The sequence below is a fragment of the Larimichthys crocea genome, chromosome XIII (assembly GCF_000972845.2).
Source record: "Larimichthys crocea isolate SSNF chromosome XIII, L_crocea_2.0, whole genome shotgun sequence".
Taxonomy (NCBI): Eukaryota; Metazoa; Chordata; class Actinopteri; family Sciaenidae; genus Larimichthys; species Larimichthys crocea.
Window position 1 is genome coordinate 32,306,669 of NC_040023.1, and position 72,089 is coordinate 32,378,757.

The 72,089-nt window shown below is 42.4% G+C and overlaps 2 protein-coding genes and 1 long non-coding RNA gene across 5 annotated transcripts in view; 2 read left to right on the forward strand and 1 right to left on the reverse strand.

Annotated features, from left to right (window-relative positions):
- Positions 1 to 13,893: 13,893 nt before the first annotated feature.
- On the reverse strand, positions 13,894 to 21,997 carry LOC113747263 (uncharacterized). Its single transcript, XR_003463508.1, has 4 exons — positions 21,934 to 21,997; positions 21,146 to 21,230; positions 14,646 to 14,819; positions 13,894 to 14,072 (listed from the first exon to the last, which is right to left on the reverse strand). It is a non-coding gene; the product is annotated as an uncharacterized LOC113747263 (long non-coding RNA).
- Positions 21,323 to 46,453, forward strand: slc9a1a (solute carrier family 9 member A1a). 2 transcript variants are annotated; one of them, XM_010738154.3, is made up of 13 exons: positions 21,323 to 22,434; positions 31,346 to 31,818; positions 33,042 to 33,292; positions 34,443 to 34,660; positions 35,687 to 35,889; positions 37,910 to 37,999; positions 40,452 to 40,522; positions 40,880 to 41,056; positions 42,117 to 42,243; positions 42,640 to 42,741; positions 44,026 to 44,107; positions 44,372 to 44,428; positions 44,845 to 46,453. In XM_010738154.3, the coding sequence occupies exons 1-13, from the start codon at positions 22,164 to 22,166 to the stop codon at positions 45,120 to 45,122; spliced, it is 2,400 nt and encodes a 799-aa protein (XP_010736456.1). In that variant the 5' UTR covers positions 21,323 to 22,163; the 3' UTR covers positions 45,123 to 46,453. The 2 variants fall into 2 exon arrangements, with proteins under 2 accessions (XP_010736456.1, XP_010736458.1); XM_010738156.3 differs by lacking the exon at positions 44,372 to 44,428 and having other exon boundaries at positions 21,324 to 22,434.
- A 12,851-nt stretch (positions 46,454 to 59,304) lies between these two features.
- The window catches only part of LOC104924713 (mannosyl-oligosaccharide 1,2-alpha-mannosidase IA), a 187,542-nt gene continuing 174,757 nt past the window's right edge, over positions 59,305 to 72,089 (forward strand). The window contains exon 1 of one of the 2 annotated variants that reach the window (XM_027287354.1): positions 59,305 to 61,032. In XM_027287354.1, the coding sequence (XP_027143155.1) occupies positions 60,460 to 61,032 (573 nt within the window). In that variant the 5' untranslated portion in view covers positions 59,305 to 60,459. The remainder of the gene's footprint in view (positions 61,033 to 72,089) is intronic. The other variant, XM_027287355.1, reaches the window with a different exon arrangement.

The following is a 72,089-nucleotide window of genomic DNA, read 5'->3' on the forward strand; positions in this document are numbered from 1 at the left end:
TGAGCTACAGGGCGCCCCTTGGTTAGATATTAAAGTCAGCTGGTGCTGTCTTATGCTTCAAGTCAGCGTTGACCTTTATAAATATTTAATCAAGATCTTTCCCAGACTTTCTCCAACCTTAATCAAGTGCTTTGAGTTTCCTAAACTAATCATTTATCATGTTTTGGCTGTCAGGAGCAGATCATGATCAGAAGTCATGTCATCACGTCGTGGATCCAGAAGCTTTTATCGACTACAAGATTTCACACGGTGGTTGTTTTCTCTCCTCTTCTTCTCATCTCTCTTCTCAGGCCTGGTGGCTGACCTAAACATACTCACACCAGTGTGTCCTCCTCTGTTTATTTTACCCCTTGTGCTGACCTTTACCCCTCTCCCCACCACCTCACCCAGACCAGTTACGACGCCTTTTGTTTGGAGTCTACATCTGGTGGAGGGATACCATGCCCCTACATTGTTTTGTTTTAGCGCTCACAGTCCTGCTCCGAGACGAAGAAAGGAAAGAGAAACAAGAAAAGAGGGGAGGAAGATGTTCCACAGTTGTTTGGACGTACATGAAGCATTGTTTTGTTTGAGCTCCAACATGACACAGCTCTGATTGATGCCCCAGTTGTAGCCGAATCCCAGAAAAGGTGCAAAGTGCTGCGTTGGGGATCGGAGCCATCTGCCGACAGCTCACGGCTGTTATTGTTTGCTGGAGAAGACAGTAATAATATGATGGGATTCCACAGTGTACGACGAGAATGGCAGGAATGCAGTGTGTAATATTTTCTAATATTAAAGATCAATATTTACAGAGCACAGAGAAAAGCGGCTCATCTCGCACATAGGGAGGCATTCTCTGGGTATTTCAGCTTGGCTCAGGGATTCATAGCCTTTGGCAGAACATCTTTCCTGTGGTGAAACAATACCAGACGTTGAAGGGCCTCGCCAGAGAAGGAACTGGCATTATGAAAAGCACGCTGCAGACAGACTTAGAGGTCAGTGAGGCAATAGGTCTCCACATAAACAACCCAAACCAACACATTCAGCGTTTCTCTGAAAACAAACACTGGAAAGTGGGGGATTAGTTTTTGTATGTGGGTCAGTGTTAGTCAGCTGGGTGGCTGGAAAGGTTGTCATGTCTAGGTGGCAGCTCTGCCATCTGCAATAATATTGAACACTGTAAAAGTTGAGGATGATGTTGTCTTATTAAAGTCCCAATTCTCCACCCAAAATCAAACATTAGGCTTGAATGGTGGTTGTAAAAGTTTTGTAAAAGTTTGAGGCAACAGCAGTTGTGGTCAACTTTGAACTTTATTGTCCTTTTATTGGGACATTTGGCCTTTTGACTTGAACATAAAACATAATAAATACACAAAACATAATTCTGTAATTAATGAAATGTGAATTAGGAAGATGCTTATTTGTACTGTTTAGATATTTTTCTCTTTTTTCATGCTATGAACATTTGTCAAAGGCTGAATTTAAAGCAACATTGTGTAACTTTTCAATCATTAAAAAACTCTAATCATTTTGATGCTGCACTGAATTGTAATCAGGTGAATGGAACCTCATGTCCTTTCTACTCTGCATCTCATATGCCTGTTCTCACACTAGGTGTATGTGGTCTCCGTCTCTCCAGCAAAAAAAGAAGTGTATACACCACCATGTTCATATTTTATAGAGGAAATGTTTTCTGTTTTTCTCTCCAGTGTCCTCAACTATGTGATTTACAGACTTTCCTGATGGACAGTAAAGCAAACTGTTCCAAACTATAGCTGCTGTTAGCTCTTGTTTGTACACAATTACAGGTGTTTTGGCACACCGGGAAGAGGAAGCTTTCGGGCCCACGGGTGTAGACGAAGAGCGAACGCTGAAATGGGTGCCAGAACCGGAGACGGACAAGTGGTCAACGTAATTAGGCTCAGCAGAGGCAAAACACGAAAGCCAAGAGTAAATCTTGGACTAACTTTTAGTTGTTGGCAAGAGCTTCGTGAAATGGGCTTCTCGTTGTTGGTCTTGTGTTGTTTCACTTTTTTGATATTTAGTTGTGTTAGCAAAGTTGTGGACTTAAATACTTAAAACCAACTGTAAACTAGTACCTAAATTGTCATGCCATATTTTCTCATCTTACAATCTCACTGAGAAGCACATTTTCCTACTGTTTCCTACTCATGTGAGTGTTTTATTGTACTACTATTTCCATTAAAATACTACTGATAGCCTGTAATGGTGGATGAATCTGGACAGTCTGCACTAACTGGAAGCCAGGCAGACTTCAAAGGTCTTTGTCACAGAAGGAGAGCCTTGCCATGCATTCCACACAAAACAATATGTCAAATAGCTGGCACGAAACAGATGTGGATCTCCGTCCAAGCTAATCGCCTCAGTCTGTGGAACATACAACCTTCCTCTCCCTGTGCCCATTCTACATCTATACCACCAATTAGCATCATTATGGAGAGCTCCACATACTAAACAGGCCACTACCGCCTCAACTGTACCCCTACAGCAGAGGTACCAGGTGAAATCAAAATGGTTTCCATATGTATTCTAGTTTATTGGTGATGTATGGCTCCTGTATGTTGGGCTAATGAGCTACACCAAGCATTAGGGCCATCTAGGAGAGATGGTTTGCAGATTGAGCCTAAATCCCACAAGTTAGTTAGTGGATAAGCTAAACAAAGCCTCATCTGAGGAGAGTCATGCTCCAGCAGCTTTTCCTGTTGTAGTTCACCCTTGGATGAAGTCAACTCAAAGAGGATGTTGTCCATCTCTCTGTGGTCCGATAGCTCTCTCTGATTTATCGTCGTCCCCTGCAGGAAGATAGAAGTCTCATCACCTGTCCTGTGGCGTAGGTGTTGAGCAGGGTAAGTGGCTCTGTGACAGGCCTTATTGTCCCCTCAGGGATGGAAGTACAGCCTCCCTTTGTGCTTGTCCCTCAACAGGAGACACAGACCTTTTACCATGTAGAGGTCCAAGCTTGTGGGGACATGCTTAAGTTCACATTTACCTGTTGTAGCAGCTTTCTGAACAGCCGGGTGGTCGGATGTGAATGAACTCATGCTTGTTAACGCCTATCTTGTCCCCAAAACACAAGACTAAGTGGACATGTCTTGTAGGGACGAGATGTGGTGTTGACGTGGCGTAGCCTCTTGTTTTTTTCTGATTAGGCTCACACAAGTGTATCTCTCTTGCACTTGATTTAAACTTTAACAGATAATTTAGAGCAGAACTCTGCACACTCATACTAAAAATGGTTTTGATATCAAAGTTACTAAGCCAGCATTATGATATAATGTGAAACGTGTGGTATAGTTAAACACGTTTCGGTTTTTAATTAATGGGGGCTGCAACTGTTTGGATCGGCCATGTGTTCACCAAACTGTGCTCCAGTTAATGAGGGTAGCAGCCTGTTGCCAGGCCAAAGGCTTCACACCCAGTTGCCAAATGCTTGCTGCCTTTTTGACGAGGACGGTAACAAGCAACTAGCATCTGTGGCATGATGTGAGTTGTAATTCAACCAGCGTCCAAATGACCATGAAACCACAAGTCATGGATCAAAGCCAAGGGCACGGATATGAAGGTCTTTAATGTCCTGCTCTTTTATTCGGTGAGGCTTGATTTGAAATGACAGCTATTTATCAAACACACCATCTGAATTTACAACGTTTTATGATGTTAATTCTATTTAGAGAATGTCTGTTTGTCTCTAATGAGTTGGTGGCCCCAGGGGAAATACATTTTCAGTCGCTTGAAAAATGCGCCCCCACCCAAACAAATGTTTCACGTTAACTTGTTCAGCTCAAACTTTAGAGTACAGAGAGACAAGCTTTTCATAATGTGTCCCAGTGGGGCATTTGCGAGTGCTCTGTGCAACCTCGCAAGAGCTCACCGCGCTTGAAGATCTTTGATTCTGCTCTTTGGCAAATGTCGCCTTGATGCTGGCAGCCTATGAGCTCCCATGTTTCATGGCTGTCAGTCACAGAGGTGGTCTTAGCTTTCAACCCTGTGGCGTTTCAAAGAGAATGGATTTTCCCAGTGCCATCAGCCCTAATCAAAATCACATTGTCTACAGCTATTGACCCATGGTTAAAATTTGGAGGCTTATCCTGAATTTAACTTTGATTAGCCTGGGTGCTTGGATTCAGTTGCCCACCGTCCTCGGCTCTTTGATCTGCTAGAGCTCTTGCAGGAAGCTTTAGTACCCCCTAATCAGCAGTGTGGACCAGTCCAAGCTTCCCTGAGGGGTGCATGGAGAAGACTGACCCACAGTGTGAGCATTAAGGGGTGAGACAGGACCAGATTGGCAGACGCACAGTCTGGCTCCAGCTATGGATAACCTCAGGGTACTCCCATGCCTAATGTCACATGCTCATTAAATCAAGGAGCCTCCATTAAATTGGACACAACTGCTTTTGACACCAGGGTCTGACATACTGACACCCTTTATGTGACCATTACAGGGATCATTGGCCAGAGCAGAGTTGTTGACATTAAGTGGAAGTTTGACCAAGCTTGAGGGCAGTGGTAAATCTACAAAACACTTAGCTTGACCAGCGGCTTAAATGTGCAACGTATTGTGTAGAGTGCTGAATACCGGTTAGGAATCTTCTTTGACGGTTGCCGGGGAGTACGAGGAAACATTTGAAAGTTTCTCAGCCAAAAAAGAAACTGTGTTTACATCATATCTATACACAGTATATACAGTACCCATACCAGTCTTCCCTGCAAAGGTACATCAAGTCATTTTTTGTGTATTTTGGGAGAAGTGTAACTTGAGCCTCAGTGGTAACATCTGAACACCATGTGCTATGATTGAGAGTGTGTGAGTGAGTGAGCGAGCAGAGAAGTCAAAATGCATAGCTAAAGGTAATGGATAAACATGAAACATACAGCTTCTGCCACTCCAAGTGGTCGTTGTACAAAGGCAAACTTGACCTGACCCTCTGAATAAAAGAGACAAATCCTAACCGGCTGCAATTCTTGAAACACTATGATTCATATTTTTGCAACATTATATAATTTCATATCATTACTAGTGGTAAATAATCCAATTCCAAAAGTCCTTTCAAAATAACATATTTAAAAGCTCTGTGGTAGTACATGGTCTGGTGTTTCCAGGAGTCCTGTTTTGCTCATTGAGTTGTACTCTAAGACTTTGATTCCCACTTAGACTTGTGCATTAAAATTCATGCATTCTTAAGATTGTGAGGTTCTAAATCCAAAATATATTCACCTTTCTGCAGACACACATCTATATAACATCCATCAGAGGTTCTCGGTTGCCAGACAAGTTGGGTTAGACTGTGGTTGGAGACCTGAGACCTTTATGCTCTCAAAACAATGTCAAATGGAGCTTGACCTGCATCTCTGACTTTTGCCTCAGACCTCCCACTCACAGGTTGTTTTTAAAGGTCACATGTCTGTTTTGGTCAGTATCTCCTGTCATTTCGTGTAGGAGCTTTGCCCTAATTGATCCTTGTGGGTCACAGAGGATCCTCTCTTCCCTATCTTTACAAGTATCTGTTCCTGCTGAAACTGTCATACACAGTTGTGGAAGTGAATGTGTGTTTCCTTTTGCAAAACTTCACAAACAACAAGTTACAGGCTTTGTTTGACGTCATATTTCACTGGTTTTCTGTTGCACCTCATCCCATCAATCTTTAATCGATTTGTTGCGCTGTAAGATGAAAAGAAAGACGTGTCAATCACACACACCGACAGACTGTCAAAGTGTCTAGTAGGCAAGTAGCTCCATGTTTACAGATAGTGCTACAAGATAACTGTTCTGATATCACTAATAAGAGATTAGCCACCATCGTAACTTCAAATCTGTTCGTCCTCTTGTTATTCTTAACCCTTATGCTGCTTCTTTTATCAGCTGGAGGCTTCTGTGTTGTCTCCAGGGACAAAGCATTAACTGCGAAGATGCTATAAACAGGAAACAGGAGGCCCTCTCTGGTTTCGTCCTATTGCTCCCAGGAAGAGACAGCCCTATTTCAGTGAGAGACGCAAACCAGAACACACACACACACACACACACACACACAGAGTCCTAGACATCTATCAGGTATCAGGCTTTATTTACCTACTTGACACCTTAATCCTCCCACTTGTCAACGCAGTGAGTGGAAAGTTACCGAAAGTTACGTTTTTGACTGCGCCGAGAACTTTGAAACAACCTGAAAAAGTCCATAAATTCATGACATGGATATGAGAAAACACTTACTGTAAACTCCGTGTCTTCTTGCAGTGAAAACAATTCGGAGAAGACGTGAAAGAGAGGAATTTCTAGCGGGAATCAGGTGATTCATGCATGTGGAAAGTAACACAGTTCTATTATTACTTGACTTCCTTGTTAACTTTAGTTTGTTTTCTTTTCTTTTCTACAGGTCTGATATGCTGGCGGAAGGACAACAACCTGAGTCTGAACAATACCTATGATTCAGTGGGAATCATTGTCCTGATTTATAAGGTCTACAAAGTTATTTGAACTCTATAATATTGGGAAGCCCCATGGAAATTCGCTTAACAGATGCCGACACGTCATGAGAATTGTCTACTTTGTACGTAAACTTTTCTATTGAATGATAGGGAACGACAGATTGAATGCCTTTCGCTATCGAGAGGAATCCGTCTCTCCTGCGAACCTCTTCAGCTTCTATCACTTGGACAAACACATGCAGATGAGGAACCTGACTTGCAGCTGTGTCAGCAAGAGTTGGAAAAATCAGAGCGGAGAGGAGTAAAAGGAGATAAGAGGAGGAGTGGAAAGGAAATGCAAGTGTTTATGTTGGCCCGCCTCTTCCTTCAGTCCCTGGAGTTTCATTGACATATGTGTAAATATCAGTTTTGCTTGTCATGTGTATGTTTTTATGTGATTTAGTCAGTGCGCACCCTCCACTATGTAACCACACCTTGTTCTTGAGTAAGTGAGTCAGTGTTTGCTAATGGGAGTGATAATGTTATATGATAAAGTGCTTCTAACTGACATAACCCTGTGGGCTGATGGGAGTAGGACTGTCAGGCATCAGTAAACTGTGGAATGATGACGCACAACTCTTCTGACTATGTGAAGAGAGAAAGTCTCTGTGTTGCTTTCTCATTTTTCTACATTTTTATGGAGAACTAGGCCAACATAAATGACATGGTACTCTGTTGTTTTAGATGGATTCCAGGGATACTCAAGCCACATTTTTCTTTTTTTGCCTTCAACTCATCGTGGTTTCTAAAGAGGTTGATGCAATCGTGGTTGTCTGATCACATTTGCAGTTTGCTGCCCTCTAAAGATTTGAGATGTCTCTAAAGCTGGAGCACAAACTCGGTAAAAACTCGATTTTTTGCCACAATATGTAAAATATTAATGTTAAAACAATCTCAGTACAGTTTAGAAACGTTTTCTTTGCAGCAGCAGCCATGTATGAAATCAAATCATGCTCTTCAAACTGCAGGACAGCTGACCGAATATCTTTGATCATTCAGGCAATTAATCAGACATCCTGATGCCCCTGAAACTCACACAGACATCAGATCATTCTATCTGATTCTGAAACAGCTCGAGAGCATCAAAAACACTTTCCAAACACAGAAGTGCCAAAAACTGCAGTTCCTCGAACAGCCACTTGAAGCTGGCTACAAAACAAGTCAATCTCCATAAGTCCCCATGTTAAAATGTTCAACTTCACAGCAGAAATAAACATGTTTACAGCCTGGTACAAAAAGCTGTTTTGGTCTCTATAGCTAATTTCCCCGTTCATGACAACTGTACTGAGGGTGAATTTCTATTTAACTCACCTGGTCAAATATTAAGGCTTAAAATATGCATAATTAAGAGGCTTTGATTGATTCACTTTGATTGACAAGGCTTCATTCACCCTGCCTCAGCTCCACTCACACCATCATCATCATTTAGTCCACTATAACTCCATAAAAAAAAAGAGTTTAAACAAGTGTGAACATGTCTCTTGTTGGTCTTGTTGACCCAATAATAGAACACAAAATAACAATAATAATTTGACTGCTCACTGTGGTGCACTTCAGGTTAATACACAACTGAAACTGAAAAACTGCTCCTGCACAGACTCAGCTATTTTCAGAGCAGAGACGTTGCTCATCAATAATTTTGCATCTGATGTTGACTGTGAGAGACTGAGACTCTTATTACATACACAGACAGACAGAGTTACATATGCAGTGACCCGACGGCTGTCCTCGAATAAACTCTGGAAGGCTCAGTGGAAAACTTGGTTATCACAGAATGCAGTAGGTCAAAATTAACATTTTCAGAGCGCGTGCACAGAAGCTGGAGCCTAAAGCAGGTTAACTGAATTATATGGAGAACTTTGCTCCATGCTGAAGATTTTTTTCAGGTTTTACTCACATAACCCTGTAGCCTGCTTTTTGTACCAGGCCACATGTCTGATATAAAAAGTTTCTCCCACAGGGCTGCGTATGTAATATTTAAGAACTTTACATAGCATGTTTAGTAAATGTGCATGCATGTGTAATGCTCTGCTATGTATGGGCTTGATCCTAAATTAGCCTCTATGAATAAATAATAGTGTAGAGAGCTTCGGCCTTAGCTATAACGCAGCAAAAGCGTGCTATATACAGCATGCAGTGATGTCAAAGTGGAGCCTTTGCGTCATAGTAGCATGATATGAGACACGTGCATACCTTTCTGTCTTTATTACGTAATGAAAACAGACCCATTAAAAATGTATAATTGCTGGGGGTTTTTTTGTAGCTTGCATCATATTTATGTGTAAAGGCGTGCAGACACATGAAGCTGAAGTTAACGCATACGTCCCCACCGCACCCTCCCGAGAACACACACATGCACCCACCACATCACACAGTCCCCTCGCTCGCTTCAATATCAGGGACTGTGATTCAAGTTTTTAACCCAAAACGAGCGCCGTGACATGTTTCTTTGTTCCTCTGCTCCCCCCTTTCCTTATGATCGCTGACGTGGAGAAACTCAACAATCGCTCACTTTTTTCTCCTCTTCCAAAAACAGCACAATTGTTGTTTGTTTCTGTCGTCTTCCTTTCTTCTTGTTGTTGCTGCTGCGGACCTCAGGCTTCAAGACAATGGCTCATTCAGAACCGGTCTTGTGAGTGTATCTTCTTGTACGAGACATAGATGATGTGGTCAAGGCAAAATAATGGTTCCTGTGTTTCTGCTGCGGGGATTGGACACATCTGGATGTTCATCTTTTCCTCATTCGAAGGCTTTATTCTTAACTACAACTAACTGGTTTTTAGTCTCTTTTTTTTAGAGCACATTTCCTCTCTGAAACAACTTTCACACACATTCTGGGGATTAAAGTCGCACAAAAGCGCCATAACAGATTGTTAATCATCTACTTTTCCTGGCCAGATTGAGTCAGCTGCAGTTCTCAAGTCATAAGCCTCCTAACATTTTTAGATTTTGCACAAGTTCCTGTCGACATTATTGTTTTCCTCACAGACTTGTGTAGTAGATGACATCTTCATTTGGAATCCATCGGTGGGCAGGGCTGATTACAGAGCTGTGTTTGTCTATTGTATTGTTTCCCCTGGTTGCCAACACGTCGGGCTTTCCAGTGGGCATTGTTAGAGCCTGTGACTCAAATGAACACTCAACACAATGTTGTTTTAAAAAGCTTCACAGTGTGTGAGCGTTGCACTTTACAATGCCTGTTGTGGTTAATGGTTAAATCTACTGTAGTTTGGGCTTTGTACTCGTGTTTTGTGGCTTTTTTTTTGTCTCGTTGGATCATGTTGAGCTGAGCTGCCAGATGTGGTTTCAGCATCTCTCCTTTACTCTTTCAGAGATGGTGAACTCTTGCCCTTTTGTGAGAAATATTAGGTAGCCCTACAGAATGTTCCCTTTTTATGAGCTAGCTTTGAATCTTTATTCTCTCCACATTCACTTTTTTCTTGCTCTGAATATTATGTGCTGATGTTTCCCCCCTCAGGAATTCTTAACATCTTCCTGATTTTGATATGCAGATCCTTATCCCGACTCTGCAGCCCTGCAGACTTCAGCCCAGCCCTTGCCTGTATCCTCCCACCCTCCTTCCTCTACACACCCTGGGCTTTGTGGTTTTTGGGTTTGGTCCAGAATGCAGCCCTGTGGTCAGCCACCACTTAGACCGGCTGAACGAAACAGGAGCTCAGTTTCCCTCAACTCACAGTAGCACCTACCTAATATGTCATCACATTTACACAGACAGACAGACACACGTCAGCAAACGTGTGTTGCTCACACTCCAAAACTCACACTGACGGAAAAAAAAGTCTGGTCTGACTCCACCGGCTCCAGAGTTATCAGGTCAACTGAGGCTGAGGCTCTGTGTGCGCTTTTCCCCCAGAATGAGGGGAGAGCCTCAGGGGTATGAGGAGACGGCACGAGTGCTCTAATGCAATATTCAAATCCGGCCTGTGTCTGATTCTGCAGCGAGCCCTGCTGCTGTAAAGCTGTCCTGTCTCATCACTGTCCACGCCGAGTCACGCTCCCCACGCCCCCGCTGCTGCCTCCACAGCCTCTTGACATTTTCTGTACCGCTTGAAGCCCGTGGGGGGTGAACACACACACACACACACACACACGCAGGAACATGGACAAACACACACACAGGCATACATATGCATACATGACAAATATAAGTAGGCAAGCATACACTTTATAGACGGAAACAAATGCACACACACACACACACACGCACATATCAAGCTGAGCACTGTAATTATCACAACCTGAACAGTGCATCTAGACACAGATTCATCAAAATTGTATGACCTGAATATAAAACATCTCCATGAAGACTATTCTTGGTCTTGGTGGAAAGTAACTAAGCATATTTACTCAAGTACTTCACTTAAGTTCAATTTGACTGTACTACTTTTCAATTTTATTTGACTATTCTGAGAGAAATATTGTACTTTTTACAGTCTAACATCTATTTGACAGCTCCCTATAGTGAGTTTAGGTAAAAATGAATTGGAGCAGTTCAGATCAGCTCCGCCTCGACCAGTAAAGTATTAGGATTAGAGCTATATATACCTATGCATATACACATACACATATATTGCAGATAGAGATGTAATATTGATGTACAATGAGCTTAATAACAAGAAATGTCAATATAGATATCCTGTGAGGGAAAATAAATGCATGTATAAGCATTGATGTATTGTTTATTCCCATTTTCCCATTCATGTCTCACAGATTTCTTCTGTCTATGTTGATATATATGTGTCTTGTGTTCTGCTCCCCATTGTCAGACAGTCTGAACACTACTATGATCCTCTTGGAGGATTGTTCTGCCTCTGCCGCCTAGTTAGAGGTGTTTTTTGCCCCAACATTTCCCACAAGAGGTGTGTATGAGGTCATTTAGAAAGAAAGTGTCACCATTACAAAATGTGTCCACCGCAGGGCACTGGTGAGGTATTTTTCTGTAACTGTAAAATGTTTTTTTTTATATCCTGGTCACATTTCTTTCAGTAGTAAGGCAGCTTTTCAGAGCTCTCCTCCTTGCAACCATCTCATTTGAAATGAGTGCACAGTATGCATTAATGCTCTGTGGCTACTCCCACAGAATTACTACTCAGGAAGCATAATTCAGATGTACAGTATGGTGGACAGAGATACAGTGAAAGCCAGGAAGGATGTGGCCTCTCCTCTCCTGTCCTGTCCTGTGCTGTGCTGGTTCGCTCTTCCTGCCTCTGTCCATGTATTATATAGTGTATGTTCATAGGCAGGGTTCACATTTTCTCTCACCCGTAAAACAAGTCATCACACTGTAGCAGTGAGTCTATAAACCAGTTTTAGGATGCCCCAAAAGGTCCCATAGCTCCCGTTGGTACAAATGTGCTGTAGCCCAGAAATAGTGCCCTGCATATTTTATGAGGACCTGTATTTTTGTCGTTCCTGTGCTGAAAATGGGGTGAAGACGGAGTTTTGTGGTTCTTTCCGCAACGGGCTGCTCCTTTTATAGACTCAATGGTCCCTGTGTTTCTCTCATGTGGTTTCACTATGAGGCACAGTGGCACTCAGCTCTGGAATTGACTCGTCACCCTGAGCTGACACAGTGGCAGCGGTTATGTGATTAAAAGTGAGAACTGCTGGACTGATTAAAGAGGGTGACAGAGCATGTTGACATATTTAGCAAAACAGAAGTGACAGAGTTTACTTAAGAGGAATGGAGTCTAGAAAAAGAACTGTATGGTATTTTGACACAATGGCCTAAGACAGATTTGTGTATGGGAAAGACTCACATTCAGTAAGAAAAATTCTCATCACTATGGAAATTATAGCTTCCCTGCCCAAACAGAGGGCATCTCGTGTTTGGCAGGATAAAAATGAAACGCAACTGGGACCAGACTGAAGCCAAAGCATAGCAATCCTATTTAACGTTCTCATGTGCCTAACCTAACTATAACTTGTCCATAGACACACAGGCCTGGTGGTATAAGAAACTGCTCTGATAGGAGCATAACAAAAAATCTGTTCAAATATAATTAACTCTGGGATGATTCATATTTAAATGTTTATATAATAATAACCAGTATCCATTTAAAACCCAGTACACTTCATAAGCCGATGTTCCATTAAGTGCCAATGTTATTCCTTAACTGTTGCTGTGCTTTCTATTGTTTACAGGAGATAGGAATCTATTAAATAGTAAATATATCTCTAGTATAGTATATATAATATTTATTATATATATATATATATATATATATAATATACACACCACATATATATACACACACACACACATATATATATATATATATTATTTTATATTATATATATATTATATTATATATATATTATATATATATATATATATATATTCTGAATATAAAAGTAGTTAGCTGCACTGATCAATATTTTTGTATAAACAATGATAGAAATTACTGTGTTTGTTACCCGCAGTGATCCAGTTGACAATTAATACAGGACTTGGCAGTTCTCCTCAGCAATACAGAACATTTTAGCATCTTTCAGCTCATTGTTTTGGTTTTCTAGCTCACCACTTAACTGTTTTGACTGCTGTTTTCAAAGAATGAAAGTCTCTGATAAAAACCACTGTACGCTACCTGATCAGTACCACACAACAGGCAGACAAAGTTAGAAACTAGTTAGTGAGTAGAGTGGAGTATTTAGACCACTAAAGACCTCAGGACATTTCCCTCAGGAGTTGGTGGAGACCAAAAGAGAGCTAGAATGAGAGTAAATCATTTTGTAAAATTTAACTTCAGCTTTAGCTTTAAGAAATGTATGTTATTGTCAGATCAGAAGCATTCTAGATCATTGTTATCTTTCTGTTATCTCCGCTGACCTTCCAGCATCCAGGCAGGTTTACTGGGAGGTTTAGATAGATTTAAACTCACTCACTTTTATTTGCCTGTTTTATTGCTGCTGCATCCATCCATCCATTTTCTGTAAGGTCTTATCCTTATCAGAGTGGCGGGGGGGCTGGAGCCGATCCCAGCTTGCTTTGGGTGACTGGACAAGTCGCCGGTTCAACACAGGGCTACTGCTGTCCCATCATTTCATATCAACGGGGACTAAATGATGTTAATGAAGTTTAAGAAACTGCTTTTATTTACAAAAACAACCAAAAAGACCAGCCTATGATAGAGGTTACCAGACTTCAGGGACCTCAGTGGTAGCTAAAGCAGTGCTAATGTGCTAATCATTTTGTACCCATTCATTGTTTTTACTGTAAACTGTCAGATTTTTATGATATAATATCCCTAATAGTGTAACATACTGTAATAAAAATAAAAATGCAGACATGTAACCTAATAGCATGCACTCTATTGTGTTTCAGTACTGAGACCTCCTACATTATAACATCTGGCTATTAGTGCCTTTATTCAGATTCACTATTCACAAACAGTCAGCGCTGTGTGGACGTAATTGCACAGTGAAAACTGTGCCTGAGCCCAAATGACGGGTTATTCCGTTTAATAATACATGAAAGAGGAATTTCTTGCGGTGGTAAATTATACATGAAAACTGTGGTGGTGAATTACAGAGCCGCTATGTCAAGGTACATGCTGGAACATCTCCTCCTGGCTGGCTGCACCTAGCTGAGAGGATGATTTGTGTTCGCACTCATGGAGAGCAAAGGTTGAGTCAGAACAGCGTTAAACTCACCGACAACTTTGTGAGCTGTGTCGTGTGTTTGCGGGTGGAGTGTGGTTACGTGAAGCATGAAGAGAGCAGCAGATAACGTGTGCATGCATTCGGATAAGAGAGCAAGAGGATTGATGCTCTCTGAATTTTGTCTTTTTCAGCCTGTAGAGGTACTGATATATAACTCATATCACAACTGGCCTTGGCTGGTGCAGCCTGAGGTAAGGCATTTTGTCTCTGTCTCATCCTCGGCCTTGAGATGAAGTCATAACTCTAACAGATGTTCACAAGCAAACATCACTTTGGAATTGATAGGGCCCTCTACAGGTCAAGTATAAAACTCAGTCTGACAAATTGTGACTTAAAAAAAAACTTGCTGCTTAGAATAATCCATGTCCACAGTGAGCGTTCTGGTATGCTCTAAATTTTGCACTTAAGATATTCATAGATGGCGACATGTGCCTTACATCTAAAGTGCTCGATCTATGCCGAATACAGTGTCGTATAGTGTGTATACAGTGGAATACCTCCAAGCAAACTTTTACCGCCTGCTTTGAAGTTCAAAGTGGACTGCCTTCTCCCCCTCTCTTCATCTATTCTGGGTGGTGCCAGATGTGACCTGGGCAAAATCGCTGAGCGAGCGCACCTTTCATGGTAATGAGGTAAGAGTTATGGTTCGCCCCGGAGCCAAAAAGGTCTGCCTGGAACACAAAGAGAAGAACACCTTGGAAACCTCGAGCTGACAGCACAGAGCATAAGTCTGGCTCTGGGTGCAGTCAAAGACTTTTATTAAAACAGTGTGTGTATGTGTGTGTGTGTGTGTGAGAGGAAAACAACATGTGATGTTTCATTTTGAGCAAGGCCACACGGCTCCCATCTGAATTTGATTTACACCAACTCAGATATCATCAAGTGTATCTTTGCTCTGGGATTCAAGTCTGTCCTCACTCAAAGAGCTGAAATTATTATTTTATTCCATCTAAATAGAGAGTGAAAGCTGTTTAAGTGTGTGTTTTCCTTCTGTCCCTGCCATAGACAGTCTGTGGACCTGTTTACGGACATAGAAGTGAGTTAAAACTCGTTTTGGCAACATGATCTTGCTGAAACATTCCCTGATGATAATCCATTCTAATATACTAAATGGTTGTTGTCAGTTTTTTTTTTTTTTTTTTTTTACCTCATTGTCATGTATTCTTGTTGGATAAGTGGACAAAGTCCTTTTATATTTCTAGAGTGATGGCGCCACCTTCAGGCGGAGATGTATATGTGCACATTCTCACAATGGCAATGACATCTGGCTGACTTTGGGAGGTGGTGCTGCATCACCAGAAGACAGTTTAAATGAGTCAGGGTTTTTTTTTAAAGATAAGAATGTCTGGTGAAATATATATTCTACAGTTGGGTAGAAAAGCATGAATCAGACCTCTGTATGAGACAAAAAAAAGGAAGGGTGAGAGAGAAACAGAAAAGAAGAAGGAAAAGGGAGTAGGGAGGGAACCTTATTATCTAATTCATGAATCTCATGCTGCAGTGGAGAGGCGGTGGGTGTAAACCCATAACAAATTAAGCCCAGAAACCAGCAACGTCCTCATTTGTTAGCTAAATGTCCTTGTTTCTCATCAGTTGTTTTCCTAATCTGGCAATTTCACAATGCATTTCTTCATCTTTGAGGAAGGTCTTGCAGTCTGAGCCAAGAACACAATGAAACATTGGAAAGAGAAGAATGAGAGCAAGACAACAGAACCCATATTTTAAAGCGATCAAAAGAGTACTCCACTTATTTAGCTTCGTACTCCCATAACATTTGGGTTGAGCATTCTTCTTCTTCCTTGTCAAAACCTGGCGCCAAATTACCAACAGTGCAACTCTGTCAATGACAGTTTGGTCAGAAATTGCTATGCTAGAAGCAGATAATGAGCCACTTCCCTCCAGCAAAAATGATGAGAGGTCTGAAGGCACGAGGCCAGATTTTATAGAATTTTATTCACACATAAGACTCTCCAAGACCAGTAAACACACTTTGGTGTGGTAAAATCAGTAGGGTCTTCCCTTAAAGACTTTAATTTTTACTGTTACACTTGCAGAGATAGTGGCGATAGTTACTCTGCACACACATTTCAAGCAACCAAAAGACCTCCTGCTGTATGTGGCTTTTCTCCATGCTCTTCATTATGATAATTCTTGGTCTTGGTTTAACAATGACTGGCTACAGCGTGCTGTCAGCTGCTGAAAATATTTACGTCACACTGGTCATGTCGATTCTCAGCAGCCACCAAATTACATCAGGGGCATTATGCGGATCACTGTCTGACCTTCAGTGTGCCATGACCACATGGCCATAATTATGAAAATATGCGTTTGCCTTAATCTAAGATGATGGAAATGATACCCCAAGGACAGCAGTGGTCTGCAGGAGATAGTGGATACTTATTAAGCATGATGTGATGTGGCATTACTTAGAGAAGTGATATTTGCAATGGCTTAGCGGAAATGGGGATGAAGAGTTGTGCAGCAATGGACCCTAAAGAGAGAGAGAGAGAGAGAGATGGACATTATCCAGATGCTCGTCAGAAGTGAATGTTTGCCCAGCAAATCCTCAAATAACCACCTCTTCCCGAGAGCGTGCGATTAAAACCATCAAAATATTTTGCCTCTTATCCGTGCTGACAGACATGCTGTCAGAGCGCGTCATCATTTACAGAGCTGACCAGGCGGCGTCATGTCACCATTTGTTTTTAAATGTCTCATCCCAAATTCCTGCTGGCTCCTTGTCACAAATCCAGGAGATGACTGCGTTGGATCCTGTGGCTAGCCTTTAATGAAACGCCATGCTGATACAGTATACAGCCGGGAAGACATCGGTGGTGCTGACATTTTCTGAGCAGGGGACTAAAAAAAAGCTGCTTGCATTTTGGTGTATGATTTATTCATTTAATCTAGTAACCAGCATGTGTGTGTGTAAAGCCGGATTTAAGGTTGGGTTTAGCCTAATGAATCTGAAGAAATGTGCCAATATTAGAGTCACTTTTTCCAAATGAAACAAATGTAAGGACAAACAAACAAGTAAAACGGTTGTAAACCTCAAAACTTGTGAATTGCCTTGTTTTTAAATCCAGTGGAAGTCGTAAAAATTACAGCCAGCTTTTGTTTTTTTTCTTCTGTTTCCTCCTGTAGATTCAAACCCTGCCTGGCAATAATTGACTTGTTTTGCTCCACATTGCGTGGTTTGTGGGAGAAGACGCAGTGACTAACTCCATGCAGATAAACACAAAAAATAGAAACTTCAAAGTGGACATATAAACCGTTGGGGTCAGGGTGAGGTGGTAGGGTTTTATGATCTGCCATTGTATAATTGCACAGTTCAGAGAGGAGAAAATGGACTTCTATCACTGAGACTGTACTTTCTTTAGCTCCAAGAATATGAAAGAAAGCCTCCCCGAAGCAAGAGCAAACAAGCTTTTGGACTGCAGGCTCGGTCACTAGGGTTCAATAAAATTGTTTTTGCCCGATCTTGGATCAAGCTATCGGCATGTAACTCCTTTTACTTTAGGCTGGGGATTTATTTTAGTAGAGTACAATTTATGTTTGATCAAATCTGAATTTCTGGCTCCAGCTGCAGGGTACAGAGCAGCCGAAACTACAGCAAGTGAACCCATACGGCTTCTGGCTCATGTGGCCTCCAGGGACATATTGCTATAAGTAGTCTTAGGATGAAAACGATAGGTCAGGCATGTGTTTAACTCAGTCCTCCTGAGTAATTTCCCTCATATCCGCTAACCACATGACAACATGCCTGCTATTATTTTCTCCAAGGGTTTGATGAAGTTTGGAGTCGTGTTGTAGAAATCTAAGTCCGTGCTGCAAAGCTCTTGGCATCACAGCTTTACCACAGCAGAGCCGTGGAGGCGGGTATAGGTTATTCATTTTTATGTTCCAGCACAGACTTTTACTAAGGTTGCCACTTGCTTTGTATGAAGTTTAGTTTACGAACTAGTGTGGAAAGTCTTGCCTGATATGGTATACATGTTCTGTAGCACAGTCTCTGCGCTATAGTGATAAGTAGAGCCATAACTCACTCTATAAATAGACTGAAAATTGTTGTTGTTCCAGTTGTTCTGCATCCAAATTGCAGAGAGAAAAAGAGACTTTTGACATTCATTAATTATTGAAGCATTATCTTAAGAGTAATAAACACCTGCGCAAGAGACACGCATGCCAAAACATACACAATAACATGATGCTGATAAGATAAAAGCGGTAATATCAGTTGTATCATTGGAATAACTAACAGCATCCCCCATATAAATGACAGCCCAGCTCTCAAGCACTATAAACTGCTGCTGATCCTGCAGACACAAAGCCATTCACAATACATTTTGGATATGAGCACATGTGAATCCTGAGGCACGCTGCAACTCTTACCATGAATACAGCCACCACATTAACAGGCCAAGCTCTCTTCCAATCAAAATGGCTAACCAGAGCTAATCTAAACAGAAAATGTTATAGTGTAGCAATTTCCATTTGCATTGAGTACATAGGAACAAGAACACAAGTGCAAAGACACTTTAACTTCGACCAAGCCTCTTTAACAAAGTAGCCTGTCAGCATGAATACTAAACACCCTTGAAATTGTTATGTTGAGGAAGTGGATGTCGTACTCACAGCAGGATAAAAATGGAACATTTTCACAGTATAGCATAGTGGGAAAGTGTTTATAATAACATTAAACATTGCTCACCAGGAAGCCAGCAAGCCATGACAGTGACAGTGACCCAGACAAGGAAGCGGCTATATTGAATTCAGCCACCATTCGTTTTATTATTTACACCTGTGCTTCCCCTACTATGGCTGTGACAGAAAGTCTTCCATGAAAAGAAATCATATTAAAATAAAGCATAAACTGTGGTGAGGCGGCACCGAAAAAGACCTCATAAAATCAGTTATGAGTGTTAAATCATTAGAGAGCTTTGCTTTCTCTTTGTGAGTCTCAGTTTGACTGCTAATTTCTGTTATAATACAAAGCAATAAAGTATGATCATTTCTTCCATAAAGATGGTGCAGTAGTTAGTGCTGTTGCCTCACAGCCAGGCAGTTTATGGTTTTCTGTGTGGCCTAAATTGCCCGTAGGTGTGAATGTGAGTGTGAATGGTTGTTTGTCTCTAAGTATCAGCCCTGCGATGAACCGGTGACCTGTCCAGGGTGTACTACACCTCTCGCCCAATGCCAACTGGGTTAGGCTCCAGCCCCACATGATCCTGACAAGTATAAGTGGCTACAGGATATAGATGCATGGATGTATTTCTGTATGTATATGTACTGTATAGTGTTAATATGTATTAATTAAATCAGGACTTGTCTATCAGGGGATTCACCCACAATACCAGGGTATTGGGTGTTATCTTTATGCTTTATTTACCTGTCCTTATGACATTACAGTACCTGAATGTGGCGGAAACTACAGTGATAGGCCGTAAAACATATAAGTCATAAATAGTGATATAGACAGGGAGAGAGACAGAAATGACTAACGGCATAGACACTTTGTCTCCTGAACTCCTGACTGTAATGGTGTTTAAGTGTGTGTGTTGTGCAGCACACTGTTATCACCATTGACCATACCTAATTAATGCTGCACCTCGGATCATTCTGACAGACTAGACGTTATCTAATCCATTTTGGTTTAACGTTCTCAGAACAATTAATGTATTTAGTCTTCCGTGCTCTGCCCAGTCTATTGTTTAAGGTCCAGAAAGCAGCTATTTGAGCTCAAAACTATAATCAACCCATGTCTGTTTTCATTTCTGGTCTTACTGGTCTAATTGTCGGGGACTCTAGGCAGTTTAGACTACGTAGGTGGAAGCACTTCTCAACAGTTATTACTGTAACTTCATGTTACATCACAGTAGACACAAATTGAGCACCCATGGGTTGTTTGGATTCTTAGAAATCAGCTTTACTTTGTTCTGCTTTTTACCAAAAACGTTACTGCCCAACAAGCCCGTAATGTCAGCCTCCCTTCAGGTCAATGCTTTTGTTATTAGGGAAATCATACGTTACTAAATCTAGAATGTGCGTTTGGAAATTTACAACTACACTGAGTCATAATTTTAAACTTGCAATGCGAGTAGGTTGCAATGCCACTCCTACGGCCACACACAAGGAACAGTAGACAGTACACTGATAAGTATGAGTATCTATGAACGTATGCTTGCATCTTGGATCAATATAGCAGGCATGTGCTTCACTTAAGTGTTCTTGCGTAATAAATTGTGCCCCTACCCTGACAGCTAACCTCTGACCTCTTAGACAAACATGATGTCCTTTACAGCCAGTTTTCCATTAGAGATTCAGTTTCTGCAAATGTATGCACCCCCGCTTCTCAGTCAGACATTGTGAAGATAGAGATGAGATAAAGGCAAATCTGCTGACAACATCTCACACTGGTCACAAGTTGACTTATTGTAACTTGCTGATGACACTCTAATCTCAGTGGCAACTTCCCTTTGAGTGAACAGCATGATGAAGAGGATTGTTTAAATACAAGAAAACCAGAAGACTTAGTGGTCAACTCATGGATCAGTCACTTATGATTGATTGATTGACCTTGTTATAAGTACTGACACACTGAACAGTTGGACATTTTAGGTTCAGCCGAATATCCCTTACCTTTTGAAAAGCAATGTATTTAAAGTGTAACACATCAGGACCCAGACATGGGGACTTGAGACTTAGTGACTTGGACTCGAGTCGACTGGAGTCACCGTTTTTATGACTTGTGACTTGACTTGACCGAAAAATTAAATACTTGACTCGGACTTGGAAGTTTAAGACTCGGGACTTGACTTGACTTAGGACTTGATGACTTGAATGACTTGAGTGTTACTCGCATCATGTTTTCAGTGTGAATATGAAATGTGAATATAAAATGAATTTATTCTGCAGCTAAAATTACAACAATACACCAAAGGTGACTTGACTTGGACTTGACTTGACTTGCCCAAGAAAAAAAATACTTGTGACTTACTTGTGACTTCAAGGTTAAGACTTGAGACTTACACATGTGTGACTTGGTCCCATGTCTGTCAGGACCACATGTATACATGAGGAATCTGTTTCAGAGAAGGGAGATGCTGTTAGTTTTTAAACCTAGAACCTCCATTCCTGTAGGTGTCACTATAGTCGGCCGTCCCCCACCCCCTTCCACTGTACTCCTCCTCCTCCCATCCACCAAACCTCCTCGAAAGGGTGTGCGTCTTGAAGGTTGTATGAAGCTAAACACCACCACAGGGAACAGCAGTCGCCACTCGGCTCCACAACCCGGGACAAGCCAGAGGCGGCGCGGCGCACACATCCCAAGTCTTCCCCCCCCTTTCCCTTCCTCATCCTCCCTCTGAAGCTGAGCCCCCATCGACCAAGGTCTTGTCCTCTTTTGGGGGTTAGAACTCGGGTGGAAATACCGCACACACGGACAGTAATGTGTATATATATAAGAAAAGTTGAAATACATAGGGCAACACAGCAAAATGCAATGTGGCAGCAGTAGTGTGGCTTCTCTTCAAGGTCAGTATCCGAGCACCATCGACGCCGCCTCACGGACGAGTTTCTCGGGCAGACGGAGAGGAGAAGAGACGTGGAGGGAGATGCCGCTTTCTTCAGCATCAACAATGACATCTTTCACCGACGAGGACATTGATAGTCACTGACACAGAAACGGACAAACTTGTTGTGAAACAACCCCAAAACTGGATAGGTGTGCTTTTTTGTTTTGTTTTGTCTGGGCTTGTTGTTGTTGTTTTTTAAAGCAACTCTTACCAGCATCTTGACATTTCCTGCTTGTGTTGTTTTGTACGACCGGTTCACCTGTGCTGCTCCGAGCCGTTGAAGTCTGGTTAACGTCGAATTCGAATTCGGTTTAAACTGGCCGTAACCGTTGGAGTCAGTTAGAATGTTCGACGGTTGAAGAGTCGGTTTGAAGTTTTATCCAACTTCAGTGAACTTGTTTGGACTTTTTACTACTCTGTTTTATTTTTAAATCAACAAACATGCCTTCCAGGGCAGGTTTTCACAACCCGGCTAAGAGTTTACCGGAGCGGGGACTTCTCCTGCTGATGGTTCTGCTGTTTCTGGAGGTTTCCGTGCGACCTCTCGGAGTTGCCTGCTCTCAGGATACGAACCACCACCACCAGGACCAACACTCGGGCAACGCCACATTCGTGAAAAAGGCTTTCCCCGTGCTCTCCCTCGACTACAATCACATAAAGGCTCCATTTGAAGTGTCATTATGGGTGCTGCTCGCCTCTTTAATGAAATTAGGTGAGTATTACGTTGATGTCACGTATTGTGTGTTCATGTCACTACTTCCTACAAAGCCTCCTGTAGCGTTTGAATTCAGCCTTTTCAGGAAATACTGTTTGAGGGATGGGTCAGGTGTAGTCACTGCAGGTAAGGGGGTTATTCAAATGCACCTACATATTGTAATGATAATAATAATACATTTTATTTCATAGGTGCCTTTCTGTCACCCAAGGACACCCTACAATAAATAAGCAAATAACAGAAACAAACAAAAAGAACCATAAAAGTATATCAAATTACAAGAATACAACATTATCAAACAGGTTAAAATAGGACAATGCAATTGAATCAGATGGAAAAGGCGATTTTTAAACAGGTCATAATTACATGTCGAAAAGAACACTGGGGCAAACTGCAGTATGTCCATAGACCCAAGCAGACATTTACTTTAGATAAACCATCTGAAGCTTGCAGATAAATGTTATATCTGATAATGATAACGATTGATCAGACCCATGACTTCAGAGTTACAGGGTGATCTCTGACCTGGGTGATCTCTATCTGAGATACCTCTGACATGCTGACCTTTTACAAGTTTGATCAGAGTAGCTCAGTTCATTTGGTGACTCAGAGGGTAAATCTATAATGCCGGTCTGATTGCTCATCGGATCTGTCAGTCGTCATGTCGAGAGGGTCTCTCTTTTTCTTTTTTTTCCCCCAGTGCTGTACTTACTCCTTGCTACAGTGATGACTAAGCAGCTTGATGCAGCAGTCTGGATGTTGGACAGCAACTGTATGGCAAGTTTTCAAAACAAGGGGGGGGGACCTTCTGTCACGTCATTGTGAGCCAAAAGCTTTGCAACAACGTCACGAAGGTTTGCTCAAATTTGAGTCAAAAACACTTGACTTGATCCTCGAGTCTCTTTTCTTTCTATACACTGTCCTGTCATCATCAGTCCCTCCTCATGTTGTGCTCTCCACAGAAACACTGCATTGTCCCCGTGCTATCTTTTTTCCGAGTGCCAGCAGCTCGTCAGTTGCCCGTGACATCAGGGGCCTGACTGAGCACCAGCCTGGAAAGCCAGGGGAGGATACTGCCCTCACTGTCTGGGCGAGAAGCCCAGTGTCTCTGGTGAGAGGACAGGCAGGAAAAAGGGGGACCACCTGGCTCCGGTGGCTCTCTGTTGGGAAGCAGCTCAAGGGCATGGCGTGAATATGAGAGATGAGGATAAGGAGAGAGAGAGAGATGGTTTAAATAATGATGAAAGCAGAAGGGAGACAGCAAGGAAATGAGGCAGGATCGGCGTGTGGGCTGACAGCAGCAGCAGCAGCAGCAGCAGCAGAAAGTAGTGACCTTACGCCTCTGATTATCCCAGGACGGCTGAGAATGGGCTATGGGTAATTCATTGTGGCTGCTACACCACTCAGCCTTGGTCCAGCGTCGTGATTCATGTTGATAGACCTAATATCTTACAAGCCTAAAGCACATCCTCTGTCCATTTATCTCTTAAGCAGCCCTGCCTGAATGCATGGTGCCTTTCTGTCCATATTCTTCACATGAGTACTTTTCTTGAATTGATTACACCCAGTGGAAAATATTTTCATATCATTTCTTACTGAGATTACACCCTAACAGTGTTAAAGTCCTTATATTTATGAGACATCCTGTAATTAGGGTGCAGACCTGTATTACAAAGAAAGAACTATTTTTAATCAACCTACGTCAGATGCTATAATTAGCACAGGAAGCCTGCTATATAGTCAACATAAAGTAGATTTCTTTCCCTCTGTCTTCAAAGGAAAAGATCTGGGTAGTTATTATCAGGAAGAGTTACTGCTTAACAAGCTTTTATCTAAATGACACTGTTCCACATTCATTTGACAGTGCATAATAATATGTAAAGAGACTCATAAACAAGGCTTGACCTGCACTTACACACAATAAGTACACTGTAGTAAAGTGCTTATAATAGTTTACAGCCTTATCAAACATCAACCCTGCATCGACTTTCAGGTTGACCCTTCGGTAAGGTTAGAGCTGATAATATCCACAATAGGAGTGAGTAATTACCTTCAGTCACTGTGAAGCCATTTGATTTCAGTGTTTCCCTCCTTCTAGACTCTAGACTTCTCTAGAGGCTCCTTGTAACGTGTCTAACAAGTCCAGTTAGTCTCACCTTCTATTCATTATTCACACACACACACACACACACACACACACACACACACACATATATCTATTTTACTTTGTTAGTTAGTTGATGATAATCTGTTCAAAAAGGAATCCAAAGTATGGAAACACTTCTAATTGCCAGTACCTTACTTTATGAAGAGGAAGCCAGACATTGCTATGCCTGCAGTGAGTTAACAAGTAGAGTCATGACTATATTGTCAGCAACGCTGCAGCCTCTGTTACTTCAGTTGTTGAGTTTTTGCAGTGCAAAGTAATGTATTTAACTGGTTGCTATCAACACCACCTTGTTCATTCTTAATGGACAGACTTGTAGTATTTGTAATTACGGGTGAATCTCCGCATGACAGTTATGCTATGCTCACAGTTAATAATTCTCGGTAAGACAGCCTGGCTGCATGCAGATCCAAAAGTTCAAGTGTGAACCACTCCACTATGAGTGGCCATGTAAAAGCAGATTTTGAAAAGTGAAGCACATATTCCATGGCAACCCAGAATTGTAACCTCAGCAGTGGTGGCATTGCTGAAATCTGGTTTTTATGTAAACAGTGGAAACCCTTGTTTTAAGAGTTGTTTCCCATTCTATAGTTTCTTTCAGATTCTCAAACCTCAGGTACAAACTGCAAAGCCTTAGGCCATCTTTTGTAATTATAATTTTCTAAGATCCATTATGTCTTTTATTAAGACTATTTCAGGAATGCTGCGATTGTTTAGCTGGTTTCTTTGCAGAGTAAATGGTTCCCCTCAAGAGTCCTGCCCATTCCTTTTAAGGATTTCTTTATCTATCGTAAACAATCAGTGTTAACTCAGGTTGGAGACATTATCAGTGTCACTGGGTTCACCCATAATCCACCTGAGGGACACACACTGAGCTACAGTTACCTCCTGCTACATTTACTATGATTTCAAAAATGTTCTCAATGAAATTGCTATTTTAAGCAGTGCAGCACAATCACTTTGCAGTGTAAGTCTGGCCACACTTAACTGTCTAAGTAAGTTTACATTTGTTGTATTGAAGTCAAATGTTCAGCAAACCCAATCAGAAATATTGGCCTTAATGTTGTCTTTATTTGTTTGCGGGAAAGATTCCAGCTTTTTCATGCGAGGCCACACCTTTGGCAACGCTTAAGTCAGTGTTTCCTAAGCTGTGCAGCTCTTATCTTAATGTGTTACACACAACTGAGCACACACATTTTTCAAGTTTTCTCAAAGAAAAGAAATTCACATGTCCTCTCTTAATCTTAAGAAGAAGTATTAGTAGATGTCTTTGACTCACATTTAATAAGATTACTCCGTATAGTCAATAACTGAGGCCTTCAAGTAAATAGCCTTTAAAGTAATAATCAATATTATACATAATATGACCGGTTGGATGGGTCTTCATTCTGTGCATGCGTCACAGAGTTGCAAGCCTTTATCGTTTTAGCTGTCTTAGGCTAAGGAGTTTTCAGTGATTAGTGGTTACAAATGATGCAGTTTTCTGTTTAGATTTTTTTTTTTTTAGACTCAGACTCTTATCTAAAATACTGTTATCATCTCAATAAAAGAGCACTATCTCGTCAGCTACAAGACAACCTCAAAGGTTGATCCCCTGGTGGTATCTACAGTGTTCGTACTGATGTTGTTTTATCCTTTTGATTCGTTTCCAAAGCCAGATCTTTCTCTTTGTTTGCTTTCTTACCATTTCAAACATCAGACACTCTGATCATAAGACACTCTGATCATATCTACAGCATTGCTTGTAACAGACACTTGATACTGTCCCTGAATTGTACTCCATTCAGTAGTTCTAGTAGAAGATGTGCTTGTGAATTGTAGTAAGGATCACACAGAGGTTTTATGGTGTTAATGTGTGAGCCAGTGGTATTGTTGTGCAAATATGGCTTCAGGGAGCATATTGAAATATACCAGCAGTAGCAGCATGCCATGATTAATAATTTAAACCAACATTGGACAGGCACGGGCAACATGAGGAGCACAATGATCTGCATCATACAATCAAACAATGACTCACAAATGCTTGTCTTTTTAGGCAGCAGTGTAGTCAGGAAGACGGCTTGCATCACTCTGAAACACGCTGTTCTTGACCTTCCAGTGAACATCAATATTTTAGACTGGCCATCCGGTTTAGCGTCTTATTTTCTAGGGAAAGAAGCAAGTTAATCACCTTCGCGAACAAAGCCACTGTTCAAATGTTTTCTTTCTTTTGTGCTCCCCACATCCAGCAGATGCGTTTGCCAGCAGTGTACAATTAGTCACTTGGCAACAGGATACAGTTTGCGGCTTTTGAAATGATCATGTGTAGCAGGTACCAGGCCGTGCTGACACTAGGTACACATACAGAAGTGAAAGAGCTGTTACCCTTTGCTAGTTTTCAATAACCTTGCGGCAGAAAGGCTCCCAGTAGAGAGTGAGACAAAGACACTGTTGACAAGCACTCAGAAAGGACTGCCTGATCTTAGAGTTCAAGACAAGAAGGAAGGAAAGGACTGTACTGTCTTTCTCATATATTGAGTACACTTAACCCTTATCTCCTTCATACATATGTCTTGGCAGCCCTGCATTTGTGTGCCATGAGTTACTCTTTGAAGTACGCTCCCCTCCTTTCGCTATCTTATCTCCTTGAAGAGCACTGAAGGCCATAATTGAAGTCATGCAGGACAGATTTAAGAGTGTGCTGCTGTCACCACGTAGCCAAGCTTGAATGTTTCAGGCTTCCCGCCAGTGACCTTCTTGTCTAAAGGTCCTGGGCACACTGAGAGTTTTTACATTTCGAAGGGTCTGTATTGATGTTGAAATGGCTTTTTGTCTCATTTGCTTCAGGGTTGTCCAACATGCACAGTCTTCACTTGTCCCTCTCGGTCACCCATGAATGATAATGGGTCATTCAGAGTGTCACTGTTGGATCCACTGTTGAGCGTGACACTGCTCGAGGCTCCAGCAGTAATACGTTTAGTCCATCCAATCACAAGCTGTTTGCCCTTTCCTCAAGGACCACACTGCCCATCTTTATGGTGAGGGATATGTGTGAAGGTAGAATCATTGCAGAGCTTGGTCAATCGAGCACTTTAGGCATTTTCTTTCTCTCTGAGAACAGATAAAAACATTCCTGCGACCTGCTGTGTATTATTCCACAGCTTCTGCTGGGCTGAGCAGGATGAACACATACCGGTACGTCATGGTGTTCACAGCAGTATTCAGAATGACATGATGAAAATTAAGTTCCTATAACCATTGACTCATGGTTATAAGCTAATGTTTCACTAGATTATAATACCGTGTTTTCTCCATCAAGAATGTATGAATGAAAGACTTCATGCTAAGATTCAGCTTATCTAATATTTTTAAATATTTGTGAATGAGGCATTGCTATGAAATGGAAAGATGATAAGTGGTAGGTGACGTATTGATACTCAGGTGATAGATACTTTACATTTTTTAGTTCATGGTATTGAAGAATAATGTTATAGGGAGTTATAACTGTGGGCCACAGTCCCCTTGCTAAGGTTGATTACTTAATGTTACTCTGAGGATCACTCATCGCAAAAGGTCATGGGAATCCTTGTCTTATAATAACCTTACTTGGTTTCAGTTATACATGTTTGTTTTTCCATTGAGTCTCTGGGGTATCGGGTAGTTCTTTCATGAGGTTTAAAGAACTGCATGTAACCAGGAAGTCCAACAAACTAAGGTGACATATAACTTGAGCTGCTAAGTGACTAACAGCAGGGGAAGTTTGTAAAACTGGGCCACTCCCAGGTGTAAGTGTTTTGGTGTATGAATTCATGACACCCAATCTTCCACTGCGAGTATTCCCTGGGGACATTGCTGAGAATAAGCATGTGTCTCTAGTCAAATTACTTATTTAAATTAAGTTTAAAGAGCTTTCCAATGTCTTGTGCGTTTCTATGTCGACATGAGGCTGCCAGCTCTTAATATAATATTGGCTATAAGTTGCTGTCAGTTTTTCGCAGCCTGATGCAGTTTGTTTGTTTAGAAATGTAGAGCGTCCTCGTGGCCTGACCGGTAGAAGTAAATGCGCTTTGTTTGCAGACCTTGTTTTTTCCCCGTAACACCTTGTATGCACTGCCATCTGCTCGCTGTCAAGAAACCGAACATGCTTGTGTTTCATTAAAGATATTGCTAGATACTGGAACCAGTTAGCTTTCTGGAGGTGTGCAGGCCGTCTCGTGCTGAACAGAGATCTCTGTAGTGTTGACGTCTCAGACACTTCTTAATTATGTAACAGTATCTATAGGGGGTTTGTGGTGTTATGAACATTAATGAGCTAATTAACTTTTATAGCCTTGAGTAGACCAAGGGTCTGATGCTTTCTTCTGAAGGAGACACTGTGCTTCAGATAATCTCAGAACTAGCTGTGGAATTTACATCCTGCTCGCTACAAAAACCCTCGGGGGGAATCACATACATACATACATCACGGTTTCTTTTTACTGTGTTGGGTAGTGCCTGTTTTCTGATAAAAATCCACTGAGAAGAGAAAAGCGCTGTGCCTCCGGATGTGTCGCTCAGGGGAAATTGGGTCTCCTCAGACCATTTAAGATAAAGGCTTCCTCACTGTCTTTCCTCGGAGATCTAGAGCTACAGCTGGATGCAGCTGTATAATCCACAGACATGCACCTGTTGAGCCTCTGTGCTTAAACACACCTCCCTCTATGTCTCAGATGTTCATGGAGAATTTCTGATGCTAAACTTTCACCGCTAAGACATTGAAATGATCAATTAAAGGTTCAATATAATTCCAGCTTGCATGTTTCTATTATGATTTATCTCTTCACCTTAAGTGGTAACTCTTGTTTACAGCATGCGCGCAATGCCTGGGCCTTACATAACGAGCTGTGCTAATGAGTTATTATTAATTAGCTGCTCCATGTTCCTCGTTGTGCAAATGTAAGCAAACTAGAGCAGGCCAGAGCTGTTCACCTGCCTGCCCCTCCTCTCTTTGCTCAGGAGGGAACACACCCTGTGGTTACTGTGCCAGATGGTCCGCACCATCCACCCACGTCCCGAAGAGCTTGAACTTTGTAGCTGTGGTGCTTATTGATAGTTTATCAAGTGCTGCTTTGGGTGTTTTTATCTGACCTTATATGACCTGACTGTCTTATTGTGTTATTCACAAAGGGCAGTGAGTTTTTTTGGAGGGCAAACGGGTAGTATTTCTAACACGTGAGCTCCTGCCATCAGTGACTGAGTGTCAGAATTATTATTAGGCGTGCTGCCAGGTGATGTTCCGCCGTGTTAATAAAATTCATGCTTTCTATTATTAGTCACATTTTTCACCCCTATGAAGCAGTTTAAAATAAGGATGTAGCTTTTTATCTGGTTCGTATTTCTCTGTGTTTGTTGTCAAGTTCATACACCGTGACACCATCCCTCTGCTGCTGTAGTGTACAGTAAATATAGCAGGGTGAAAGCTATGGGACACACGCAGTTGTTCTGTCACCTCACTGGATATACATGCAGGATCCGTGTGAAGCTTCACAGCAGCAGTGGGTTGACAATATATGTGCCTGTTGGGCCTTTCACAGGCAAAACGCTTTTGTCATGTGTCAGGCCATACTGCTCGTAAAGGCAGTCCCTGGAGACTCCCCTGCAGTGCTGCTTGTGTCGTGACATGTGAGCCACGCAGCCAACAACAACAACAAATGAATGCAAAAGGTTATTTCAATTATCTGAAACTGGATTAGTACCTAAACAAGAAGACAGAGTTAAAAATCTTCTATTTTCATTTCACTAGCAGCACTTCTTTATTGTTCTCATTTATAGTGTAATCTCCTTTCCTGAATTTGGGCTTATGGTAAATGTATTTATTTATGTTTATATTGTTTTTACATTTGCCTTGACCGGCTGACCTGTGCGATCTGCGTATGATAAATGTTTTGCATACTATTTCCATTTTGTCCTTCAAGAATTCACAAGGCCGTGGTGTTCGCTACGTGACACACGAGTTACTACAAATAATACAGTACACTCATGTTCTTCCTCAAACTGTAAATCAAGAGATTGCACTTCATTCACAATATGACAGTATCAGGTCACACATCTGTGTCACAGGCAGATAGTAGTTGAAATAAACAAATGAGGACAGGTGAGCTCTGACATGTCTGCACAACTGATACAAATATCAGATGTGTTTCTCTGCGTTTCCTTAACTGTGCAGAAGACATTTTCTTACCTGAGAGAGCTCTGCACCATCAAGCTGGTGGCTAAAACCTAAAACGCGAGTGGGAATTTGTTATCTGGGTCACGCTTGTACTCACAGAGGAGTGTGGTATGTCACAGCTGATTGCTCTTGTAGTGTTGTGTTAGTGCATGTTCGGTTTGCTTTTGCTCTGTGTCTCAATACAAATGGCAACAATTCCAGTTTTTAGATATTTTGTTTGGCCTTTTTGAGCTTTATTTTGATAGTGACAGGAATGTGGGGAGAGAGAGATGGGGAATGACATGCAGGAAAGAGCCACAGGTCGGATTTGAACCATGAGCCGCCGAGGCAAGGACTGAGCCTTTGTACATGGGGCGGATGCTCTACCAACTGAACTAAACGACACCCCAGTTCTGGTTTGTTTTTATCACTCAGGCAGATACAAACACACACAGCGTCACAGATACTGTTATGGCTGAAACTTGCAGCGAATTTCCAGATAAGTCACACCCTCATTCTTGCTCTTTGTCGTCCTTCGTGCCAAGCTTATTTTTTTTTTCCATCCATTTACACAGGGTTCCACCTGGTGCCTCGGCTGTCGGGCATCGTTCCAGAGAGCTGCCTGTTGATCACGGTGGGCCTGTTAGTTGGGGGTCTCATCAAACTAGCTGGAGAAGAAGTCCCCCCGGTGCTGGACTCCAGATTGTTCTTCCTCTGTCTCCTGCCACCCATCATCCTAGATGCTGGCTACTTCCTGCCCATCCGTCCCTTCATGGAGAACCTGGGCACCATCCTGATGTTCGCTGTCGTGGGGACTTTGTGGAACGCCTTCTTCATCGGGGGCCTGCTGTACGCTGTGTGTCAGATCCAGCCAGCCAATCCATCCATCCTCCACCAGCTCGAGCTCCTACCTTGCCTGCTGTTCGGCTCCATCGTCTCAGCTGTGGATCCCGTAGCAGTGCTAGCTGTGTTCGAGGAGATCCACATCAATGAACTGCTGCACATCCTGGTTTTTGGCGAATCACTACTCAACGATGCTGTCACTGTGGTGAGTGACAGAAAACAGGGCAGAGCGGCTGCCCTGTGAATGCATCTTTTCTTTCATAAGGTATATTATATAGGTATAATAGACTAGTAGATTAGAGGCAGGTCTCTCATCAAGAATACATATGATACGCTGAGCCCTCAGGAGCTCATGTATCATCATTACAGCCATAAGTGGGTGGCAGTTCAGCTGCTGTTCAGAGGAACAATAACATTGTCTCTCGATATACAGCATTTTGGCACAAATAAAGACTTTGACGTTTAGCTTTGGGGCTCAGAAGCAGCTGGAAACTCTGTCACTGCGTCAAGTTGTGTATTAGACTGAATAAAACATGTGAATTCAGTTCTTTTAATATTTTAATTAGGCTGAAGCTGTCATCACACAGCTAGTGATCCCCTCACTAGCCTGTCACCACACAATAATCCTCCGCTCACAGCACACCAGCTGTTAGCTGGCCTGTTCCCAAACAGCACCATCTACAGTATAAAGTTACCGTTAATGTTAATGCATCATAGCGATCCAAAGCGCCAAATGAAGTCCTAACAGCCAGTGTTTTTGATATGAATACTGCGCTAAATATTTCCATAAATCTTTAACAGCATTTTCCTCAATTACTCTGCATGTTCATGCACCGAGGACCAAGTCATATGTTCAGCCGCAAGTCTGGCTTCAGTGCACACTTAAACAAGCTGGACGGCACTGTGCCATCATTGATAAAAGGCTCTGCTGAGAGCCAGAGCACAGCTCATCAGCCTACGGCTCCTTGGCACTCAGATCTGTATGATTAGCCTGCCTGGCATTGCAGGAGTGAGATATTTAGTAAATGCTTGGTACAGAACTTAAATTTTATCCATGTGGCTCAAGCAAAAAGCAGTTGTCCTTACACTTGCCCAATTAAAGGATGTTCTCAGCCTTGACATATTCAAAAAGGGTTAATGGAAGGCAAATAAAATCTTTTAATATTTAACCTGCTCTTAAGAACGATGTTCCGGTAATGGAACAATACAGAATAAAGACTACATTTCACTTCATCATGATGTGACGTACTTTGGGACCTTTGGTTGTGGTTTGTTATCTACTGTGACATTTACCCTGCTTTTTATGCAATTATTTTTTTTTACGCAATATTTAACTTTGATTATGACATCTTTATTCTGTGTTCCTCTTTTGAACATTAAACATCCTCATCCCCAGCTCTTTTCCTCTCCCTCTTCTCCCTCTCCTAGGTGTTATACCACCTGTTTGAGGAGTATTCAGGTGTCGGCACGGTGACTGTGATGGACGGCTTCCTGGGAATCATCTCCTTCCTGGTGGTTGCGTGTGGTGGCGTACTAGTCGGAGCCCTGTACGGGATACTGGCAGCCTTCACCTCGCGCTTCACCTCGCACACCCGTGTCATCGAGCCCCTTTTCGTCTTTGTGTACAGCTACATGGCCTACCTGTCAGCTGAGATGTTCCACCTCTCTGGAATCATGGCGTAAGTTCGGGGGAGGGGTTGGTGGTTATAGATTGACTTATGGCCAAACTTGCGCCGTGTTCCGTGTGCACGGCCGCTCGCATCCCAGTAGCGTCTCTCCGCTCAGCTACGCCAAGAATACATGGCTGTTCTATTTTTGACAGACGCTGCTCGCAGCCCACATCAGTCTGCACAGAGCAGCTCAAACATGTAGCGGCCCTGATGTGACAGAGATGAGGTTTTGCCTTTAGGGAGAGATCAACATAAAAATACACTTTAGATCTGTCAACTGCCTTAACAGCTGATGTATGAATAGAAATTGTGTACATGCATGGTCCCCAGAGGATACATCAGGGGGATTCCCTGACTGTACAGATGATCTCTTCACTCAGTGGTTAGATCTCATGTTCTTTATCCAGCCTTGCCACCGCAGGAAAAAATAATCTCTCATGTCATTCCCCTACGACAGTAACTCACACTGCACATCTCCGTATAACCAGTGGAATAATGAATTGAACTGATCTAACAGCACCTAAACTAAGCCTGAATTTATTGGCATCTCAACATTCTCCACGGTGTCGTTTCTCACCAGCTCCCCAAGTACGCAAATCCATTTTCTGTTTGAGGTGCTAGGAGTTATTGATGTTTCAGACAGCTGGTGATGATATACTGACATGCCCCCTCTGAGTCAGGGCCGAAGGATGTATAGCTTCAAGGACAATCTCTTCTAAAGCCCGTGGCTGTCTTCTTGCACCTCACATCAAAAACAGGATTTGTTGGTGTGTTTTTTTTTTATCTTATCTGTTTATAAAGAAGAAATGAAACAGCTTATAGGTGTACATTCCTTTAAACGTTTCCCTAAAGACAAACCAATAGTTATGTAGAGGAGGAGTGGGGGTTGAATGTTGAGCAGCTGCTGCAGCTTATGGGACATGAATAGGATTATTTTCTGGCCTCCACATTTTCGACATAGAAACATTGCATGACACCAGAATGGAATAGAGAAGTGGTCACCAGACAGGCCAGGATTGCATTTCCATAATAAGCGTGGAACTCGAGCTGGGTAACAAGCAGAAAACTGGTATTTGTTATGGTACCTGGAATCTATGAAAATACTTTTTCCTCTGCACACGCTCATTTTACTATAAGTCAACTGCCCTTGTCCTTGCAGGTTAATAGCATGTGGAGCGGTGATGCGACCGTACGTGGAAGCCAACATATCTCACAAGTCCCACACCACCATCAAGTACTTCCTGAAAATGTGGAGCAGCGTCAGCGAGACCCTGATCTTCATCTTTTTGGGCGTGGCGACGGTGGACGGAAAACACGCCTGGAACTGGACCTTCGTCACTGTCACCGTCGTGCTGTGTCTGGTGGCACGGGTCATGGGTCAGCTCAACTGCAGTTTTTTCTCACTTCTTCTTCTTCTTCTTCTTCAAAAAAAGAACCCAGCTGTGCTGTATAGCAGTACTGTAGAAAGGGGAAACAACTGTGCAAGAGAGAATGAGTTGGTAATTTGTTATATTGTCGCTTCATGTGGCCATTGGCGGGAGATCGCTTGTGGTTCGCTTTTATCGTTACAGCTTTACATCAGGCTGTCGCTTCAGATCTCCTCTTAAAGTGGTTTTGAACAGATTTCCAAAAGTGCAAAAGCTAAGTTGCTTAGCATTTATTTTCAAAGAAGATAAATGTAATATGGTACACTTTGAAGTGAAGTGACATTTGTAAGGGAAAAAAAAGGATTTCCGTACGTGTATAACAACCTTGTCCTGAAAAAGGGAACTGGAAACGCTGACAGGAGTAGATGTCATCATGTTTCATCACACAGCTGTGGGCATGTGAGAGGTAGCACCACCAAGGATTTCCATGTTGACCTCAGGCCTTCACAAGGCCTTGTGCTGATGATTGATCAGTCTAGAGTTATTGGTGTTGGAAAGAGTCTTTATTTTACACTCTGATATACTGTGAATTCTTGCGATCGATAATCATGCTCATTGCATCACAAGATGCAAGATCTTGTGATGAAGTCGTGTTCTGTAGTTAAAGGGTAGTTCAGAGGGTCAATGTTTCTGTAGCTTTGAGGTCATTGACTCGAATGACATATTTTTCCAAATGCATACTTTAGTGTTTATTGTTTTTATCTTTCAGGCAGTAGCTGGTTTCCACTCATTTCAATGTGATATTGAATTCAAATAGTAGACTTTGCACGTAGTCCATTAAAACCGTCATTGATTTTTAAAGGCTGTAATGCATTACCATGATGGACTAGCTATATTGAGCAAGTATCAAGTGTTTGTAAGCTGGTGTTCATAGCTGTGTGGAAAAACCCAAACATAATGTAACAAAGTATTATTATTTCGACTTTCTCTCTCAGCTTGACACACAAAATCACAATCATCACTCTGTCCTTCTCAGGTGTGGTTGGTCTGACCTTCGTGATCAACAAGTTCCGTATCGTCAAACTGACCACCAAGGACCAGTTCATTGTGGCATACGGTGGCCTGCGAGGTGCTATCGCCTTCTCCCTTGGCTTCCTGTTGGACGAGAGGCATTTCCCCATGAGAGGGATGTTCCTTACCGCTATCATCACTGTTATCTTCTTCACCGTCTTTGTTCAGGTACCCAGTTTATCTTGTTTTGGTCCAAAACACACTTAAACTCAACCTTAAGTGGTCAGATTTTCTTTTTCATTACAGCGCTCTGTCTGGTTTTGGGAAATGTAATTTTAGTTTCAACTTTGAGGTACACAGAGAGGCAGGTAAACCAATCTGTTCATCAAATGTGAAACACGTGCAGAAGGAATACAAAAAATATGATTTATGTAGAGACACATTTCTACTCAGTGGACCTCAGGATAACATACAAAAACAGTACACTGCATCAGCCCTGTGCTGTTAGATAAACCAGCCTGTTGTGAAACTGTAGGAAGATTCTTGGATGTGAATTGAACCCAGAATGGAAGCAGCTAAAATAAAACCCAGAAGACACGTTCTCTCCTGCTCAGAGGCTAGATTAGAAACATGTTTTATTCATGTTGTTGGATTTAGCTCCGGTAGTCTGATGCTGAGATGGATGCAGACCAGGAGGGAGAGGGCAAAGGTCCCTTTCACCTGCAGTGTGGAGTTAAAAGTATGATTGTGTAAACGAGTGAGATTGTGCGAGTGTGTGTTTTAATTCTGATACGATTGACTGATTAATTACAGTGTGACCAGTTAAGATTTAAACTATTGTTAGTATATCGAATGTAGGTGATTCATTTATTAAAAAATGAGTAGATCATTTATTATCCAACCCTAGTTTTATGTTTTTGTATTTACGAGGCCCAACCATCATTAAAAAAAATGAGGATTCATCATTCATCCAACAGATCACAGGTCTCTGGGTTCTTTGATTGGCCTGAAGTGGGACTCGAACATTCTGGATGACCATCGAATATTAACATTTCTCTTTGTTTAGGGTAAAAGAATAAATGTAGTCCTTGAATATCCTTGTTTAATGTTTTTGTGAGCTTGAAATAAGGTGAACTGAAATGAGGTATGATTAAAGAGCAGGAATCTGCCATCATCCACTTTAGGCCATTACGGTTAACCAGATGGCCATCTTAATCTCTTTAAGAAGCACAATGATGCGCTTGAGCTTTTAGGTGCAGACAGACAGAAACACACACACGCACGCACGCACGCACGCACACACGCACACACAGCTGATTATAATCCATCAGTGGCCAAACATCAGACGGATGTTTGATTTTTGCATTCCTGGAGCCAATCTGTAATAACAGTGTATTCTTCTTAATCCTGTTGATAACAGTCCAGTAAAGGTTCGCAACACATTTCCAGAGATTTAAAATAGAAGTAAAAAAAAGTTGAGTTGTTATTGACAGGAGATCAGTGCTTAGAAACCTCTCGTTGCTTTACATCCGTATACACAGGAGCACAAAGTGTACACATTGTTAAAGTAGTTTAGCAGTGACGTACGCACTTTTCAGTTGTGTTTATGGACACATTTCTCTTGAGGAATCACAGTGATGTCAGTTCAGGATTTCTCTGGAACTTCTACTGAAATCTGCTCTTGGAAGAAACCTCTCTTTGCCTTTCTTACCAACTTTACTGCAAAGAATGTCTGTCCAGGATAGCGTGGAAACTCAAAAAGACTTGAAAATTGTTTTTCAGTGCTGATATTGAGAAAGATTTCATGGTGTTTAGCTGAAGAAATTCATTTACAGATGAAACCTGTACCATATTATCAGCCTCTTAAGTAGGCCAGCGATTTACAGCAACGATGGCAAGGTCGCGTGAAGACCTGTCGTGATCGTTAATCAGCACCTGCAACAATTAGAAAAATGTTCCACATAGTTACTACTGAGCTTATGCTCGAGTTCAGTGAATGAAAACACCAGCATGGTGGCTCTGTTTGGAGTTAAACCAGAACAGGTGTGATCGATGTCTCTATCAGAGCATGGGGAGTGTAATACATTAATCTTCAGCACAGATTGTAAAACATTCCAGATGTCAGCTTTAAATACTCGTGAAAATTCACGTGCAAACTTCCCCTCTCACTCTCCCTCTTTCTGTTTTTAGCTCAGGTCAGGGGCTGCTTACAGTAAATAATGTTTTGTTCCTCTCATCTTTCTCACAGGGCATGACAATCAAACCCCTGGTGGAGCTGCTGGCAGTGAAGAAGAAACAGGAGGCGAAGCGCTCGATTAATGAGGAAATCCACACCCAGGTACAACTTTTCCCTTTCAACCATCTTCAGCTTTCATGGTCAGAATATTTGGATTTCATGATGGTTCATACATATTAATGAGCCCAGAGTCTTCTGGTATGCAGCTGATCAATAAAATCAAAAGGTATGAAATTTTTTTAGTACAAATGTGAAAATACTGATACATTTATCAGATTCCTCTTTTACTGAGCTATGAGTCGAATTATAACATGTATTCTTACTTCCTGTCATTTACCATACCATGGATTGAGTAAAGCACAGCAGTTGCACACATGATAAATTTTGAAATTGATGATCTGATGCTATTCCACAACCTTCTGGTGTAATTATGTTAAAAAAAGTGACATATTTTCAGTATCAAGCCTCTGAGGCCTTTTAGTCTATCAATTTTTGATCGCTGCTTCCACCTACTGGCCGTGTGGTGGTACTTCATCTCACATACTGTGCTGCACTGTCACTGAATGTCAATACACACACACACACACACACACACACACACACACACACAGCTTCTTTTACCCATAGTTTCTTCTCCTCAACACATTTATGACTGACCACCATGTTCTACAATCCTCGAGTGGTTTAAAGTTTTAAACACGGCTCAGATAAGTGCGCACACACACACACACACACACACACACACACAGACAGAGACAGCCCTCTCTGGGGCTTTGCAGTAAGTCACCAGTGCTCGAGGCTAGAATAGGAGGTTGTCCTAATGGCTTCTCCTCCACAGTGAGTCAACAAAGCTGGCTGAGGGCACAGTCACACCGAGCAACAATGCAGCATTGAATCATGTATTTTAGAAAGTGTGAAGGCGGTGTACTCGCCCCACCTGTTACACAGATGCTGCAGACCCTTTGAGACACTTTATTATGACTTGCTGTATTTGTCATTTGCACACAGTACAGTATCAAGGTTCATTTCTTCTCATGGGCGGTGACACGGCGGTGCAGTGGTTAGCACTGTCAGAGTTAGAAGGTTCCTGGTTTGGGGGACCTGGTCTGTTTGGGGGTGGAGTTTGCACAATCTCCAATGCCTGTGTGGGTTCTCTCTGGGTACTCCGGCTTCCTCCCACAGTCTAAGGACATTCACTAAATGAGTTAATTGGTGACTCTAAGTTGCCCGTAGGTGTGAGCGTGAATGGTTGTTGACTAGTGACTTGTCTAGGCTGTACCCCGCCTCCTACCCTAAGTCAGCTGGGACAAGCTCCACCGTGAGCAGAAAATGTTTGGATGGATTTCTTGTAATTTTACAACTAATAGAACAGGCACACATACACCCCCAAAAGTGTATATATGTATGTCTGGGTAAAGTTCCATGTTGTTTATTAACAGTGAAGTACAGAGGATGAGTCGAGAAGACAGAAGCTGCTGTCTTACTCTGGTGGTACAGCTGCAGACACTTCTGTGTCACTTGCCAGACAGCAGCAGGCTGAACAGGCTGTCTGTGGTCGGCATTGTCCTTTAGTGTCCTTTGAGCTCTGCGCATGTCCCTCACTGATATCACTGATGATTGATGGATGGGTACCAGTGATGTTCTGGGTGATTTTAATCATCCGCTCTTACAGTAGGTGACAATATAGGTGAGGATATTTTGAAGAATAATCATGTATGGATTTATTATTGTTTATTAGTCAGATGTTCATGTGCATTTGTTTAAGATAGATAGATAGATAGATAGATAGATAGATAGATAGATAAATAGATAGATAGATGCTCCACATATACATACATACAAACATACATACATACATTTATATATGTATGAGCCATGATCAGCATAATGTATCATAATATAGCTCATATTCTCACATGCAGACTCCACTACACTTCTCACTCTGTTGCCACTTTTTAAAATGACTTTTTTCACCTACACCCCCACAGTGCTTGGCGCTCTTTATATAAATCAGTCTCTTCTGACAAAGCAGAGGTAAATTCTGCTGCTCCGCTTAATGACTTGTTCCCATAGCAACGGTGCCTGTCAGACTGTCATCCGCAGGCTTAGTCTGAACACCAGTGCGACCCCGAAGCCAGCTGCAGTCTCAACGACATGTGCACCCCTGTACATTTCTCCGAGCGGGCGTGCTGCCACTGTTAATAAAAAATACTGTCCAATCAATCAGCTGGCTGCTGCTGCTGCTGCTGCTGCTGCTTTTCTCTCATGGCTTCCATTTCTAAAGCTTGTCACTGTCACGCTGTTGTTGTTAACGTTGGCAGTCTTACCTGAGAGCATGTTTTTGCTGTGAGGAATGGTAACTGTGGAGAAGCAAAAGGGACACGATGCAGCTGAGTTAATGTGTGTGGTACCAGGTACATACAGACACTGGAGTTAAGGAAGGAAAACAGCAAGTGTGTGTAATATAAAATAAATCAGTCAATTAAATTGCTCTAATTAGCTTTTTGTCAGTCTCCTTATTAAAGGATGAATTTCTGACTCTTTTCATTCACAGTTCCTCGACCACCTCCTGACTGGTATTGAGGACATTTGTGGACATTACGGACATCACCACTGGAAGGACAAGTACGGCTTTATCTGACATTAACATTTGTAGTCAACAGAGAATGTGTGTGACACTGTAAAATACCATAACATGATGACAGATGATAATTACAAATTACCTGAGGCCAAAATTAAGAAGTGCGTAAGCTGTGACCGTGAAAGGTGTCGTTTTACTCTTCATTAATTCATCTGCGGAATGGTAATTGGTAATAATCAGCTAATTGATTTTGAGAGAACATACATGAACTACGGCTGTATATTCATCACTGTCTCCATGCGTCAAACCCTCATCATCTCTTGCTGTCCTCTTCTTCCTCCCATGTCTGTCTCTTGTCCCTGCTCTCTTGTTTTCCTCTGTCCCACCTTTCCTCCTCGCAGACTGAACCGCTTCAACAAGAAGTACGTGAAGAAGTGCCTGATCGCAGGCGAGCGCTCCAAGGAGCCACAGCTCATTGCCTTCTACCACAAAATGGAGATGAAACAGGCCATTGAGCTGGTGGAGAGTGGAGGTGGAATCAAGCTGCCTTCTGCTCTCCCTTCCACTGTCTCCATGCAGTAAGTATTGAGCATACACTCACTCTGAATACCAAACTGTCCAAATTTAAGTCCTTAATCCTGCAGTAACCACTTTTAAGTTGATATGGAAAACGTGGTGCTTACTGGACAACATTAACATCCGTTTGAAGTCGTGTTTCTGGCCACCTGCTGAATATAAATCCAATATTCATTCATCACTTAGCAATGTTTCGGTTCATCTCCACTAAATCCTGAGTGAAATGTCTGACTCTTTAATATCTAAATGCTCTGTTATGTTCACCAGTTGACTCCACTGGAAACAGCTTTGCTCGCTGTGGCCAAATACAATGCTATGAAAGTGTCGAGAAAAGAAACAGTGTGGGTTCAGATGAGACGGAAAAACTGTGAGCTGAAACTCACGATGAACCGCCGAGGGAAGCTGCATGTTCGCGTGATAATTCTCACGTTGTCACTTGAGACATTTAAACATGTAAAATATTAATTGTAGCTGACGACTAGAAGGTTGCTGGTTCTTTGACAAGCACTGATGTCACACTTGTGAGCTGTAGCTAGTATTACATCAACAGCGCTGTCACCAGCTTGACTGTCATGAGTCTTTGGTTATCATTTCCCTGTATGCTCGCGTGGTAAGCCGTTTAAAAGCCGCAGGAAGCAGCTGCACAGGCCTCATTAATTTCACTTCTGAAGTATCAAGCAGCCTGTGATGAATTGCTAAATGAAGTCTTGGTAGGTCTTAATATCCCAGTGTGAGTGCATGAGTCATTCCTATTATTAAATGCAAGTAAAGGCAGTGGACAGAAAAAGCTAATGTTAGCTCGCAGATTTCCAGGTGACTTATTATTCATGGTTTCTGCTTAAAAAACATTGGCTGGTTATTACAGGAGCCAGCCCACGCTGTCTGAAAACACGCTGTCAGTCATCCGATCACTAGAGCAAATAATGGGGAAATGAGATTTCAGTGGTTTGATAATTATCCGAGCAGACTGTCATGTGTTTACTTGAAAGTGCACATGACAGATGTCCGATGCGTCTATGTGTCACTTGATAGTCTCAACGCTTCTCCTGTGTTTTTCTACAGAAACATCCAGCCCAAGAAGCCTCCTCCTCCAAAGCCCGTAGAGAGAGCTCTGCCCCAGCTGCCTAAAGGCCGAGAGGAGGAGATCAGGAAGATCCTCAGGAGTAACCTTCAGAGGACACGACAGAGGGTAACAGAGACATTATTCCATCTTCATAAGAGCTAAAGATGTCTTGTTTTTCCGGAGTTTAGAGCTCATCGCTGTCCACATTGAGTTGCGCTGATAAACAAAGGAGTTCCTCTGCCATATTAGTCTAGAGCGTATTGATTGTTACAGACTTAGATTTAAATCAGTTGCTCTACGCATACATTGACTTATACTCAGTTTAATTTGTAGAGACGCAGAAAAAAACACTCCTCATTGATTTAAACAGGTTATAAAGTGCAACACTGTAGTAACCCAGTTTCTTTTCCTTCCTCTCTTCTTTGTCTTTTTATTGTTACTTCTGCAGATCGTTAAGACAAACAAACAGTTTTCAGATACTTTCACTTGTTCAACCATTAAATTCTTTCTTTCCTCTCTCAGCTGCGCTCCTACAACAGACACACTCTGGTGGCTGATCCATACGAGGACGGCCTGGGTGACCTCCTAATCAAGAAGCAAAAGATGATCGAGCTGGAGAAGAAGGTACGATTGTCGGTATCGGCGAGGGCACCGCTTTTCTTAAATCCAGCGTCTGCTTTGTCGAATGCTACTGACACCTCTTCGCCTCACGATTAAACAAAAAACATTATGCTGATTAGTCAGCGCTGATTAAGACATTTTGTAATACCATAGCAGTGTGCCACAGAGACTGTTATGCAATCTGGTACATAATAAAGTGGACGTTTTATTGCAGGAAGCAGACAGTGATGAAACAACAGATGAAGAGCAGCTCTTCTCATTTCATACCAGGCCACCAGCAGTGAAATGATTCAGATTCGTGTACTAATTAGAGTCCACCTTCAGTCTCCTAAATCAATTTTCTCGACACAAATGGGGGGCCAGATTTATTCACACGGTTCATCGGCCCTACCACAAACTTCCATTTCATCACACTGTAATTACGTGATTAAAATAGACTCCTGTTTGGGGTAAATCGAATGTGCTAGAAGCCACTGTAGACTCAAGAGGATTTCTGGAGACTAGCAAAGCTTTTTTTTTCAGATCAATGGTGAATTACTGGATTAATTTAGTGTGGCCTAAGTGTGTTTTTAAACAATTAAACGAGGCACAGTGTGGATTTCTTGTTATTTTTAAGCGTTCTACATTAACCTCTTCCACTTCGCATGGATCTCAGCATCCACAGCCGACATTACTGTCTTTCGGAAGCTGTAGCAGGACAACTTTTAAAGCTAGAGCAAAGATACTGGACCTCACTGTATAAATTGACCTATTGTGGCTTAACCACAGCTTCGTGAAACTGTATAATCACAAACTAAAGACCTATGGTCTTCAGCAGCAGCATGGTTTTTCATGGTATAGTTTGCAATTTTATGCCATGCAGTCGTCAATTCTCATGAAAAATCTCTAAATGTCCAAAATACCAAATCAGTGAATACATTTTATGGTGTTCCTTGAAGTCTTGGTGCCTTAATGGGGAGGATTTAGGGGGATTTTTTAACATTTTTGTCCATTTTCAAGTGGTAAAGTTTGCACTATATCTGTGTAACAAAAGATATCAACCCAGAAATGGCTGCAACAACTTATGAGACATAATAGAGCACAGGAATGGCCATCATATACTTGATTTATAATGTGCCAAGCCCTTATATACTCTAAAAACTAAACAAAACTTTCAAAAAACTAAATAAACTTTCAGTTTTTGAAATGTTTATTAGATCTTTATGACATACCGGTCTGAGCTGAGCTTTCAGATGATGTATATCATCCAGTAAACAATACCCCTGTGTGTTCCCTGTGTTTTCCTAGATAAAAGACATGAATAACTACCTGACGGTGCCTGCTGCTGCCTCGGACTCCCCGACAATGCGTAGAGCCAGACTGGCCTCAGGTAAACACATTCATCTCAGCCACAGCCAAATGCAAACACTCAACAGCTAACCTCCATTTCACTGAAAGGTGCCTTGTGGAAACAATAGACACTGATCGCACACGGAAGATCTCAGACACTGTATTTTGTTAAAGCTCACAAAACAATAAACGGCGTGGAAAGTACACAGCTGCTCACAGCTGCAGCGATAGATATTTCCCCACTGATGGAAATATGTTTGCATGTGCCAGCCGGCATGTAAACCAGTGTGTGGTTTCATTTTAGGCAGCGATACTGATTTCAAACCTGCTCAACAGCAGAAAGGGAACACAATATGTCCAGGTATGTAGCCAGTGTAGACAAGGTTATAACCTAGCTGCAATCCTAACATGCATGCATCAGCTATGTGCTTGTTCATTATTGTTCAATACTAATATCATCACTAACAAGGCCAGGCAACAGACTGAAGTGGGGCATGATCTGTGTTGAAATACCAGCTTGTGTTTTAGATCAAAGTGGACTGATTCAAGCATGTGTTTCATTCATGCGTGTTATTTTTATTGTGTTGTGAAATCCTTGGAAATATCTGAAGCCTGCTGTAAAGTTTGTGCACTTGTGGTTTTCTTTTAAATATTTGTTGATCCAGTTCTCCTTCCTCCATACATCACATGTTCACGCACGGCGATGGAATGCCAGAATGATATTCAATCCCTCTCCCGAGCTAATCTCCTGAAATTGTACCCTTGTCCTGCCTGTAGACCCCCAAGCCTACAACATGAAGCCGCAGTCAGACAGCGTGCCGACCATCCAGGTAGACCTGGCGTCTCCTCAGTCTCCAGATTCCGTCAATTTGATGGATGAGTTCAGAAAGGCCAAGCAGCAGGAGGACGACGAACAGGGCCTGATGATGAAGCCTCCCTCAGGACCTAACAAGCCAGGTGAGGCGGGCGAACCCAGAGAACAGAAGCTGATCAGGTGCCTCAGCGACCCCGGTCCCAGCGCGGACGAGGAGGAGGACGAACCCTTCCTGCCTTGATTACGGCAGACCGGATGTGGAGGAGTCAGACTTGCGCGCCCACCTTCACTGGTTAGAGAAGACAGGGCTGCTTTTAACTGCTCTGCTCTAAATAATCTCATCGGTTCAGAAAACCAAATAAGCCAAAACTGCTAATGCTGTGCAAACCCGAAAGAGAAGAGGAAAAAAAAAAGAGCCATTACTTTTCTTCTTGTCATTGCTCTTTATTTTTTTTAGACAGGAGTGGAACAGCAGTCGCTGCTATTGGAGAGAAGGCGGTGTTTATGGTTGACAGTCTGAGATATTCAGGAAAGAACTATGCATTACCAAAGGTTTGGACTGTTTTAGTGTCAGATAATGTCATTTTTACTTTAGATTTCCTTTCTTAATGATTGCATAGTTGTGGGTTTCGTGTTTGTTCATGATTTTACAAACTTTTCTGTCTTTAAAGCTACATTTTTTTGAGACATGCTGGGCCTCTAGTCCTAAAAAGAAATCAACAAATCAAACTATTTCACTCAGACTCTCTTCAGTTTACTGTGTTTCGATTCAATCCAATGTCTCACTGAAACTGTTCTTTCATTCTGTCACTTGAAGTTGCTGGATATTCAAACCTTAAGAGTGTAGCTAATTTAAAATATTTGGCCTTATTTTATGTCAGATCTATTCACGTGGTGCAGTTTTATCTTGTACATGTTTTAATTTCAGGGGTACTAGCATCTGTTTGCAATCAAGAGTTTCTACGAGTGTTTCGTGGGATGTGGGTTAAAAGCTGGATGTTTTAAGTCGCAGTCTAAAAGAACTACAGTTCCTTTAAGTCCTGCTTACAGGCTCTGCAGGGAGTCGTGTTAAGAAGTTTTGACCTACAAACGCAAAAAAAAAAAAAGGGAGCTTGTGAGACGGACCACGATGCAGCACAGATGTCTTGATGTCAGTGATTACACTTGATTCCCCATCCAAGTCTTCTGGCACGTTGTCATGTCACGTATCTGTGTAGACGTTTTATGTTTTTACCTCAATTTAAGAAGCCCCTTTAAAAACTCACTCAAGTCGGGGTCGAGTGGATATATAATAATGTATTGAACAAAGTGCCCATCTAACAGTCACCTTCACACTACAACCATGTGAGCTGATTTTATTATATCAGAAAAAAATAATAAAAATCAAGGCTCACTATCTTTGACATGTTTGCATAGTTGAAAAGAAGCGTTTGTGTCCAGCATCACTGTGGAGCTGATATCAGGACGCATCGAGGGACGGTTAGTCTGTACAGGAATCCATCCTCACCTCTGAACCTCCTTGAAATCTAAAGACTGTGTAGGCATGTCATGGCAAAAAAAAAAAAAAAAAAAGTAATTCTATGCAGTATAGATGTGTAAAATATGTAAATTAGTTATAATATCCTATATTTATGAATACCCTTTAAACACAGAAGTAGTCTTGTACACGTATTGAAACACTGCGGAAGTCAAAATCAAACGCGGGCATTAAAATAAACGTCACAAAAACAGTTTGCACATCTGAGTAACACTGACAAGTTCTCTGCAGGCGCGGGAACATCGCCTGGTGTTTTGTTGATACTGTTGAACCTCCGCTGTCCTGTGTACAGTGTGTGTGATAGGCCAGTGTAAAACACATCGCACGTCCTTTTTTAACACCGCTGCTCGGTGATTTGGAATACGACATAAATCATTTGAGTTAATGATCATATCCATTCGAATCTCTTCATTAAAAGTGCGCCATGTTGTTTCTTTTACTGGAACGGCAAAGCGCCACAGCCAATGATTCAATTCTAAACCCACGGGTATTCTCACAGCCGAGTCTATTATCGCTATAAGAGTGGAGTTTCTCCACCTAAAGAACTAAGGCGGACTTCAGCGCTGAAACACAGTCCTCCTCTGAAGTAGGCTGAATGAGTCACTGTTCCAGTTCTCTGTTAGTGACTCCTTCCTGATCCTCTTACATCCAGAAGACTCACGTTACAGCAGGTTCTGACACGTTCCTTCACTTTGCTCAACTCTTCAACATCTGTGAATGCCTTTCTGTGGTTACATGTAGCGAGATTAAAAGGATGTTTTGTCCGTTCACGTGTGCGCTCATGAGAATCCGGGTGTATGTATGCACTTGCACTGCTGTCAAGTCAGTTTTCGGCCCTGAAACTTTTCCCCGCTTCCCATCTTTTAATAGGATAATTACAGCCGAGAGATCAAACCATAAAGCATCTCATTTCCCCTGTCTCGCCCCCCAAATTGAATTTACTTTCCCGAAATGTCGGCGTTCGTGATGGAGTGTCGGGAGTGGTGGAGTGTGCTGAAAATGTCAACAAGATCGAGGTCAAAGAGAGAAGGGTTGTTTAAAACCCGGAATTGACAGGCTAAATGACGTGCTGCACTTTTCCCTCCCGTCCTCAAATCCTCCTTTTATCGTTGCTTAAAGGATATTTACATGCAGCATTGAATTTATGAGGTTCTAAAGCGGTTTATGAACTGCTGCCACAGAGGCCCGGAGAAGTGTTTTTCTCCTGTGAGCGGTCGCCTACCGCTGTGCTGTCTCTGCATCTTTTTTTCCCCCAGATGCTGGATGATTCGGCTTCCATTTAAACGTCAGTTTGATACTGTCTTTACCCTTAACTGCTCTGCAGAGACTGATAAGTAGGTTTCAGGAAGGTTGCAGCAAGTAATACATTTCTTAGCATACTCCCACTTGCTAAGCAGGGCATCTCCCAGAGAGAATATGAATCATGCTCTGCACAGAAGTTGTATTTTTCATATCAAAATGGAGACATAAGTCTACATAACTCACTTGTGTGATAAGACAAGAGCGGAACCAAAAACCTCAAATTAAATTAAAACAATCCTCCAAACTAACAAGCTCCTATCAGTGGTCACTTCACATTATTCCAAAGAAAAGAAACACTATTTTCATACTCTCATTTCATACCAAATGCATCTTTTTGGGCAAACATTCTCACACTTCTCGGAGGGGGGAAATGTTTGGTGCAGAAGATCTGGAGCGATACAGCCTATGGAAGAACTTCTTTCATTGTATTGAGACATTATCATTTCTGTCTTTGTTTTGCTCGACGCACAAAGAAAACAATATTTCTGCTTTACATTTAAAACCGCTTGTGGCTTCAAACGAGTGCTCGCTGGATGTTTTTCCTGCGGCGCTGAATTGTTTTCATTGAATGTGTGGGACTGAATTACAATGTCAGCACCGTTGCCTCGCCGGCATTCATCTCAGCTTTTAAGTTTTTTTCTTTGCATCTGATTTATGAAACTGTTTATGTGCTTTATTTGGGGGTGGGTGTGGGCTTATTTTCAAGTGCTTTATCTGGGCTCATGTGCATTGCATTGTTTGCTTCACAGAGATTAATTTTAGCTTCACTGTGGTGCCTCTTTTTCCCATCTCATGTTTACCTTTAACCCTCACACCTGAGGCATTTGTCATCCAAAATTTAAGCTGTGAGTTCACACTTTAGCAGAAAGTTGCTGAGCTGTACTTGGCACGGGTTATACGCTTTATTCTGAAATTCAGTGCTCCTAAAGTTGCAAAATGTAAGGTGAATGCACTCAGCTATGTATGTACACTCAGCTACGCATGTGCACAGACTTTACTCTAAGGTCATGCATGTTTTAGATTTTTGTTTTTCCAGGCAGCCATTAATTTCCATTCATTCCCTGGAGCATAACAAATCTTGTAAAGACTAGAAAAAAATCAACTTAAAGGATTAAGTCAATATTAAGACGCCTGTGTGAACATACAAACTGTATTTGTTTATTCTGTCCATCCTGGCCTGAAGAGATCCATCCTAAACGGGATTTCATCGTAAGTGATACGGGACAAAATCCACATTCTGTGACAAAAGTTTGACTGAAGTTTATCTGAAGTGAGGCTTGAGTCTTCCAAAGTCCTTTTTTTAAGTATTAAATCCTCCTTTTGTGTTACTGCCCCTCTAATGCAGCAGACGAAACACAAAAAAATGAAGTTTATACTAAAATGACTGTAGCTCTGCAGGAGACCAAGCTTCATATTAACTCCTGTGACACGCTGAAGTGAATCTTCAAGGGTCAGTATGAACAGAAGAAGACCAAAAACTGTTTCAAAGTGGTCTCCAGGAAAGGAGTAGAAACAGAAGTAGCCAAACTAGCACTTATTTTGTTATTTCATGAGCTAAAATATGCAAAAAAAATACGTCACGTTTCTTTGAGTTAAACTCTTTGACCAGCCTGATTCCTGCAAAGCTAACGCTTACATCGCAGAGGAACATCAGACAAATCCGGGTCAGTTGTGAAGGCAGTAATCACACACTGACGCACACATGCACGTCACCAACAGAGTCACCCGGTGTCATTATTCCACTCACCCTGAGACTTTCCACCCTCGTTTACCTCATTGTTCTTCCGTTTGCCTCGTCCGACTCCTCTCGTACTCCCGACATCTTACACCACACGAGCACTTTAACAAAAGCAGTACTTTTATCTCAAAACAGCGGCGTTGGAGAGAGCAATAAGTGGCTTTAATGTAGTGTACACATCGTGCATTGGTTATCAGGTGACACATCACAGGGAAGAGGAATGTACTTTCTGACGGGCCTTACAAACAGGGATGGCTTTGATGTTTTTAGTCTGAAAATAAAGAAGCTGGGATTTTAAAATCTCAGTGAATGATATGACTTGATGACACAGTGGATTATATTTTCCATTTTATTCATATTTGTCTTTTTTCTTCATGTGTTTGTTGAATTTATGTGTCTGTCATTTGTTTGCAAATTTAGATTTTTGCAATAATTAAAGAGTTTTTCTTATTTTATATACACACGAATGGGAGTATATATACAAAAAGATGTATTAGAAATTTAATATATGTACAAATCAGTCTGAAAGATGACAAGTGTGCACTTTCTTCTTGATTAATCTTTCGCTTTCAGCATTCCATTCCTGTAATGACCAGTGAAACTAACAACACAAATGAAACTTCGTCAGATACTATATACCAAATTAAAGTTTTACTTTATAGCAGTGCTGCGTGTGTGTCTCATGATTGTAAACACTTTGTTGCAAGACCAAATTAGTGAATAGCTAAATATACCTGAAGCATCAAAAGTGCCTGTGATGCTCAATGCCCCCTTTCATACTATTATTGGATTATAGTTTTGATGTGTTAATGTGTACACACTGTATTGTATTTGTGAATTGTCTTTTGTATATCTGAATCTGCAAAGCGACTACCAGGTGCAGCTATCAAACAAGCTGGCTGAGGTTACACAGATAATATATGGCAGATATTCAGTTCAGTTTATTACAGTCAAAGTGGAATGTATTTCCATGAACTCCCCTTTTTATTCAATGAAATTAGTCTAAAAGGATAGAAATAAGAATAGAAAACACATTTATTTAATGTTTCTTTTCTATTCTTATTATGGAATCGATATGAGTAAATTAATAAGTAGTGTGCTGTAGTCTTATTTTTCTTTGGAGTGTCCTCTGTCGCTGCCTCTTCTGTTGCTGGTTCCCTTTTGGGGCTTTTTGGATTTGACCACTAGCGTGACAGCCTCTTCCCCTTGTTTGGATTTCAGTATTATCATATTTCTATGAAATCTTATCGCTGCCTCAGTCTGTTGTGCATATGAAGAAAAGTTCAACAAAGCTAACTTTGGTGAGGGGGATTTGGTTGACCCAATATTGAAGGATGATCAGGGGCAGGAGTCAAATGAAAGGTGATTAGGACATCCTGACTTTTAACTGAGCTCGTGAGTTTTCCACAATAAGCAAAGACTCAACACCGGATCTGTGCTCAGAAAACTTCCCTGTAAGACCAACAAAGTTGTTTGCACAACCTGCAATAACCTTGTTTAGGGGTAAGTGCTGCACTACATAATAAGATAAGATCATCATTCAGCGACAGAACAAGTTCCAAAAGTAAAATATTTCGGGGGAAAGTTTGATTTATCCCGAAGACATTTTATAATTGGATATTTGGAGTCAAAGTCAAAGTTTGGTCTCACAAACTCAGAACGACCCGTCGGCCAAGTGTAATAACGTTTCTCAGCATGAAGAATGTGAGACATTTAAAGAGAAAGCTGGGATCGCTCTGGCTCAGATCATTTGTTTATTCTGTTTCTATTTCTGTTAAATGGAAAATCACAATGACTCATATACTCCTTAACCAGCTTGGCCTGACAAACACCCCCTCCCCTGTACGCTCCATTCACTCATTTTAATTGCTGGCAGTTGTTGCACTGAAGCATTTTCTCACGGAGCTTCTCGGTGGCCAAGTTCATTTTACATCTAAAGAGTCTAATTTCAGACTCTAATTGCTGGGATGGTTGTTGGCAGAAAATCCTCTTTTTGTATTTGCGTTAGTCGGCATTTAGCTGATACTCATCCAGATGAATTAACAGTAAGTAAACAGTGGGATAAGCTTAAATTCCCAGATCAACAATATTACAAGCAAACAATGGCTAAGTCGTGTTTGAGAAGAGTTTGTCACGTCCATAAATATCAGTGATGTGAAACAAACTTCTATCTATATACACCGATCAGCCATAGCATTATGACCACTGACCATGTCATGACACGTTAAAAGCAGGAAAAATGGGCAAGCATGAGGATTTGAGCGACTTTGACAAGGGTCAAGCTGTGATGGCCCGATGACTGGATCAGAGCATCTCTAAAAACTGCAGCTGTTCTGGGGTGTTTCTAATCTGGGGTGGTCAGTACCTTTTTTAAAAAGTGGTTCAAGGAAAGTGGTGGACCAGCATGGGCGACCAAGGCTTGTTGCATTGTTGCAGACCGTGTACACGCTTCCATGGAAACAGTGTTCCCTGATGTCTCTCAGTCATCCAGGTCATTTTTATTTAAGAAGTGTTAAATCTGTGGCAACTGGACATGGTGGTAGATCTGTGAAGACGTCCTGGTCAACGATCCAACCTAGGTCATGTATCTGGGTCTCCGCACGAGTACAGAGCCGCCAATCTACAACCAAGTCCAGTTGCCAAGATTTAGCCACTCTCATGGTTCAGAGATGGTTTGAGGAACACAACAATGAGTTTAAGGCCTCCAAACTCCCCAAATCTCAATTCAATGGAGCATCTGTAGGATGTTCTGGACAAATCAGTCAGATCCATGGAGGCCCCCGCCTTGCAACTTACATAACTCAAAGGATCTGCTGCTAACATCTTTGAGCAAGATAACACAGCACACCTTCAGGTCAGGGCTGTTTGCTGGCAAACGGGGGACATACACAATATTAAGCAGTAGGTCCTAATGTTATGGTTGATGTATTTCAAAGCTGAGTCTTGAATTTCCAAATCTGGGGTCAAGATGCCATGATTAGTCCAGATTAAAGGAATAGTTCACTGCACCCAGCCAAGAAATAGTTTGGCACATCAGCCAGTAAAGTTACAACGTGTCATTTTTATGCTTCAGTTAATCCAACAAGATGTTAACTAGTGAGCTTTAGAGGTGCTTCTATGTGTATTTTGTAACTTTTAGAGAGAGAGCCAGACAAGCTGTATCTCCTTGTTTTGAGTCTTTATGCTAAACTAAGCTAGACCGTGGCGAAAACCTTTTGGCACTGGCACGAACTCCCATAATCAGTTGTTGTATGTCAGATTATTCTCCTTGTTCCGTTTAGTTTTAAATGACTTGAAACACCCGAAGTTATGCAGTAAAATTTGCAAGAAGAAAAAAATCAAGAAGTATAAAAGTCTTCAGATAATCTTTGTTGGGAACAACTGCTTCAAAGAATGCTGTACAAAGCAGAATACAGAGTAAGAACATCTGCACAGTGTACTGAAATGTGACCCAACGCGACCTCTCAACACTTTTATAGTGAGTGAGAATAATTTTAAACTGTATCAGAAAAGATTTGATTCAGCGCTACAGTCATTTTTCAATAGAGGCTGCACTTTGTGGATGTTTTCTATTGAACTGCAATATATTGTACCGGTGTTGCTTTCATTTTTACTATGCATACTGAGCATCACTGACATTTCATCATGTGCCTATCCCCTTTCAGCTCAAATCAGATTCAGCAGTAAGAAATATTGCAGCGCGTCTGAATTTAGTGTAACAAATGGAGAAAGAAGGAGTATTCTAAGTGACTCGGACTTCCACGGATCATTTATATAGTGGAGTAAACACACAATAAACTCATGCTGGATTTTCAATAGCCTTCCCGGGGACTGCACATTTACATGTGGAGTGTGAAATGAGCCTGAAAGCTTTTCTAATCGATTCATCCGGAGTGTTTATTTATTTCTATTTTATTGTAGTTAAATCATTGGACCTCGTTTGTTTGTCTCCATGGTGGAGCCGGTTCAATTGGTCTTTTTAGCATGAGGGCTCTTCTGTTTATTTAGCCCTGATCAGTCTTGAATATTTCGAGTGGCTGCCCTTTAAATATAATGGTGCTGTTTGTTTTTGAACACTGGAGCAGTCTCATACTCCGGCACATCTTAATACATGGAGGAACGGGGCTGGGATTTTTGCGTTAGACCTGTGCACGATCAGCCTAATATCAAATCAATATTAAAGTTGGTGCAAATGACTTTAAAAGTGAACTCATATTAAGACACAATGACGTCTCAGGGCTCTGCTTGTAACGCATATAAACACCAGTGGATGGCACTATGTAGCCATAAACATACAGAGTTTCTTCATAAGTGCTGTCACTGCTGAACAAGCCTCCACTTTTTTCACTTGTAATTTCACAGTAGGAAATGTGAGTGCACTGAAAACATACTGGCATGTTTAATCAGCGTGTTGGGGAGGGAGTCAAGTCTTTCTGTGGCCCCTCATTCCATCAGCCTAATGGTGTGTTTGCTATTGCATTCACTCTCATTTACATGGCCCATATACCCCCACTTTAATGTATGGCTAATTGTTGTGTTTAGGCAATAAAAACGCTGAACCCTCGCGTTTATGTTCCTCGCAAGTGAACGTTCTAGTTTTCAGCGTTCGCCTAATGTGCTTTGAAAATGTTCCGTTACACAACAAGAAATGTTTTGATTATGAATCTGCTGGAGACGGGTCACTCGAGGGCTGCACACACACACACACACACACACACACACACACACACACACACACACACACACACACACACACACACAGACACACACACACACACACACACACACACACACACACACACACGCACACACAGCGGTTTGTTGTTTGCCTTTTCTGTAAAAGGAGACAGACAAATATAACTTTAGCGAGGCAATAATCCCGAGCTTATTGTTCCGCTGATACTATTTGCACTGATGGTTGATCTGAGCTGGATTCTATTTCTGTTGAGGAGACATGAGGGATGTAACAAGGATGTTTAGACAAGACGACTTCTTGGAAGAATAATGCACACAATAGACAAAGTAGTGCACACGCAGCAGAAGGAACATTTGGAGTGAGTTGGTGGGAAGGAACTACGCACATTTGCTTAAACACAACTTTAAGGAACTAATACTTGGAGGAGATACAGGGGCCTCAATAAGACGGGTTGATGTAACACCAGACAGCGTCACATCTTGTCAGGGTTACACTGGGGGTCTCTACATCTACAGCGTGCTTTGTCACAACATGTATATCTCTCTCACATCATGCACAGGGGTCAGCATCCCCTTCCCAAAAAGAAGCTCCCCCTGATATTTATGACTCGACATCAAGCGTCCTGCCAGGCCATGATTCCCAATGTCAGGCAATGCTTTGCAGCAGTGCTTAGAGAAACAAATAGCAGCACATGGCGACATTATTAATCTGGACACGCTGGCACGGGCCAATACATCTCTGCCTGTTGTTTGATGTATTGGAATGAGCAGAACACAGAGATGGACTTTTTTCATTGGCATCTTGTTGGATGAATAAAACATCAGTGTGGGCCGGGGATTGAATTTTTGAATAAAAGAGCAGAAATGCTTGTGGATCACAGGACACGTTACAATCTGTGACCCTCTGCGGAAAGTGTTTTAAAGACAGGCAGCTGTTCTAGGCTAAATAAAGACTCAGCTGCCTTTTTTTTTTATTGTTTGTGGTTCTACTGTAGGCTGTAAATAAACACATCTCGTCTCTGAAAGCAAAAAATACTTTCTTACAGTAGATCTCCCCTCTGATCATTATCACATGCCAATTAGGAGTAGAAACGAGGTCACAAAATCATTGTTTCTTTTCCCTAATGTATTCTGTTTGTGATAAACCATGTGGCGGTGCGATAACAAAGCCCAAACGAGGGATGCATCCTTATTAAACCACATGCAAACAACTTCACATGCAACGCCAGATTTCCCTCTCCATGCTTATGAATTATGTTTGCACACGGAGTATGTTGAGTTGCAGTGCTAGTGCTGAATTATGGAGAGCCAACAGACACCACCAATGACATCCCTGCTGTGAAATCGTACACTGCGTCCGGACAACGGCAGTGTGAGCATGAATGCAAAGCGTGCAGGAAGCGGCCTTTGTAAGGCGCCATTTACCTGCGCGAGCCATTTGTTTTCGCTTGAAAAATGCCTGCTCTTTGATTTCACCCTCGCCTGTTGATAGCGGTGAGACTGCATTGCCTCGCTCATCTATCCTCGTGATAAACTAGGCTGTCACCGGCTGGCGCAGCTTCCTGCAAGCTCAACGACTGGACTCATGTATAAGTTGGCCTTTTTTGAGAAACACTGACATGATGTGTCTATTAAGTTTCTTCTTCATTTTTTTAAAGGCAACAGTTGATATTTTTATTTTGTTGAAATCAGCATGTGCCTATTTACAGGAGCTCACATATACAGTCCAATAGAGCTTTTCAAATTCTCCTGTATAAAGTTCACAATGCCCTCCTTATTGACATACAGTACATGAGGGGTGGATTAAAGGTCCAGTGTTTAGGATTTAGTGGCGTCTAGCAATGTAGCTGCTGATTGCAACTCCCTTGCATCATCCTCTCCTTTCGAGCGTGAAGGAAAAAGGGGCTGGAAAAATAAGTGAAAGACGCCTAAGCCGGTGTTTAGCTCATCTGGTTCAACATTAAACAGACTTCATAGAAGAGGACCTGCGAGATAGAAGGCTCATTCTAAGGTGGCAAAAACACAATGTAGTTATGCTAATTTCAGCCATATTCTGTGAATAGAGCCCGCTAAATCGTACACACTGGACCTTTAATTAATTATTAAAGCAGTGCAAGTAGCTTCACTGTCACTAATCGCGACCTTAATGCTACAACATGTAACTCTGTGTCAAAAGAAACTGAACATTATAGGCGTCATGACTTTACTTCAGTATTGGATTGCATTAGATTGCACAGGTGTACCTAATAAAGTGGCCACTGACTGTATGTAGTAGTGCATAGAGCGATAAAAAAGCAAAGGATTCAAGCCTCATTACGCACAGGCACTGAGCTGTCGCAAAGCCCCTCTCTCCGACTACAAACTGTCCTTTTGTCAGTGATAAAGCCAACAAAATGCTTCATAGATTCACCTCCTCTCGGGGGAAATGCTCAAACAAAATAAAGAGGCAAATTCAACAGTTCTGTCTTCGTTCCTCCTTCTGTTCTGTAAATTACAGACAAGCAGTCTGACTCAATTAGGGGCTGCAGAGGGAGATGGCTTAACGGTGACTATGTTGGGGTCAAATGCAGTACAAATTACCTTTAAAATTAGCTCATCCCACCATATGCACCCGACAAAAAAAGAAAAAAAAGTAGCCTGAGGAGTTTCATGTGTCAGGAGCTAATAAGTGCTTGTTACTTCTGCAGGCTTTCACAGGAGATTTTTCACAAAAAAATAATTCCGGTTAACTTTTTTTGCCTGGAAGCGAGAAAAACCTCCACTTTAATACTGAACGGATTATTCCAACAACAGAGAAGAGGACAAAGGGAAGGGGAGAGAAGGATCTGTCCTTAAGGTTCATTAGGAGTTTATCAGACATCAGAGACATTGTCAGGAATGTCAATGTCACTGATGGTCCGCATTGAATACGCTGATTGTAAGGATATCCTGAGGTTACTCCTAAACCGCAGAATGATAAAAACCTATCTGGTCTCCCAGGACCAGCGTTGGCCTTTGATTGGTCCGGGGTGACTTGTAATTAAAGACCAATTTTTAAACCGTTTAGACCTTTATTTTCTAATTCCTGCTTTCAGGTGCATTAGCTGAATAGTGCTGTGCAGGCTCTTCCGTAATGACCAACTCATGGGCCAATCTATCTTATTTAATCCTGAGAAAACACTGTGTTTACAATTTAGCTTCTATCTTGCTTATGTCAACATTATGTAAACACACTTTTCGAACTCTTCCTGCACCCACCGACAAACCTCAGTCACGGACAAAACAAATTCAAAGAATGATTCAGAATGTAACATCCGAGCAGAAAACCTAAAACCACATCCAACCTTGACCTTGGAAACAGTTTGACGGAAATGGGAAACTTTCTTGGCCCTGGCGATGGATCTAAGTTTGCCTTTGAACAGATCTGTCTCCATGACAACTGAGGAACATGCATCTCCTGATGAAGCCTTAGAAAAGCTCATGCATAGACCCTTAGATGAGATGTTAAATGTGAAATCATGACCTAATGTCTTCCATATACGACCAACATCGGTATTTGTAACAACTTCTACACTGAGTAATGTGTTTAGCTAAGTCCATCGAGTCAAATCAGTGTAAAACTTTACAACAACAACAACACAGGCAAAATGAGTTCAATCAATCCATCATCCTCTGGGGTCCTTCATTAGTATTTAGCAGAAGCTAGTTACAAAGGTAGGATCTATTTTTCTGAAAGAACCCAAAGAAGCCAAACTCTGAAAAACCCCTGAAGGTCTTTTGACAACACAAACCACTGTTTTTTAAGAAGTTTCCAGATTGCTTAGGGACCCTTCTACCCAAAGACCAAAAGAAAACAGCCTGTCTGCTTCACATAATGATTTTTTTTAACCCATTTCCAGCGTGACTATTTTCTTTAGCCAAAGAGATGGTAGCCCCCAAGTGACATTTCCCCTGGCTTTTTGTTTTGAGGCAGAGAAAATACAAACATGTTATTGAATAACAATTATTATTCTGCAAATTTAAATACTTGGGAATAAATAGAAGAACCCAGTGGAACAAGACAAGCAGGTATACGGATATATGTGGATAACAAATTAGCCTGACTCACTGTAGATATAAAGGACTCGTTTTAAGACAACAAAAACACATATTCTTATTTTCAGGTGATCATACAGTATGGAAACAGACTAATGAATATTGTATTCCATTCCTGCAAATAAAAGCTCCCAAATCTTACACACCGGACCTTTAAGGAATCTGAACATGTCTTCAAAACTGTGTTAAGTGTCAAAAGATCTTCGATTTGTCTATCGTTGGCTGAAACGTTGGGTTAACCCTCGTGTTGTCCTGCGGTCACCTGGTTTGACTGTTATTTAAAGCATATAGTTTAAATAAACTGTCAAACAAAGTTACACCTTTAGTCTTACTTCAGTCCAACACGTTACCACAAATGGTCCCCTTCGTTTTGGAATTTAGAGCCAATAAACCTTAGCACTAGTTTTGTTTTTCTATAAAAGCATGGACGTTAACTCAAAAACGGGGTATACTAACTAAGATAAACTTACTATCCTATCCTGTGAATGTATTTAAGGAATTAATTGATAAATAAATGTCATTTTTCCTCGCAGGTTTCCCCAACACACCTTGGGGTGAATAGAGGTCCAGCAGGGTCTTGTAAGATGAGCCAAAATCCCAAATGTTGGCTCTTAGAAATTGCTTTTTTAGCTCATTGCATTGCTTATTTAATTCCTGAGCACTGTTGAGACATATAGCAGATATATCTATCCTCTTCTAAGAGCTTTCGAGGGAGGATTAACAGAGCTCATATTCCTCTGGGGTGTGTGTATGTGTGTATGTGTGTGTGTGTGTGTGTGTGTGTGTGTGTGTGTGGATGGTTTTTCTAACGTACAGAAAGCCATTCAGACCTCTCTCCCTTTGTCCAAACGGCTTAACTGTGTTTTGATAAGCCGCTGTGAATATCCATCAAGAAAACCAGACCAGCCCACCGGATTGTGGACCAGCGGACCGTTTCGTCTCTCTACCCCCTCCTCCTCCTCCTCCTCCTGCTCCTCCTGCTCCTCTTCTTCCTCGCCCTGCCCGCACTATATGTTACATTTCCAGCCCCTCTCCTCTCCTCTCCTCTCTCTCCTCTCTCTCCTTTTTTTTTTTACGCAAGCGGACGTCCACCAGCAACCAGCGCGACACAAGTGCGCGCTACAGGCGAGAGAGGGAGAGCGAGGCACGGCACGGCACGGCACGGCACGGACGGCAGCAGCAGCAGCAGCAGCAGCGTTGGGTTACCGGGAGCGACGACGCGGCGTGCGTGTGTCTTGTCTTTTGTTAAAGGAGGGGGGGAGGAGGAAACCGGCGACTGGACTGGATGGTGGATTTGTTTATCTTCTGGATTTGGATCAGGGGCTAGGATAACTTCGCACGGGACAAAAACCCGCCTTCTTTTTCATGTCATCCACCGATTTGTTTCGCCCGGCGTGTTGACGCCAGTGGTGGAGGAAGAAGAAGAAGAAGGGAATCTTTCTTTTGCTGTTTTTTTCTTTCTTTCTGTATTTATTCTGACAGACAGGCGGCATGCACACGCACACGCACGCGTTTCCATCCGACAGCTGCGTTTTTTAATGAACGCGTTTGAACGCGCAGCTTTTTGGAAATAATGCAGCAACGTGGGTCCGCCGTGAACGCAGACCAGGCGAAAGATGCTCTGCCGCTGCACGCTTGAAGGGTTTTTTGCACCGTAGGGCAGTGTGTTATTGACGATTTATTATTATTATTATTATTATTATTATTTTGCACGGCGTGGAATAATGCATCGAAACACAACTTTGTTCACAGGCCTGACACACACCGAGGCGTTTGATCACCTCCTCTAAGAATAAATTAAAAGGAAAAGTGCATTTATCTGCTCGCCTATACGCGCCGTAGTAATCCTCTTATTCCTGAATACAGCTACTGCTCCTGTGCCATTTATCTCCGTTTCCTTGTCTGCTCATGTCAGTGATTGCGTTATTTGGATAAATCCCCCCACACCTCCCCAAAAATCTCCCCGGGAGTCGCGTTGCCAGATGATTGGTAAATTGTTGATGTAGGCAGGCCTAACCTTCGCTTTATGCAGATCCAATCGATAGCCAGATAAAGACGGGCTCCTGGCAGGCTGTTTGCGTCTCTCTGCAAGTGTCACGGGGGTGTGTTTTAAATCCCGCGTATCTGTTTTTTACAAATGCTCCGACGCATCAGAGGCGCGCACGGTAGAGGAGTGTGAGTGTCATAACACTGTGTAGTCTCGTAAGGAAGCGTCTCCAGTCAAAAGTTTCAATGGTTTTCCGAAAATTGCCCGGTGTGTCGGCATCGGGCATGGGTCTGCGCTTGTCCCAGAAATTCGTCTTTCTGCTCTTTCTCTCCGGTTTGGTAACACTGTGTTTTGGGGCCCTTTTCTTTTTGCCTGACTCTGTCCGACTAAAACGCATGTTTCTGTCCAAGACAGAGAGCCAGCCGGTCACTGTTGGCTCCGGATCCGGGTCCGAGAACGATGCAAGGGAGCATTTAAAAAGACCCAAGGATCAGGAGCACCCTCGGGGTATGACCTCAGCCAAAGGAGAGACCAGCAGCAGCACCAAGCTGAAAAGTCTGAGCCGCAAACCGTCCGTCTCTCATGAGGCGACCGAGGAGCGGCTCGCCGGTGGGAAAGCGCAAGAGGATTTGACTCTAACCAGATCCAAAACGGAGTCCGCCTCGGAGAAGGCGACCGCTTCTGACCATCATGGTGCCAACTCGGATACTTTCACTTACGCGAAGTTCAAGAGGTGTCTGCTCAAACCCCCGCTGGGGAGAGACAACGGGAAACCGAGCGACCCCAAGACCAACGAGCGCCGGGAGAAAGTCAAAGAGGTAAGGGGGGCACAAGTGGACCCTGCATGGAGTTCAATGTTGGATACTTGATATACAGCAGCCTGAAGAGTGAGGATGATGTGGTGCTGTTAGGGGAAGTAGAGATGAGGTTAAAGAGTTAAAGCAGGAAGTGTAATTTGGGTGATTTCAGGACAAAATGTTGTGCAACATGAATCATGTCTCATCTGATCAAATAATAATTTTCCCAATAATCTGACATCACTTCACTTTCTCAACCCAAATAGGCACATGAGTGTTTCTGTGGCTTCATAGAGCAAAATAAGTTTTATTCTTTTTGAATGAGAGCGCGTGTGTTCATGCTGTCCAAACAGAACAACACAACAAAATGACAGTTTCCAAATATATACAACGTAAAAACACAACAGGCATGCCCACATCAAATCATATTTCCGGATTTTGATTTGTCTGACAATACCAGGCGGTCTGCCTTCAGAAGCGGCGGGGACAGTTTGTTTGCCAATCTCCAGTCGAAACAGACAAAATAAAGCCCTCTCAATCACATCGCTTTTCTAAATTTACCCAGAGTCAAGACTAAAGATAACTCGGAGCTCTTCTGCCGTCTGTAGCTGAGATTACATGAGGTCCAATATTCTGCAAACAATCCTAACAAGACTGGAAAAGTGTGAAAGAAACAAACTGATGTAGCTGAGCAGAAACAAACCATATTCCATGTTTTCTTCTTCTGCCAGCATCGCTTTTTTATATGATCTCATTCAAATTCATTCTTCTCTTGGCGCACGTGAAGATATTTGTGCTATACGAGCTGTTAAATTGCATCCTAGCCGGTCATTCAGAGCGTTTATCTGCGGCAGCTCCTATCAACCTCACACACAATCGCCTGCGAAATGATGTGACTGTGCGCGCGCTGACGCTTTGGCCAGGAGCTTCTTCAAAGCTGTGTGCCAGCCTTTTGTTGAGCCCCGTGGCTCCAATAAGAGCTCCGGAGTGGGAACGTCTGTGGATCCTGTTGTCACTCTCACTTCCAGCCCCTGCTGTCACCCCTCTCTCCTCTGTCTTTCTCCCTCTCGCTGCTCACATGCCTTCCATACCCAGAGGTGATGGTGCTACGTGATAACTGAGGTGTCAGAGGACGGAGAGGGTGATTTGCCCTCGTGCACCGAGCGCTCACTGACTCACAGCGTCTCCTTTTTGATGCTCAACGTGACTTTGCTTGCTCCCGCTCTGTTTGGCTGAGCTCGGCAAAGTTCTCGCCTCAAGGGGTTGGGGGGTCGGGCTCGCAGTCATCTAAGGAAAAAGTTATTTTCCACCACGCCCTCTTCCCCCGATTGGTGTTGCAGAATATTAATTAGGTTTCCTCTGAAGAGCAGAGAGGCCCTGTTTACTTACATCGCGTGCTTATGTGTCCATGTCCATAGCCCAGTGTGCACTTTTGTGGTTTTTCTATTGTTGCTGCTACAGTTTCCACTGTCTCGAGCCTGCTGGCAGAGATCCAGGCGGCTTCTCTTTCTCCTGGAGGCTCACAATCCCTCTGCCAGCGCAGGCTGACACATTGTGAGCCCCGTGCTTTGTCCGTGTTCACAGATGTAAACCCGGAGTGTGACAATAAAACTGGCAACACTAACATGTATTCATGTTTTTATGGGTTTTGCTATTTCGATGTACACTTTTTTTTCTGTTCGTGAAAGCATGAAATCTACAGAATGGAATTTCTTGTTGCCGGTCTCTCGGCTCGTGTTGTGGTGCACAGACCGAGCGGCTCGGTGAAATCAGTCTTTTTGTTCACTGTAGAGGAATGCAGAGAGAAGGAGAGAGAGGGTATCCCTCTTCTAAAGCCAACAAAAAAGACTCTGGTCCAGCCCACTGAGTGCCTCAATGCCCAAACTGTGAATGTGCATCGTTTTTCTCAACTGCCAACAACTAGAAAGCAGACTCCCCACCTTCTTCTTCTGTGTGTGTGTGTGCACCCACTGCCAAGTGAGAATGAAACCAGGGACAATGACTGATCACACAAGGCAGCCCACCACAAGCTAAGCCCCCTCTTCCCCAGGGTGTTGGCATATGCTGCCAACAGCCACCAAGGTGCTGCTACCTGTTCCAGCTCCGCCCTGCTGGTTAACAGCAGCAGGATGAAGATGAGAGTGTTTTCAAAAGGGGGCCTCCTATTTGTAATTCTGTGATGTCATGGCTTGCTGCTTCGCTGCCTCACCCGATCCGGGCATAAGAGTCTGGATAGCAGGGATCACACCGCTCCGAGCACCAACAGCGGTGGTGTCCTTTTCTGCATGCACATTTTTTTGTTGCTGATGTCCTTTAACATTCGCTAAGGTTAGAACTTAGAGTGCCGTATTAGAATACGAGATGTGCAGAAGTAGCATATATCCAAACAAACAACTGCAGAGCAAAGAGGACATCAGAGAATGAAGGGAGCTCTGTGCCAAGCCGAGACGGAAACCTCCATATCTCCCTCTCCCCTCTCTCTTCTGCTGCTCTCCCAGCAGCATCGCATACGTCCCGTGCATTAAAAGGCAGCCTCTGTAAAGAGGGAGATTTGCTCTTTCCCCTCATCGGCTGAATTTTAAAAAATGCCGGTGCAGTCAAATGAGAGGCCTTTTTGCTTGAGGGGATATATGCTGTATAATGTGCCCTCTAACATATGATGCATTCACATGGGGAGAAGTTAGCACGGGGAGGAGAAAGCGCTGACAGCTCGGAGCACTGCAGTGAGAGGACGGACACACTGCAGCCTCTCCTCCGGTGGAGCAATAAAAGTCTTCAGGGTTTCTTTGTCCCGTGTGTGTTTGTGTGTTTGTTTGTGTGTGTGGCTTATCTAGATGATTATCTAAGTGCTTTGGGGATGAGTTTTGGAGTTTGGCAGTTTCAGTTGGGTTGTCATTGTGTTTATCCATCCATTACCGAAGCCCACCTGCATCCCTGTGTAGGCTACCGGCAATCGAACAAGATACATCTGTTCTGTTTTTTAAAGTCGATTTAATGGTCAGCCGGATGCGTGCGTGCGTGTGCGTAATCCACAATAATAAGCAGTGTGTCGGAGGAATGGAAACCCCCCTACAAACCAGGCGTATGAAGCACCAAAACACTAATTCATGAAGTCTGTAAAACTTTAAAAAGTGGGCAAAGCCGATGAGAGAAAAGAACTGCTTACTTCATCTTTAAGCTAGAAAACAGGAAACATATGAAACAATTATTTGCCTTTATTTTGAGTTTGTTTGTGTTTAAGAAGAAGAAAAAGAACTGAACACTATGATATTAAAATGATAAAGTAAGGAAAGTAAGGAAATCAGATTTCACCTGGAATATAGAATGGACACCGTATCCCTGATGTCACCCACAGGTTTCTGAAGAGCTGTTTTAAAGAGTGTGGTGGCTCTGGTCGCCGGCATGTTGGCAGTCCTGCCTCTCGGTTAATCTAAAAATCAGCTAAAGATCCTCGACGAAGCTAAGGTGGCATCGAATGACGCCTGGTTGCTCAAACGAGCCACCTCTAGTGGCACCTACTTGTACCAGGCTGTAAACATGTTTCTTACTGCTGTAAAGTTGGACGTTTTAACGCGGGGGCTTATGGAAACCGACTCTTTATGGAGCCAGCCTCAAGTGGATGTTTGGGGAACTGCAGTTCCTGCTTTCATGGGACCTATGTAGGCCAATTTGTTGAGGAGGTCAGAGGTCAGATTCAACTTAAGAACAGCAACTATTGAGAAGACGTGTGTCGCTTGAAGACATTTTAATAGTTTTCTTCCAGTTAGACTGATGGTCTTCCTTACTGCGGTGCTATATATTTGGATGTTTAAGCATTTGGCCATACTATAGCAGCTCAACTGCCACATTATACAACCAGGCACACAAACTTAACACAGATCATGAGAAGGTGAGCTTGTAGTCAGACCCGATATCCCTTTATACAGCAGTAGTGGCCAGTGAGCTGGGTGTCTGTCTGAATAAAATGCTGCCGTTAAGCCGGCGCCTCCCGGGCCGGCTCCGTGCACCGTGACCTTCCTCTACCCCTCATTCCCCTGCTGTCTCCTTCTACGAACCAGGTGTGCCAAACAACCTTCAGTCTGAGCCAGGCAAATTGCCGCCTGCTGGGCAAGAAGAAAGAAACGGAAGATGAACAAAGTCTTAAGAAAAGGCTCACACTCCCCTAGCGCTCCCACAGAGCTGGAACATTTGTGATTTCCCCTCTCCTCTGTGGACGCTGTGCAAATGTCAGCGGCTGGTGTTTGGAATATGAGCCCATCGTTGTCTTTGGGTCTGTTTATGCGGGGGACTGAGCCGCTTGGCCCGCTGGGTATTGATATATTGCGTAAGTCAATGGCAGCTGAGGCAGATATTATCAACCTGTCAGTGCTGCCGGGGCCTTATTGCACGACTTTGCTGCCACACAAGAGGAAATTGACCCTTTGATCAATTCTTGGAGATGTTTGTTTGCGCCTGCACATTGTGGATATTCAGTGGGTTTTTACCTGCTTACAGTAACTGGAACAGTAGAGTAACTTCACAGACTGCTAACATTTCAAACGGCCAATAATAATAAGTGAACAGCCAGAGATGAGTTTACCACCTGGTGTTCTACTTTTACTGTAAGTGCAGTTCTCGTAAAGTCCTCTAAGCGTAGGGTTATCAAATCACATGCACAACTTCGGAGTGAAGTTGATTAAAGATTAATCCACCAGGAGGTAAATTTGAGTGTATATAAGTGCAGAACGTAGAAAAACAAGATTAAACCCATGACATGTGACGATGACGGTGTATTTAAAAAGACAGCTCTGTGTTGTTTGGCAGCATTTTATTGATCTACATTGCACTCGTGAGCGCAGTAAAATCTGTTACATTATAGGCAAATTAAAGCACACAGAGAAACCACATTTCCTCTACAGATGAGAACTGGTAACTGCTGCAGCAGCTGGCTGCAGTCATGAAATGCATTTAGAGGAAGCTCTGAAGCAACTATGCTTGTCTGCTAAGTGCCTGTCCTGAACACTGATAATTTACAGAGTGTTTGCTCTGTTTGTATATTTATTCAGTCACAAGGTTACAGTTTCCCGTAGCTCATTAGTCACTGCGGTTATGTTATCAAAACAAAACGCTCAAAAATGAAGACGAGCTCTCCAAACCGGCTCCGAAGTGCCTTCCAACCACAGTAACTGCAAGTTCATATAAAACCCACACACCGTGTATTAAAGCACATTTGAAGCATTAATGCTGTTTGTGGTGTTTAGATAGAGGCATCAAATTCTGAAAAATGACCGCAGCTGATGATGGGTCTATTAGCGCGGGTAACATCGCATGTTTAATTGATTTGTGCAAGCAGAATAGTCCTTTAAGAGTGCAAAGGGTTGGAACTTGAGCCATGGAAGGCCCTGATTATTTCCTTAAGTTTACCTTGATGCTTGCTGTTTAGAGCGGAAAGTGAAGGTTGCCGCACTCGAGTGACTTGCTGACCTGGTGTTGACCAGTAAAAATTTAGCTTACTTTGTGCCTATGATATTGATCGGTTACCCCCACCATTTCCTGACCCCTTTTAAACCAAGACACAACCCGTTGCGTGCCTCATTCAGAGCAGTGATGACCCTTAAGGTGGAAAACAGCCGCATCCTGGAAAATCTTGTCTTTCACAGGATAGAGAAGCGTCAAAGCCCGGCACGAGCAGAGTAGTTTATTTTTCAGTGGGCGATAAAGGCTGATTAAGCTTTTACAATACCAGGTCTCTTCCCCCCCGCAGGCAATAACTGCAGGAAGTAAGTGATCGGGTGTGATGGAAAGAGGAAAAAGGAAGGATGTGAGGGGGAAAAAAAGAGGAGAGATGTTAGCCAACATCCTTTTTGCATTCACGGCACTTTCCCCCCCCCTTCGCATTCCCTTTGTGGCAGGGGCACCGGCTTGCGGGTAAAGTCTCTCTGTTGAGGCATGCTTTTCAAGAGGTGTGTGTGTGTGTGCAACTCTTGTGCAAGCGCATTTACACAACTCTCAAAGATGCACACAGGCCGCTTTGTGTAGACATATTTGTTTGTTTTGGTGTGTGATTTTCCGTGAAGTGTGTGTGTGTGTGCGTGCGTTAGCGTGGACCAGGGGCGGAAATGGAGGATTATACCACATCTTGAACGAATAAAAGGCCTTAAGTGGCCTTCTCTCTTGAGAGGCCAGTAAGTTCCTACTATACGTCCAGTTTGAACAGTTTGGTTTTGTGTGTATGCTGTTATGTCGTGTGTGTGTGTGTGTGGATAGCAAATGTTCCTCGGCACGTCTCATGCAGCTTCATTGTTGTCTTTTCCTGATGATGTGGCTTAGTCAACAGATGTTTTCCCTTGTTACACAAAAAAGAAATGTAGTTTTTCCCTGACACCCCTCTCCCCCCCCCCCTTGTTCTTTGCTCCTGTACTCCCATATTTGCACAGTCTCGAAATCCAAGAAAACCTCACCAGTCTATTTGTATGTTGTGTTTGCTATAGCCTGCGGGTGTTGCGTCAGTTACCAGGAAAAGTTAAGATTGGGGGGGGGGGGGGGGGTCACGTCCCGGGTTAGAATTTGTCCACGTTTTGACCACTTTCTCGAACAGAGGAGTGCAAAGAGCTGCAAACGCTCCTGCCAGCGGACGTGTGTTTTTTCTTTCCTAAAGTAAATTTCCGCTTTTCTCAGATTTCATCAGCTAGACTTTTTTTTTTTTTTTTGCTCCATGAGTCCCCCTTTTCCAACGCTGTGATGTTGCAAGACGTTCCTTGGAAGCACATTTATCTTGAGTTAACGGCCCTGCTGACATAATGGGGTCATTGTGTGTATACCTCTAAATCCTGGCTTCTGAAGGCCTGTGATTACTGGAAAAAATCACACATTCATTCCTGACTGGATACTCTCAAGTTCCACGGAGTTCCCTTCATGGGAAAATACCCTTTGATAAAGCCAAAATTGCCCAAAAGAATCCAAATTTTGTACCTTTACCTTGATGTTTTCTGCTGGTCAGACCTAAACAAACAAGATGTAATGACCCTGCTTTCATACTATTATGTACACTCTGTCCATCTGACATTATTAGCGCTATAGCAGCAGGAAAAAGCAGGGTGAGAAGCAGCCTTTTTCTGCTGACTGCGTCTCTGTGAATGTATGTCGACTTCAAGCGTCCCACAACAGTCTCGCAGAGCACATGCTTTTCGCCCCAGTCGTGTTTTTACAACCCTATAGCCTGCGTGTGTTTGCCACAGATGAAGAAAGTGAAGAAGATGAAAGGTCCAGACATGGCCTTTTTTATTTTACTGCAGGCTCTGCTCGACATCCTTTATAGGTGCCAAATGAATTTGCCCCCACCTCTTCTCCCCTCCGCCTTCTCCCTTTGGCCTCGCCCTCGCTCGGGCAGTTTCAACAAATAGGAACGAAGTTGAGAGAGAGAGAGAGAGTGGCCTAGATGTAACCAGCAGACTATCTGAGCCTCCAGCTGAGTTTCAACCCCCTGCCTTTATGCCTGCCTAATTGGTCAGAAACAACATGCGTGGCTGTGTTCACGGAGTAGTGGCAAGACATTTGAGTAGGCTGGAGGACCTGGCTCGTCCGTTATATACGTCCTCCTCCTCCTCTTCTTACTCTTTGCTCATCTTTTGTTTAGTCCTAGTCCAGCTTCTCGGTGACGTGCGGCCTCGGGCATTGCTTATTGCCACTGCTCTGCCAACTATCCCCTCCTCTGCATCACTCGTGAGCCGGTGTGAGCTGCCCAGGCTGCTGTCGCTGCAGATTGGCCTGTCGGCGTTCTTGTTATCATGTTGTGACACGGTTTCAGCCTACTTTCAAGATGGCTGAATAACGCTGTCAAGCCTTTGACCTACAATTTTGGAGGATCCCCAGAAGACAACATCATCTTTTATGTAGCGGGCCTTTGCCGGCTCCTTTTCCTCCCCGAAGAGAGAGGAAAGCTCATCAGACCGTTTTCATGGTCAACACCGTGCTGTCTCGCTTTCTGTGGGTTGAGAGGAAAATGTGTCTCCCTAGTGATTTTCTCCTTCATCGGCATCAGTGGGCAAATAGCCATTAATTAGCTGAATGCTTACAAAGCCATTTTAGCAAGAGCTTGGGTGTATTTGTTCATTATTATCACAATTAAGCCCCTAATCAAATGGCAGCAACGGCGCTCAGTGCTCATTAGGGACCCATATAGATTTCTCTTGTTTCCATCAAGGTTGGATGATGGGCCAGCTAGATAATTGCAATTTTCATCCATCCATAGTCAGTGGAAAGGCGCAGAAATAACAAATAAACTGATTCGATAGTCTGCTAATGGCTGTTTGTGCGTTTGAGAACAACCAGTTCGCCCATCGTTAATTGGATGAGGAGCGTAGGTGACAGGCTCTTGAACATTTTTCGTGAGCGCTGATATTACACCAGACAGACACAGCTGGATATAAAAGAGACGGTTACATGTGATGTGTTAGAATAAATAAATAAATTCATATTCTCTTGGATAGTGACCAGAGAGAACCAGAGAAGTTGAGTCGTTCCTCTGCAAAATAACACTCAGTCCCCATATTCAGGAAAGCAGCTGTCATATTGTGAACATTTAAGAGCTACTTTAAATATGCAATTGACAGAAACGTTTAAAAAGTACTGCTAAACCCTTCACATCAAAAAAACTAATTACCATTTAAATCTTGAATGATTAAACTTTTTAAATGGAGTGCCTGTATGAGAGGATGTAATTATTCTAAACCTTTTGTAAACTATTCATGTCTTTACTTAATCTGTTATCTACTCTACTTTTACTTTCATGTCAGGATCTATTTTTGAGATGTCAGGCTTTTTTTTAAATTTATTTCCCATTGCTTTCTTTCAGTGAAGAGTGGATGGTACAGCGTATTTCAATAACAGGAAATGGGTGTAACTTGCTGTCCAGTTTCAGAAGTAACTGTGGTTAACGGCTTTTGGAGAGCACCGTATGTTTTCTCAGTTAACTGCAACAGCTTGTGGTTACAAGGCATCATCCGAATAGAGTTTTTAACCTGTGATGCATGAATTGGCAGTTACATGTGAAAAAAAGTCACTTTAGTTTTCATTTCTGCTGAAATAGGAAGTGAACAATAAGTAAGTGAAATTCCAGCTACTACGTAACAGATACTGATGTCATATTGTGCTGATATGAGAATAAAATAGAGTGGTGCTATCTGAGAAATTCCTCTCTCCCAGGCCTAATATGGATAGTCATTTGAGGCCAGAGCGACAGGGATTGGCAAAGCTTTGTCATTTTTTAGCAGTGACCTCAGTCTATCGGCTAACGGCAGCCTTTTTCAGTAAAAGTGATACTGAAACTAACAACTATTATCGTTATTGGTTCAATCTACCAATTATATCTTCAGTTTCACAGATTACATGTCAGAGAATGTAGAAGAAGGCCCATCACATTTCCCAAAGACAATGGTGACAACTCCTGAGGTCGGATTGTCAGTTAAAAACTCAAATATATTCAATTTACAATCATATAAAATAGAGAAAAGCTACAAATTCTTACAATAGTAGAGGTGGAACTGGAGAATTGTTGGCATATTTGCTTGAAACAGAGGTGGAACTGGAGAATTGTTGGCATATTTGCTTGAAACTGGTTGTCAAAAAAGTTGCTGATTCATTTTTATCAACTAAGGAATTGTGTTATTTCGGTTCTGTTGCTTGTTATTGACGTGAAAAAAGTTGGAATCTGCAGTCCGGACAGAAGTGTCACTCTGTCGGTCAATCAGCACAAAGTAGAAGAATTTGTACCATTTCTGGGACGAGGCAGTTTCCACCTTCATCCCCTGTGTTCAAACTAGGCTACTCCGGAGTCATGCAAATGATCTAATTAGACGTTTCATGTGATAACCGTACTCCAAGCTCAATCCATCTCTGCGTTAATTTGGCCCACCATTAGAGTGGAAACCGGCTGCTAACCGAACCTCCCCAGAAAGATGTGAGCGTGGTCATCAGCTCTCTTATAATGATGTCTGCTGCGGTCTTCTGGACACAATGGCAGCACCGAAAATGACAATGACACAACCGTTATAATGACATCTCTGGATGACCCAAAGGCCAAAGTTAGTGGCTTTCCACCTCCGAGGAAAGAATTATGGTGTCCGGGGCTGAGATCATGTCACTTTTAAATTTACTCCAATCCATAATGCTGATTGAAAATGGCAATTCACATAATAGCGTAGCAGCAATTTCCGATAATATAATGATAATTACAGATTTGATTTAAGAGCTGTAATTATGACAAAGGACAGTATATCTAAGCTGTGAGGTTTTAATAAAATTCACTGCCTGGAATGACATGAAATTAATTGACCACGTCTTTAATTTCTACTAAAGTCTATTGGTGGAAAGTGTTTTTTACCCAATCGGTCTGCCCTGTAGATTGGCTTGCACCTTTAGTAACAGCATATAGAGTTTATTTTTGCTTTGTCACGAGCAAATCTGAAATGCTTTGGCTCCTTATTAAGAGTGTAACAGACACCATATGAAGGAGGTTAATTGGAGCGAGCTTCAAAACCATAATATTTGTATTTATCGATCTGATGAAGTGTAGGTGCTACTCTGTTGCAAGCAAAACTATCCAAAGACAAATGGAGGTATTTCTCTTAAAAAGCCTGTTTTTGAAACTTTGCTCGAAAGAAGCACAAATCACGTCAAAGTGCTTTGCAGAAGAAGTATTTGCATGGAAAGTAGCAACAGATGTTCCCTTTGTTCAGAAACGCCAACATTTATATCTTCTCTTCAGATCTCGTAAAAGAGGACCTTTGGAGAAATCTAACATCAACTGAAAGGCTCGTTTCTGCTCACGTCTACTAGTCGAAGTTCTTGTACTGATGTGGAAATGTACTGGGGGTGTGTCCTGTACGCTCTGACATCACCATTGGGCGTGGTGAATTTCTGCCGTTCAGTTTTGTGTGAACTCTTGAAAGAGAAACTCTGGTTGGTTCATAAAACTTTGGTTTTTATTATTTCTGTTGCTCGGTTATCATAACTTTGTATTTAACTGGCAACATCTTTTGGCAACAAATTGGTTGACAGCATGAGCAGTCAGACAATCAGAAAGACTGTAAACAAGATAA

Coding starts and splice junctions, on each gene's coding strand:
- slc9a1a (XM_010738154.3), top strand. CDS start 22,164: ATGCCTTCCAGGGCAGGTTTTCACAACCCGGCTAAGAGTTTACCGGAG. Junction 35,890..37,909: donor TCTTCACCGTCTTTGTTCAG/GTACCCAGTTTA, acceptor TCTTTCTCACAG/GGCATGACAATCAAACCCCT. Junction 42,244..42,639: donor TTCAGAGGACACGACAGAGG/GTAACAGAGACA, acceptor TTCCTCTCTCAG/CTGCGCTCCTACAACAGACA.